Raw genomic sequence first — 72,089 nt, forward strand, 5'->3', positions numbered from 1 at the left:
GAAATGGCCAACAAAGGGTCCAGAGGTCAGTGAGACCCAGCGTGCCAGCAGGGAGCTCACGATAAGGTGGTACCTGATAGCTCACAGCTCAAAGTTTCTATTTTTCTAATTCTCAGTAAAAGGATGTTGTAGGAAGAAAACACTTTTAAACGTTTGTCACCTTCTGAGCTTAATAAGGAGAAAATTCACAATAATGATAATGACCTGAACGATAATTCAGACTCATTTCATCACCCTGGTCATCCCATCTTCAGTCCCAAGTCCTGAACTGTTTCCTATGGAAGGACCCCCTCTGGTGTCAGCCCACCCCTGGTGCGGCTTCCAGCAGCCCATCCTTGAAAGATGAAATCTCAGAAAAACCTTGGAAAGCTCAGTTCATCCAGGGCACTAGATAATGAAGTGATGGAGCCACAAATGACAACTGATTAGGCAGGAGAATCTCCAGATAGAGAAGAATAAGAGGGAAGACCAAAGGCAGCTATCTTTTTACAAGAAATAAAGGCTATTTCATTTTGGTTTATATCACTGGGTTGTTTATTTTCATTCTTAAAAAAATGGCAAGAGAAAATCAAAAATAATGAGTCAGTTTAAAGTAGAGCTATTTGCAAATCCAATCTGTTCTTTGGGCGACCATGAGAAAAGTACTTTAAACTCTCTGAAACCTAGACTATTCATCTATAAAATGAAGATAATTATCCCTGTAATCTCTGATAACATATCCACATCCAATAGAGAACACTTCAAAAATAAACAAGTGACAAATATATCCTACACTATTTGCTGGTACCCCCAAAGTGGTCTTTAGGAGAGCAGGCGGGGAGAGATGGGAGAGAGAGAGAAAAACTTTGCACCTAAGATGTGCCAGGCACTTTCAATCGGCAGCTCTATCTATCTTTCTTTTTACAGATCAGGAACCTGAGGCTCAGAGAAGTTAGGCAACTGGGCCAAGATCACAGAGCTATTAAGTGGCAGGTGACGCTGACTCGAAAACTAATACTCCTCCTAAGCCAGTCCAAATCATGCTAACCACAGCCACAAGCTATTACAGACTGCGGCCTTGATACTCCCCTCAAAATGTTTCTGCTGCGGTGACTTTTGGGTTAGCGCTTGGCGGGGGGTCCCCAGGGAAGGTGATCTGGCCTTGGCTGGGGGCAATGTCTGGCAGGCACCCTGGGGAGCTGTGTTGGGGCTGGCCTCACGCACCGTCTGCCACAATGAGCAGGAAGAGGGTGTAGCTCTGGCTCTAATGAAGTTCGCAGATGCTGGAGACATGTTGTAAACACCAATGGGTGTGGGTGACTAGGAGGGTGGAGAAGCAGGCAGGGGCTGCTCCAGCAGCTCAGAGCGGGTAGAAATATGGGCGAGAGGTAATGAAGGAAACTCCGTCCACTGGGGCTTGTTTGGGAACAGAGAGAGGCCTGGAGACACTCCCTGAACAAGAGGCAAGGGGCTATGGAAGCAAGAGGGGCCCTAATGCCAGACAGAAGTGCCAGGAAAAATGACACAGAAACCTAGCAAGTGCCGGCCTCATCCCCTGGCAAGTGCTGACCAAGCGGCTCCTAGTACAAGTCTCCGCAGCGAGGGTCTGAGTCCAGGACTTGGTCCCCAGTCACTAATAATGGGGCTTCCCAGCTGGCTCAGTGGTAAAGAACCCGCCTGCCAATGCAGGAGATTCAGGTTTGATCCCTGGGTCAGAAAGATCTCCTGGAGCAGGAAATGGCAACCCACTCCAGTATTCTTGCCTGGAAAATCCCATGGACAGAGTAGCCTGGTGGGCTAGAGTCCACAGGGTCACAGAAGACTTAGACACGACTTAGCAGCTAAATAATAACAATGATAAATAATAACACAATTAACATTAACTAACTTGAAACTTGACTCCCCTGCTCACTAGCTGGTGCCTTGGCAAATCACTAACTTTAAACTCTACTTTTTCAATTGCAAAATGGGTAGAATAATTAGTACCTTCCACATAAAGTCATTTTGAGGATTAAATAATACAATGCATGTGAAAAAAAAAAAGAAAAAGAAACACTTGGCATAGTGCTTAGCCAAGTTAAGCCCATAATAAAGGGTGGCTGCTAATGGAACTATTAAGTGCCTCTTACGTGCCCGGACACCAGGTTTGTCATTGTGCAGGAACTAGCAGGAAACAGATGACAGACTCACTTGGGACACTTAAAATACATTTTATCCAAGGGACTATTCGTTGAGGTCTGGGTGGGAGTAAGGGGAAGAGTAATGGATTTTGAGACACCCAGGAGCTAATGACATTTGTGACTTATCCTCTGTCCCTCAGCCTCAGCTGAAAGCCAGAGCCCAAGGACATCAGCCACCAACCACGACAGCTGGAGTTGGAGTACGCAGAGAGGGATGCGGCCATTGGCCAAAACCCAAGCAAAAGCAGGGGGAGTGGTTAGCCCTCTCTCTCCCCGAATACCCCTCAATCTTCTGTCACTGCCTCCCCTTGGCTAAACTCCAAGGGGAAGGTGGAAAGCAAGGAATGCCATTCAGGTCCACCTCCCAGGCACCAGTGAAGCAGGGCAGAGGCTGGTGAAGCACAGATCTGAGCACAGGGAACCAACAGAACAATAGCCCAGACTCCCAAACTCATTTATTCGTCTCGTTAAACCCTAAGAAAGTCGGGGTCATTATCTGCCTTTTTCAGATAAGAGAATTTGACTCAGGGAGATGCAGCAACTCATTCAGAAACCCAGCTTGAAAACTGGTGGAGCCCCCACTGGAATCCGAATTCATCTCCTCAGTGTGGCCTCCGAGGACTCCGTCATGCCGCTCACTAAGAGAACAGATCTGAAAGCCCCTCCTTATCCAGAAGGAATGAGTGGGAGGGTATTCCCACAGGACGCCAAAAGGTTGCATAGAATTCTAAATGAGTGCGGGTTAAGGAGTGGTTTGTACAAACAAGCAGAATAAGAAAAGTGGATGCTGTGTGCCCATGTCGGCTAGGAGTTCATAGTCCTTCAAGAGACGTGTCCTTGAGCTCCATCGGCACTTCCTGCGGGACCGGAAGTGATATGTCAGCTGGTAGACACAGCCTTCAAGTACTCGGCATTTCCAAGGGCCACAGCCCTTCCAAATACATTCTGTGCATTTACACGTTTTAATAGTAGATTTAATTCACTTAGCCATCATTATCTCATGTAATCAGACATAAGTACAGCTCTTGAAACACTGACAGGGTCTCATGCAGGTGAATTCTGCTTCACAATGATAGGAAGATCGAAGGATCAAAAAGCCCGATGTCACCATGAACGCTTGGCCGCAACAAGCCAGTTATCCCTGTGGTAACTTTTCTGACACCTCCTGCTTAAAACCCCGAAGGTCAGAAGGGTCGGGAGGCCCTGCTTTCACGGTCTGTATTTGTACTGAAAATCAAGATCAAGTGGGCTTTTGCCCTTCTGCTCCAGGGGAGGCCTCTGTCTTCGCTGAGCTTGACTCAGGACACCTGCGTTACTGCTTGACAGGTGTGCCTGTACCTCGTGTGGGAGTCTTATGTACAAATGATTTCAACACTGTGACCAGGGACACGGTTGCTAAGTCAGAGGAGCAAGCAGATGTTTAAGAGCAGACCGAAAAGTTAGTGACCCAGGAGTGAGCTGGAGGTGGCTCTCACGGGCACCTTAACCAAAGATTCAGTGACCACACTGCTAACTTGAAAATGGCCACGGTGGGAGTGAGTGGTCATCACTGTAAAGGAAGGCTGGATTTGTTTTTGTTTGTTTGAAGGATTGTTGTTAACTGTTTACCAGCACACCACTGCCTGGAGGGCTTCCCCAAGGAGGAATATGTAATTTATAAGGAGATGGAAAGGTGCCCCAATTCCGCCTTCCTCCTTCCTTTCCACACCCTTTCCTCCAGCTTCATTGAACCAAATCAGGCCCCACCCGCTTCTGTGCCCTCTGCCCTCTGCCAGGAAGGTCCCTTTCCCCTTATCTCCCAGAGACGCTTTCACTCTTGGTGAATCTCTTTACAGACTGTGAATGCAAACACCTGCCCGGGACCCAGTGCCAGCTGGACAAACTTGGGCACCCTTGTCAATTCAGAGCCTTGTTTTCTAGGCTGTAAAGTGGGGGAAACACGAGCTGCCCTGTCTGCTCCACAGAGTCTTGGGAGTGGAATAAGATGATCGAAGGGCCACCAAAGAGAGGCGAGAGCCAACAAAGGCATGCAATGAAATGCTGGCCGGCAGAGCTGGGAGCTGGGTCAGAAACCATCGGAACCAATCACCTCAACGTACAGACAGGAAAACCAAAGTGCCGTGGGCTAGCATGTTCCTTGGCTAGATTGTTGAGGGCAGTGGGAGAACATGATCTCGTGAGTGTCCCAGATTTCTCCTTGTACCCACCAAGGATGTGTGGGTGCCCCCAAGCCAGACCTCCCAGGAATGAGATTCTGGAATCAGTACAGAAGCAACAGCTGCCCCCAACTTCCCAGGCGGGAGGCCAAGGAGAGGAGGGCTGCTTCTCGAGGGAAGAGAGAGCGAGGCTCACGGGTGCTATGCAGAGACCTGGTGGGGTAGGATGGGTTGTATTGCCTCACCTCAACCCCCCACCCCACAGAAGAGGGGAAGGAGGGAAGGCAAAGAGAAACAGGGCCTCGCCAGGCAGCAAGAGCTGGTCTACCGGGAGAGCTGGAACCTAGAAGCTCTCTCTGAGACCTCAGTGCGATGAGCATCACCAGCCACAGAGAGAGCTGTTGGGTGAGGTCAGGTCAAGCCCATGTTAAATCTTGGGAAGCAGCCAATAGGGGTTGATCTCGTAAAACCCATGGTCATCAGCAAGGGCCCAGACAGAAGGTGGATACCAAGAGCCTAAAAAGCAGGAGGATGTGGCTGAGACCCCGCAAGAAAGGCTGCTACTGTCATCTCACGCTTGCCTAAGAGTTGAGAGTAAGGATTTGGTTGTCTTTCTAACGATGTTTTAATTACAAAAGCTCTACGTCAATATATTCTATATGCAAACCATCCGAACACGATATGCAAAGCAGAAACCCCCTGGTTATCCAACCCATCCCACCATGCTCCCCAGAAGATCACTTCTCTAAATTAATTTTCTTGGAGCACAGTTGGTTGACAGGGCTTCCTGGATGGCACTGCAATAAAGAATCCACCTACAATGCGGGTTTGTTCCCTAGGTCAGGAAGATGCCTTGGAGGAGGGCATGGCCACCCATTCCAGTATTCTTTCCTGGAGAATCCCATGGACAGAGGAGCCTGATGGGCTACCATCCATGGGTTTCAAAGAGTTGGACATGACTGAAGCGACTGAGCGTGCAGGCATAGTTGATTCACAGTGTTGTGTTAGTTTCAGGTGTATAGCAAAGCAAATCAATTATACATATACATGTGTCTATTCTTTTTTAGATTCTTTTCCCACATAGGTCATTGCAGAGTGTTGAGTAGAGTTCCCTGGGCTACACAGTAGGTCCTTATTAGTTACCTATTTCACGAGGCTCATTTTGATGTGCATCCTTCCCAGCCTTTGTCTATGAGTTTATCATTTTTTTTTATTTACTGGGTCTTCCTTGCTGCATGGGCTTTTTCCCTAGTTGCGGCAAGAGAGGGGGCTACTCTTGGTTGCAGTGTGAGGCACCTCACTGGCATGGCTTCTCTTGTTACAACTTAAGGACTGAAGCGCGCAGGCTCAATAGTTGTGACTCACAGGCTTAGTTGTGCACGTGGGATCTTCCCAGATCAGGGACTGAACTCTCATCTTCTGCACTGGCAGGCCGATTCTTTACCACTGAGCCACCAGGAATCCCCCGTCTGTGAGTTTATACCCATATATGTTCATGGGGCAAATGTGTGGCTGTGTCTGCAGCTTTGTATTCATGAAATCAACCTTACACAGTTCCCTGAATCTCACTATTTGCACCTGAGATCGCTGTGCACACACACACACACACACACACATACACACGGCAGAGCCACCACATTCCTTGTAAACCACAGCATCTACCCTCACAGTCTGGGGGAGTGACAAATTATCTGCTCCAACCCCCTCGTTAATGCACACATTAGACCGTTCCTAGTTTCCATTATTGAGCAATGCACTAATGAACATCCTTTCACAAGCTTGTCACCGGAAAGCAAAGAACATTGCAGTTCATGTATAGTATTTTTTATTTCATATATTCTATTTCACATAGACAGATATATAAGGGTAAAACTTATTTTCAGTGCTGAGTGACAAAAGCATGCACCTTAACCCACCCCCCCACCCCCCCCCCCCCCCCCAACACACACTCCCTGATTTAAAATCATTCTAGACAAAGAAGTCAAGAGAATACCACCATCAGGAGCTGTGGCTGCGTGAACCCAAGACGGGACCGAGAACCATAATAAGTCATTTCCGTCTCCACTTGCGAGGGCTCTGTACATTTCGTGTCCCCTTAGTCATCATTTGGGTGAGTTCTACATATTTATGCTTGTTCTTTTTTTCATCTGTCCTCATAAATCAATCCCTGCAGTCTCCTAATGAAAGCCAGCTTTTCAAACGAAACCGTAGCCGGGTGTTTAACTAACTAAATATTGTTTTTCCCCCAGCACTGACAGAGAGGGGGTGGGATGCGGCCTTGATAATTGTCCTCCCTTCCTCCAGCGACTCCAGGAAACCACGTGCCGCCCCAGCGCTGACTGATGGGGCCCCAGGTGGGCGGCAGCCGTGGGTTTGGAGGGAGCGGCCGTTGGGAGGTTTTCCTTTGCCCACTGGACTTCGCCCTCTGCATCCCCGGGGATCCCCAGGATGTCCGCAGGTCACCCTTCCCCGGGCTACCCTTAATAAAGGAAGAAAAAGTGTGAAGCTGCCTGGAGTGGCACCCAGCTGGCCACACACCCTCGAGGCAGCCTGCTCAGCTCTCCTTCCCCGGAGCCTGTCGACCTCCAGGCCCAGCGTCACTGGAGAGCAGAGGATGCCAGCTCTTGCTACTCTGCCTCCACTAGCCTCCCACTGTGCTCTCCCGTGGCTACCCACGTGGCCTCAAGGTAACAAGACTGACCTTGAACCTCATCTTGAACTGCCCTCAATCCTTCAACTGCCCTCCACCATCTGCAGCGGGGCTTCTCGAAGTGTGGTCCCTGGAAACTTGTCAGAATTTGCAAATTCTCAGCCCGCACCTCAGAACAACTAGATCAGCCTCTCTGGGGGTGGGGTCCGGCCGTTCAGTGTTTGGAGGAGTCCTCCAGGTGATTCTGATGAACCCTCAGGTTTGAGAAGCACTGACCTGCATGATGATGTCCAAGCTCCTAACTCAGGCTCCCCAGCCCTCCATGCCTTGGCCCTGCCAGCATCCCCAGCCCCCATCTCTTTCTACTTTCCAGACAGAACTCAACATCGCACGGGACAAACACACCCAGGTGGGTCTCTTCGTATCCCTGGGCTTGCTGTTCCTTCCACCTACCATGCTCTCACCCATCTGCTTCCACATAACAAATTCCAACACTCACTTTTTACATCCCAGTTCTGTGCTCTAGAAAGCCTTCCCTGACCTCTCCAAGAAGAAAGGAAAACACCTAACATTTACAGGGTGCTTACTATATGCTGGGTACTGGTCCAAGAACTTGACTTTCATTTCTTTTTATTTTTTAGAACTTGACTTTCAAAAAAAAGTTAAGTTTCTCGGACTTCCCTGGTTGTCCAATGGTTAAGAATCCTCCTGCCAGTGCAGGGGACACAGGTTCAACCCCTGGTCAGGGAAGATTCTACATGCCATGGGGCAACTAAGCCTGAGAGAGGCAACTACTGAAGCCCAAGACTAGAGCCTGTGCTCCGCTGCAGCGAGAAAGCCCTTGCTCATCACAACGAGAGAGAGCCTGTGAGCAGCAATGAAGACCCGGCCCAGACGAAAAAAGAGAGTTAAGCGTCTCAACAAATCCACCAGGAAGATAGTGCTATGACTCCCATTTTACAGACGAAGAAACAGAGGCCCAGAAAGCTTAAATAATTGGCCCAAGTGAGTTAAGAGGTGAAATTGACATTTGAACCCCCAGCCCTGTGGCCTTGAACCTTTTGCTCTAGTGCCTCCTGTGATACACCCAGCCTGGTAGTAGTTTCAGTGGGTCACCCGAGGACCCCCCAGAACACACCTGTCACCCTGCCTCAAGTCAGGTGTGTGGTGTGTGGGGAAAACTCTCAGGTCCCACCCGGAACCGCTCTTCCCCAGCCCAGCACCCGCCATTCCCTCCACTGGCCTACACGTGACTTAGCTCTGCAATCACGGCTGCCAGTCGGATCGCACAGCTGGCTCCGGGGCCGAGGAAGCTTCCACAGTGTCCTCTCACTGGCTGCCTTTGATTTCTCCGATTTCCTGTTTCAAATCACAGGACCCAAGCCTTTGCATCAAGAATGATGACATGACATGCATGCTTTCTGAAAAATCTCATTTTCTAAAGGCATTTCCTATTGATTTCCTTCCTTATTGAGGCCCCTCCCAGCCTGACTTGTGTTTAAAAAGGAGAAAAAAAAAAAAAGGAAGAAAGTGGCGGGGAAGAAATCTGGTTTTCCAAGCTCAGAACTGGCTGGCAGAGTTGCTGCCTGGGTCACCCTATGGATGAGCTGCTCAACCAGTGTTTCCCAAAACCCAGGCCTTGGAACCATCTATGCAAACCCAACTACCAAAACTCCCTTTAAAAATGCCTCCCTTCACCACCTGAGTGGGCTTTGTGGCAGTCGTGTCTCTTGGGGAATTCTCTGGCTTGAAAGATCAGCCTTGGAACTGAAAGGACCAATTCTCATCTTTCCTCCACTTAGGAAGCCTAGTTTTCTCATCTTGGGGACCCATTGCTGCATCATTCAGACACCCGCCATGTTACATTTGAAGGGAGTCTTGGCTTTGGGGTCTGATAAGCCTGAGTTTGAACAGCAGTTCCTTGTTACCTGGGCAGTTTTGAAGAAGCCATATAACCTCTTTGATCCAGTTTTCTCATTTGTAAATGGGGGTAAAGATAATGTTGTAATAGTGTCCTAAACTGAAGTGAAGTGAAAGTCGCTCAGATGTGTCTGACTCTTTGTGACCCCATGGACTAGTCCATGGAATTCTCCAGGCCAGCATACTGGAGTAGGTAGCCTTTCCCTTCTGCAGGGGATCTTCCCAACCCAGGGATCAAACTCAGGTTTCCCACAATGTAGGCAGATTCTTTACCAGCGAAGCCCAATAGTGTCCTAGGGCTATGGTAGTAAATGAGCATAAACGGGGTGGCTGAAAACAACCGAAATGTACTCTCTCACGGTTCTGGAGGCCAAAAGTCCAAAAGCAAGGCATTATCAGGCCTGCACTCCCTCTGAAGTACCCCGGAGGAGGACCCTTGTTTGCCTCTTCCAGCTTCTGGTGATCCAGGTGTTCCCTGGTTTATAGCAGCATCAACCCAACCTCTGTCTCCATCTTCACATGGTCTTCTCCTTCCCTTCTCCTCTGCCTCTATCCCCACCTAACCGCTCCCTGTCCTGGGAAGCTGGTCTCCTGAACTGACTGCTTGCAGCTGGCCCAAGGCCAGTGACAGTCATATGAACAAACTGTATGCAGTCATGCTCCAGGAAGCCCTCTTAACATAGACAGACCCATTCAACTCACATCAAGAGTCTGGTTGGTATTTCACGGCAGGTACTTCGTTTGTCCCCATGTTACAGATGGGTCCATGGAGGCTGGGAGAGGTTAATCACTTGCTTGGCCCACTCAGCTGGTGTTAGTGTGTTAGTTGCTAAGTTGTGTCCGCCCTCTTTGTGACCTCATGGACTATAGCCCACCAGGCTCCTCTGTCAGGATTTCCCAGGCAAGAGTACTGGAGTGTGTTGCCATTTCCTCCTCCAGGGGTTCTTCCTAATCCAGTGATCAAACCCAGGTCTCCTGCATTGCAGGCAGATTACCGTCTGAGCCACTCAGCGGGTAACCGATACCAAGTGAAGCTCTCAAATTTCCCTGAACTCTAATGTGTGAGCAAAGGGTGATGCTGAGGATGATGCCAAGAATGCAGGGAGATGACTGCCCAAGAAATGCCTTCCCTGCCAAAGGTCAATATCAGCTTCTGCCTTTGCTGCTTGCCAGAACTGAAGTGTAAACAATGCAGTCATCTGCCCAGGCTGCATTAAGGCACCAGGCCGCCTGAACCTTCCATTCATATCTGAATAACTTCATAGTTGAAGTTCTTGTTTCAGAGTCTTGCCATGGTCTAAGGAGTCAGGTGGGAAATAATCTCAAAACCACGAGTGCCTGGCCTAGCATAGGTGTCCTGATAACTTTTGCAGGAGGAAAGGAAGAAGGAAGGTCTGCCTGGGTAGGAGGCCCAGTCCAGTTCAGATGCTCATTCGCAAGCTGCGTGGTATTAGGCAGGTACCAAGCCCTCTGTGTGCCTCAACCGGGCAACATGTGGGCACAGTAGGGTTTAGATAAGATGATTGCTCAGCCTTTCAATCTCATCCATTCTAGGAATCCCAGATTCTAGCTCCTCTGTACCATCCGGCTTGTCTGAGAAGATAAATGGACGTGAAATAAAACTGAGTCATGGAGTCCCAAATCTCTTGGCTTCTTCTGCTTTCTAAGCTGTTTTGTTGCTTCAGGCTTCCCAGGTGACTCAGTGGTAAAGAATCTGCCTGCCAAGCAGGAGACATGGGTTCTATCCCTAGGTCGGGAAGATTCCCCTGGGGAAAGAAATGGCAACCCACTCCGGTATTCTTGCCTGGGAAATCCCATGGACAGAGGAGCCTGGCAGGCTACAGTCCATGGAGTTGCAAAGGGTCAGACTTGACTAAGCGACTAACCAACAACAACAGTTTGTTGCTTCCCATATTAATAAGCTGGAAGTAAGGATGTGTATTTCCCACTTAGCTTTTCCCGCTTAGCTGCGTGATTTTGATCAAGTTATCTAATCTCTTCGAGTCTCAGTTTCCTCATTTACACATGGGAAGAATAGCAATATCTATGTTATTGGGTTCAGCTTCCCAGGTGGATCAGTGGTAAAGAATCTACCTGTCAATGCAGAAGATTCAGGAGATGCAAGTTCAATCCCTGGGTCGGGAAGATCCCCTAGAGGAAGAAATGGCAACCCATTCCAATATTCTTTCCAGGATAATCCCATGGACAGAGGAGCCTGACAGGAGGGTTAATGTCCATGGGGTCGCAGAGAGTCAGACACAACTGAACGACGGAGCATGCACACATGTTGTGTTACTGTGAGTGTTATATATGCAGAGTCATTGACACAGTGCCAGGTACATGGGAAACACCCAAACACTATCATATCACCTGGGCCACATAGATTGCAACTCAAATGTAGTTCAACCACCAAATCTTTCTGTAGACTATGTTGGTCGATTTGATCCCCTCCCTCAGTCTCTAAAGATGGCCTGGGAGCACTCCTTCTGCTACCTTCCTGGGCTTCTCAGGTTGCAGCTGAAGCCGGGAAGATTCTCGAGGAGCTGCAAGCCCAGAGAAGGAGGTGGAGAGGGATAGCCCGGCACGAACCACCTGCCACAAGGGGACATGCCAGCAAGTTCCTTCTAGAAGTGGCTTCGGGCGTTAACCATCATAATGAGGTAATCGCTAGATCACTTGTGTGTGCGTCCATGGGTGCATGTGTGTGTACGTGTGTGCATGTGTGTGTTGTGTGGAATTTGTGGGGAGCTGTGTATCCAAGTTGACCCGAGCCTGGCGCTTCCTCTTCTGGGCTACATAACCTCTGCTAGTCACTTCCTCTCCCACAGCCTCAACCACCCTCTCATAAGCAGGGAGGGAAATGTCAGGATGATTCAGTGATATAAAGGGAAAGCGAGCTTAGAGTTCTATGAATAACTGCATTCTCTCCTTAAATCAGGGCAGACTGAGAGTCTTGCGGATTGGGGCTGTGGCGCGGGGGGTGGGCATGTCCCAGGCCCCAGAGCACCCCCACAATCCTATCAGCTAGGCTGATTTCCCTAGAGGGGAGGCTTGCTGGTTCATTCATTCTCTTATTCATTCAACAGTTACCGAATCCCTCCTTGAGTTGGAGGCTCTACATACCGTTGTGATACAGAGACAAACAAGACCTGACCCTCCCTGGAGGGGCCCATTGGCCAGTGGGGAGACAGGCCCATCCATAGATCATGGTTTGGCATCCAGTGACGACCGCAATGGAATCTGCGTGGAGGGCAAAGCGTGAAGGAGGGAGAGGCTGGCTCTGGTGGTTGGGGTTGTCGGGGGTGGGAGAGTAGGAAAGCCTTTGGAAAAGAGGAAGCTTGCATCTGGGCCTCCAGGTGGGGGGAGCTCACACAGCAGTGGGGGGAGGGAGAGGATATTCCCAGCAGAGAGGCAGCTCTAGCAGCGTGGGGGCCTGGAGGGCTGTGGGGCGTCAACTGAGTGATGGGGAGTATTAGTGAGCAAGTGAGGTGAGTTGGGTAAGGAGCAAGAGGAACCACACAGCCCTTGCCAAGGAGTGTGGACAAAGGAAACCAGAGACATAGAAGATCTGAGTTTTTCCACAGTGCCGTCTGCAGACCTACAGATCAGCATCACCAGGAGCTAGTTAGATATGCACATCCTTCAAATCCTCATGTCATATACCCGAAACTTACACAGTGCTGCCTGTCAATTATATCGATAAAATCAGGAAGGAAAAAAGTAATTAAATTTTTTAAAAAGGAAAAAGAATCACAGATCCCCAGGACCCACCCTGCACGGACTGAATCAGGAGCTATGGGGGGTAGTACCAAGGAGTCTGGATTTTACCGAGGCCTCCAGGTGATCCCGAGGCAACGTGTAGCCTGAGAACACTAGTATCGAACATAATAAAGATCCTCCTCTGTTTACAGAGCCTCTACTTCGTGGTAGACACTAGGCTAAGTCCTTTATGTGCTTATCTGATTTAATCCTTGAAACAAGCCTATGAGGTGGGTCTATCATTATCCCCATTTTATAGGTTATAAAACTGAGGCTCACAGAAGTAACTTGTTTGAGGTTGTGAAGCCACTAAGTAGCAAATCTGGGATTTTAACTCAAACTGTGAGACTCCCAGGCTCCAGCCAGAGAAAGGTGGTCCACCTTAGGAGTTTCTGATGCTAGGAGGTAAGAAGGAGCATCAGAGAACCTGAGATTTTCCGGGGCTAAACAACAGGATCCATTAACCTTGATAGATACGGGGAGAGAGCAAGAATAGACAAGGAAGCCCCTCGGCTCCCTAGGCTGAGAAATAGAGGGAGTGGAGATACAGGGGCTTCAGGGAGAGACGAGGCTCAAAGGGAACATCAAAGATACAAAATGTTCCCATGAAAACTGGAAAACAGGGTTGTTATCTACCTCTTGATGGGTGGTATCACCATAGGTATATTGGATCAGACTGAAAAGAATACTCAGCTCAAATTACTGCAGTTTAGGAGTGTCAAATTTTAGGAGGGCTAAGTCACCCCAAGATTTATGAGTGTATAGGAAAGGGTTAGGGACATTGTTCCCACCATGAGCAGCAGTGAGGGAACCCCCCTAGTCTTTGAGACTCGTCCAGTTCCCCAAGGACATTCGGACCTTGATGTGACCTTTCACTGGGTCTCGAAAAGAGAGGGTGAAAAGCCTGCGCTGCCAGGAGAGGGTGACAGAGCAATTAATAAGGCAGATTCTAAAGCTTCTGAAATGCGAGGATCCAGGTGCTAAATTCATCTGTTCTAAAGATGAGAAAACAGAAAACCCTCTTTTGGTTCCTATTTGGGTAAAGCTGGACATAAATCATTCTTTGAAAAGGTGTCGTGGGTGCCTTTGGTCGGAGGGGCTCAGGCCCTTTCTAAACAGCGCCTCATTAATCCTGGCAAACACCAGGAGAGAAAGTCCGACAGGCGGCACCTTTTGTGTAACTGAACAGATGAGACCTGGCCTCCAACTTAAAGACCCGGCCAGGTTCCAGGAGGCCCTGGCACAAGACCTTGCTCACCCTTGTTAGCTACCCTGCCCTGTGGGGCTGGGGGAGGGAGGGGCTGTCAAGGAGTGAGTGAGTGTGTGTGAGTGTGAGTGTGTGTGTGTGTGAGTGAGTGTGTGAGTGTGTCTGTGTACTCTCTGTGTGCTATTAGCCTTCTTAATTATCTCAGTCCATGAAAAGTAAGTGAGGCCACAGCAGCTGAAGGCTGGGTGACATGTTACTGGGAAGTCCATATTCTCTTTTGAAAATACCGGATTTTTACAAAAAATACATATATACATATATAATCCCATTTTTTTGGGGAGCTTGTCCTTGATAAACGCCTCTTGTTTATTTCCAGCCCTTCCACATGTGTGGGCTTTATTGCAGCGTGTAGTTCTAACCCCCCAAAAGGGGTGTGGGGAGACAGTGAAAGGGAGTCAGAGCAAGAGAAAAGGGCAAACCCCAACAATAGACACCCAAGGGCAGAATTTGCCTCCGCGGGGTCTGTGTGAGGGTTGAGTATGGTTTGTTGTTTCAAAGTCAGGCAAAGATCTGAAAGTACCAGGTGTCTTAGAAATGGAAAACATTTGATGGGATCTGTCCTTTTCTTTTTAATGAAGAAGGGAAAGGAAATAAAAGAGAAAGAGAATGCAAATAAAGAGAAAGGAGAAACAGAAAGCAAGAAGGAAGAAAAAACGGAAAAGAGAGAAGAAAGAGAAAAAAAGGAGAGAGGAAAAGGCAGGCAGAGAGGCGAAGGCGAGCGAGCGCCAGCCGCGCGGCGATCCAGGGCTCCCTACCCGGGATCGCCGAGCGCTTTCCGCCGCGGCCGCGGGCTCGGAGCTTTTAAGGGTTTCTAATCCTGGAAGGCTGTCTGACATCACCCCGTTTCTTGTCGGCTGATGTTTCGTACAAGCCTCTCATTTCCTCAGTGTTTTCAGAGCACCAATTACTGCAACAATCTCGTGTTTATGTTTGCTCTCTCTCCTGCCTCGCTGGCCCTCCGCCTGGAGCCTCTGCTGCTCTCCGACGCGGGGAGCCCAAGGGGGCTGAGGGTGGAGGCGGGGGACGGGGTTGGGGTGGGGGGGACCTGGATCGGGCCTTGCAGAAAAAGGGAGGGGTCCCCCTTAATTTTTTTTCATTGACTTCAGCACCATGTGATCAGGAAGTCTGGCCTCCCTCCATTTCCCCTCCCGACTAAAGGGAAACATTGTGTAGCAGCCGCCGCGGCCACTGGTGGGATGGCCTTCGCCGCCTGACGTAGGGAGATAAAAATAACCGGCATATTTAAGGCAGGAGCAGGAATCCCGGCGCTCACACGCGGCCTGGTCAGTTCCCGAGGCCGGCCGGGCGCAGGGCCTGCGGGGAGGTCCGCGCGCGCTCCTCGCGCAGGGGCGAGTGCCATCACCGGTGACCTGGGGACCCGGGCCCGCCGAGCCTCGCAGGGCCCCCGAGCGAGACCGGCAAGGCTGGCTGGTCGCCGGCAGCCTGGCTCGGGCCGCTGGCCTGGCGTCTGCGTCCCGTGTCCTGACTTCCTGGAGATGGGAAGATGCCTTGGCAGAGGGAGGGTGACGCGGAGCCTGACGGCACAGACCGAGCTGCCGCTAAAACAGCCTGCCAGTCACACACCATGGTCCACACACCCTCCAGTCCCCCTCTGGAGTCTCTTAAACGCTGGAACTGCTTGTTGCAAAGCAGGACTGGGAACAAAACAAGAGCGAGCTCAGCAAAGAAAATGGGGCGGATCCTTGCAGAGTTCAGCAATTTTAGAGGAGAATACAGACTTCCCAGGAGAGCGCTACCTAGCCACCCACCCACCTAAGACCCCTACAGGTTTCCCCAGAACTCCTCACCACTGCCCTGTTCTGACCTGTCCAGGGACCCAGAAAATTGAAAAGGAGGAAGTGTCACCACCCCCAGATGAGTCCACATCCTGAGTCTCCCAAGGACAAGCCACTGGGGAACAGGACTCGACCCTGTATGGTACCTACCACCAACGACCTGTATAGGAGGTTCTATTATCCCTATTTTACATGAAAGGAAACTGAGGCTCGGGGGTGAAATGATTGCCCTTGTCCACTCATGGGGAACACTCCCCACCACCTCAGTCATCTCCCTCGACTGCATATACATGGCCACATTGATGTATCATTCTGGAAAACACCTTCCATCTGTTCCTCCTACTCCCTAAAGAAAATTAATACCAAGCAAAACAGTGTTGGTGAGCTTTCCACTGACCTGTGAAATCACAGTTTTGCCCTTGCGGTGGGCCACAAAGAAGTTTTTATTTCTAATTAATAATGGGAAATCTCCCAGCCTTCCGATGTCTAAAGGAGCAAGATATTTCTAAATTTCTGGCAGCTTTTCACCTAACCAAAGATTCTGATGAAAAATGAAATGATACTCACCCTTTTTTTTTTTTTTTTTGGCATTACAGAGATAACAAATAGCTATTTTCTGGAAGAGGCAAACAAGTTTCATTTAGGGAACTTGAGGAATTTGGCCACCCATGAGGATAGAAACCCCACCGTCTGCATGGTTATTGCCAGACCGAATGCCCAGCACATTGCCTGACAAAGTATTCAACCAGAATCTTTGGACCAAGTGAAAAGTGGGTTGTGTGGAAGTGAGGGGAAGCTCCCAGAGACATGTTTGGGTAATATGTGTTGGTCTTACTTGTGGCCACTATAGAAGCATGACCACATTTAGTCCTTACAGTAAACCTAGGAGGAAGACAGGGTTATTTATCCTTGCTTGGCTATAGAGAAACCGTAGCACAGGGAGAAATTACCCAAAGTAACACTGATAGAAAGTACTAGTGCTGGAATTCGAACCCAAGGAGTCTGACTGCCGAAGCCAAGCCCTTAACCACTAGGCTAAAGCCAAAGAGGTGCCATGAGACGTCAGAGAAAGGGGCCCCAGGTTACTAAACACCCCTCGGCTCAAGTTCCACGCTTGCTGCTGGGTTTACGGGGCTCATACCACATGTTCCAGGCCCTCAGACAGGTGAGTCTGGAAGCAAGGCAGGACTATAGGTTCCGTGTAGACAGTCGTACTTCTCATTGTCTCTACATTTCCAGCCTCAGCTCTCACAAATGCCTGTTCAATTGTCCCTCCTGAGAGAAGCCTTCTTGGGCCACTGCCAACGCAGCTAGTCAACTTCCCTTCCCTTCCCATCCTCCCACTGGACACTGCTGATGACTGCATTAAATTACCTGTCACCTGTCACAGCTCCTTGCTCACTGGCCAGCTTTCCCACTGGTGGGAGAGCACCCGGAGAACAGAATTAAGGTCTGGTTCAGCTCTGTATTCAGACTTGTATCCCAATACAAGCCCAGGGCGTGGTGGCCACTCACTGGATGTTGGCTAACTAGTGAATGAGTATGCATTACGCCTCCCCTAGTCTCCTAACAATACAGGCTGCCATCATCACCACTCCCAATTTTCTCTACCTCAGCACCCCTCTCTGTTGCACCACGGAATTTGTCACAGTTTGTAATTCAATCTGTTTCCTACCCCCCCCCCCCGCCAGTAATCCATACGTAATAATCTATTTCCTTCCCCTCCCCTGCCACCCCCCCTCCCCCAGTAATCCATACGTTCAGAAGCCACTTCTGTTTTCCCACCATAGTACTCCCTCCATCTATTAAGATGCCACACACATTGAGGGCACTCAGTAAACACTTGTGAATAAATGAATGAATCTACACTCTTTAGAGCAATTCTTACCTTTCCATGTACAATAAGTTTATTCCAGCGTCTATCATAATTGAGTAAAGCCACTTGAAATAATGTCACTGCCCAGATTGTATTCATAAAGTAAGTGCTTTTTGTTTGGTGACCACTTCAAATCCAAGTCTCATCCATATTGATGATAAGACTTAAAAGGGGGGGTTATTGAATGAGGTCCTTCTTCTCACACAATGTGGGCTCCAGTGACCACTATAGTTGGAACTACACACAGACTCCTTTTATGCCCCTCTGTTTTCATTAGCTCGGGTAACTTGCCAAAGAGTGATCCTTTTGGGCTGAAATTTTCCATGCTGGGTCTTGGCAAAAGGTGAATTTTGGGGGAAAGTTTGAATAAAATCCCTTCAGCCATTTTTTAGTTTGATGAGGATAAAAAAAAAAAAAAGACATTTTTTTCTTGCTTTTAATTGGAGACATTTTTAGGACACAGGAAACTCCAAACCAGTTGAACTTTGAAAACTTGAAACTCATGTCTAAGCCCATCTAAGGAAACTGTGGGGTGATTTGGGGTTCAAAAAAATTTTTTTTAATAAAAACTAAGAAGTAATTGAAAAATCTCTTTACAGTCTTAGCAATCAAGACATTTTTTCCCACTTGGGCTACATAAGTCTGTGATTCTAGCAAATTGTAAAAGCTCAGAGTTGTTCAGAAGGGATCATAAAACTTGGATTTCAGTTCCTCTGCTATGACAGATGATATTAGTCCCCTTTTCTTTCTTGTCTCAAGAATCTTCTCATAGTGTTATACCAGGAATATAGGATTTAAACATAGCCTCAGAAAACAAAAAAACTGAAGTTCCTGGAATGAAAGGACCACTCCTTCGAAGCCAAATCTACAACTTGCTTTCCAAAGCTTTCTTAGACAAATGCTAACCAAAATATTCTATCTTACACTGGACTTTCTCACTACTCACGTCAGTATCAGATTCTTGCTTTCTTATTCACTGGAAACTACCTTAGACTAGCCATATGCTAGTTCTTACCACAGAATTATTTTCAAAAAACAGCAGTAGGCTGGAAAATCAGGAAGACCTGCGTTTGACTCTCTGCTCTGATATTTACCAAGCAAATACCTTAACCGCTTGCTGAACGGGTATATTTACTCAGTAGTTATCATAAGGGTTAATTTAGGTCCAGTGCACCCCACAGTGCGTGGTACATAATATGTGCTCAATAAACAGCACTCTTTCTGCCCCTCCCCCATCAGCTGTTGATTCACATTTATCCTGTCATTATACCACCTAGTTGGCATCTCATGTCCCTGGTTCTCAGTTCATCCTGGTGTCTAGTACAATCTGAGGCACATGGTCATTGTTTAGCAGAGACGTTGCTGTTGTTCATTCAGTCGTGTCCTACTGTTTGCAACCCCCTAGACTGTAGCACGCCAGGCTTCCGTCTTTCACCATCTCCCAGGGCTTGCTCAAACTCATGTCCATTGAGTCGGTGATGCCATCCAACCATCTCATCCTCTGTCTCCCCTTTGCCTACTGCCCTCAATCTTTCCCAGCATCAGGGTCTATTCTAATGAGTCGGCTCTTAGTATCAGGTGGTCAAAGTATTGGCGCGTCAGCATCAGTCCTTCCAATGAATAGTCAGGACTGATTTCCTTTAGGATTGACTGGTTTGATCTCCTTGCTATCCAAGGGACTCTCAAGAGTCTTCTCCAACACCACAGTTCAAAAGCATCAATTATTCAGCAGAGACACACAGGACAAAATCAGTGAAGTGCCGACTGTTTCCATCAGTGCTGTGTATTTCCAACAATACAAGCAAATGTTCTGTCTTTACTTGTTTCCTTGTCTTTCTCTCTTACCAGAAGGATCTCTTCTTCCACCTTTGTAAACCCAGGATATAGCTGGGTAAGTGACTGAGTGGATGAACACACCAGTCAAGCCTCTTGTTCCTTTACAGGATCTGTATCCTGAATCTTGGCCTCAATTTTCAAGTCATTTTATTTTAGCTCAGGTATTGCCAGACAGCCCAGATTTGTTTGGCCTGCTCACTGACCTTGGTTGTGAATTCCAAATCAGCCACATCTCAAATGATCCTCTCTCCTTGCAGTTTGATTTAGCAGTGAGCAGGCAGAGAACCTTCCACTGAAGTCCTCTGTTGGGGCTCAAACTGCCCCTGTTTGAATTTCCCTACTCCACAGACATAAAACCACTTCAAAAGAGGAAAGCACTGTAGGAATTCAAAAGGAAAAAGGAGGAGGACTTCCTTGGTGGTCCAGTGGTTAAGAGTCCACCTGCCAATGCAGGGTCCATGAGTGATCCCTGGTCTGAGAACGAAGATTCCACATGCTCCGGGGGCAACTAAGCCCATGTGCCACAACTACTGAGCCCGCGTGCCCTAGAGCCTGTGGCCCGCAACAAGAGAAGCCACCCAGAGAGTAGTCCATGTGACACAATGAAGGCCCAGCACAGATGTAAATAAATACATAGATTTAAAAGGGAGGAGGAGGGAAAGAGGGAGGGAAGGGGGGAGGACCCAGCTTAAGTCAGCACACCTCCGCCACCACCCCCAAATAATGTCTATCTGATCCTTTGTTTAATTTTCTTCTGCAAGATTGGGTGGCCTTCCTGCCACCTCTTTAATAGTTTTTTTTTAATTAAAGATAATTGCATTCCAACCCTGTGCCATTTCTTTCGGCACATATTGTATTGCATCCTCATCTCGTTTTATAGGTGGGGAGCAAGCTCAGAGAGTTTAGGATCCTTGCCTCCAGTCAGACATCAAGATGCCCCGGAGCATTATAAAAGCCTTTCTACTTTACAAGGTTTCTCCAATATTATCCACCACTTCATGTCCTTCCCTTGTAACACCCAACTCTACACATGTGCTCGCACACACGTGCACATACTCACAATTAATTGTGTTTCATAGAAAGAGTTGAAGAAGTCTTGAAACCAACTGGGGAGATGAGTACCATTATGCAAAAGATAGCCCCAAATCCACTATAGGATTAACTTTGAGAGTGGAGGGGAGTGCAATCAGAAAAGAGTGCATAGAAAGCTTCAGCTGCTGTTTGGTCCAGTTTTACCTCTTAAGCAGGGTGGTATTTATACGGGTGTTTCTTGTTGGATTCTATAAATGTCCATTTGTCTTAAATGTGTCACAATATGTTTTTTGAAGATTATGCATCATCGCCTGGTGCTTACTCCCAGTTCTGGCCATTCACACACACACACACACACACACACACATCCTTAAACACACACACAGAGTCATGCTCGGTACACACTCATCCACTGACAAGTACACTCAAGCACCCACACACATGACACATAAACATTCACATGTTCACCTACACATGTTCAGTCACAAGAACCCATACATTCAAGTAGACACACTCACACACGTACAGTGCCAGCCAGCCCCAGCCTCACCTCTACTCCACTCCGTGAGTCAGGGGCAACAGGGTCCTCACAGGGCCCCTGAAACCTGGGGCACAGAAATGACACCAGCTGAGGTCTGGGACCACGGGGCAGAGGGCAGACTGGGGATGCACGAGGCTGCTTTCGGGGGCTGACTCAGCTGATGCCGCCCAGGCCAGTCCCGCTGGGACCAGCGTGCAGTGTTCTCCCGCTGCAGCTCGGCTGGGAAGGGGCAGAGTTAAGGAGCCTGGGGAAGGCGCTGGTCTTTCGCAGTTCAGGGTGGGAAGCAGTGACTTGTGTGGGAAACAACCTCCTCGGAAACCATAGCAACACCCATTTGGCGGCTGGGATTGGACCCTGACCAGACGTTTATTAAGCAGCCTCATGAGCTGTGGTCTCCAGAAGAACAATACCAAACTGATCAAATGTTAATAGCTTCAATCTGTTCCTCCTCCCAGAACTCCCGCCCCACCCCCTCTCTCCTGTCTTCGTCTTTCTGCTTCCCCGGCCTCAGCTGAAAACCACCTCTGCCACTAGCCAGCCCAGAGCTCCAGTTCAAGGCCAGATCGTGAGGTGCAGGTGACTTAGGCAGGCCAACCAGGGAGACCCTGAGGGTCCGAAGAGGTGAGCCGGCTCCAGGATCATCTGATCCAGTCGTTCTCAAACTGGCCGCCCTTGAGAATTACCTGGGGAACGTGTTTCTGTAAAAAGACAATGTGTGGATGCCTCCCTAGTCCAGTTAAATCGGAATCTCTAGGGGGTGGTCATTTGTATTTTGTAAAACCCTCTAGAGAATTCTCATATGCAGTCAGAGTTCAGAGCCCCTGAATTACTCTGACCGCCGCCCCCGCACTGTAGAGGTAGGAGTGGGGGAGCCCAGAGAGAGAGAGGGACTGGCCCAAGGTCCCAGAGCTGGGGAGACACCAGTCTGAGAACGGAGCCCAGACTTTCTACTGCCCGTCCAGCTGTCTGTCCACTTGCCTGGGCTACAGCATTCCGTGTGAGTCTGAAAAATGTGTCTCTCCCCTTGACTCACCATGAATCCTGCTTTTTTCTGCCTGGAGCTGTAAAGTTGGGGGGAGGCCGGGATGGGGGGTGGGGCGGAGGTGGCAGCACAGGGAGGAGAGGGATAAAATATATCCAAGAAGGATGCAAGAAAATGTAATTTTAACAAAAATACAGGGACCGGACATTCAAGGAATCCCAACAGCCACACTGACTGATTTCCAGTGTCTACCACAGTCACACAGAATTTATCCACCAAGAGACCTTCACCCAGACACCCAAGTCCCAAGCCCAAACCCTAGGAGACAACTTCAACTCACTTAGCTCTGTCACTGCCACCTGCAGTTGGCCTCCAAGCCATGAGGAGTTGACCTTGTAAGGCTACAGCCCCCACAGTCCAATTCCCTGGCTGATGCCCAAGTTCATGCCACCTCCGAAGCCCAAAGGCCTCCTAAGCAGTCTCCCTAAATAGGTGTATGTTCTCCAAGCCATCTCCTCAGAGCCTTTTAAGTCATGGAAGATGCCCTGTGGCTAGCCTTTGGATTTCAGAAGAGTGACCAACCATCCCAGTCCCAGTATACCCAGGACTGAGGGGTTTCCCAGGATGCAGGATTTGCAGGGCTAAGATGTGGGCGATGATGGAGAGGAGTGGCTGAGGATGGTTTCCCAGGTCTCTGACCTGCACTGCCCATGTGTGATGGAGCCACAACCTGGAGGGACTGGGATAGGAGGGAGGGTAACAAATTCAGTTGTTGAGCTTGGTAAGTTAGGGCAGTATTCAAGTGGAGATGCTGGTAGTTAGGCTCCTGGTTCTATGGTCTGAAGCTAGAGGTCTTCACAGAAAGATGAAGGTTTGGGAGCTATCAGCATAGAAATTGCCATTGAATTATGGGAGTGGATAAGGCACCGAAGGATAAAATTAAAGACAGCTCACAGGAGGACTTAACTTCCAGCTTTGAGGAGTTCCAGTGTTTAAAATTCTGATAGGCATGAGTGAAACCCCCCAGAGGAGACAGGAAGAAGCGCAGCCACCATGGCGGGAGGGAAGCCGAGAGCCTGTGATGTCTCAAAGCCTGAGAAGAGCAGGAGCCCAGAAGGACAGAGTGGTCCGCCGTGTCCAGTGCTGCAGGAAGAATCAAACCAAAAGGCAGGGAAATGCCTACTGACTCAGGAACATAGAGGAAATGCTGACCTTCTCAGAAGTATCAATAGAGCAGGCGTGAGCGGAGGGAAGGGAATGGAGGCAGTAGATAGAGCGTAGGAAACTGATGCGGGGAATTGGCTGGGAAGGAAACTGATGGGGCAGGAGCTAGAGGGAGGCATGGGGTGGACGGAGGGTTTGCTCTGAGGTGAGCGATCTGACTGTGGTTCAGCACTGATGGGGAGGATGCAGCAGAGAGGAAGAGCTAAACACAGAGGCAAGAGGAGGGCTGTGACCACGCCTCACCTCTGCGGCACCTGCCCCGCCAAGGACTCCCTGCTGTCTGTCTGTGGGGCACTTTCCTCCCGTCCATATCAAAGGCTGACCCCAAGAGGCCTTCCCCGCTCTGGGTTTGCACAGCCCCGTTTGCGCACCTCCACCACTGCACTCAAAGCCAGCTGGTTTCCACGTCGTTGGTTCTCCAAAGACAAGACGCTCATCTCAATTCTTAGCCCACAGCATTGGCTGCCTAGAGGATGCGCTCAGGAAACGTTTGTGGAATGAATAAATGAATGAACGCTGTTAGGAACGAATAATGATGAACTTCAGGGCGCACATGGGTGACCCTGAGGACCATATGGGTTGGCACGCGGAGGGGCTCTCTGTTCTCCAAGAAGTGCGGCCTTGAGAGAATCCAGTTCCAGAGGTCTCCGCTAGGGGCGGGGAGGCTGGGTGGAGTGGACCCCCTCACTGGGCCTGCCTTCCTCCCTTCCATTGTTCCTGACAGCTGCACGTGGAAAGTACAACATCCAGCAGGGCCCATGTGTTCCCCTCCTCCCCGCTCTCAGCAGGAAGGGAACAGATGGGCGTAATTTATGCCCAAGCCCTTCCCTTGGAGCCCTGGCACTGGGGAGAGGGGCTGCAGGGGCCGAGATCCACCCAGGTTCCACAAACTTCTCTCAGAATCTAGACCAGAGGACCACAGCGGGGGCCAGACAGGGTGGGGTGCAGGAGAGGGCGGGCAGCGGAGGAGGAGGGGAGAAAGAAAGGGGACCTTCATTGTGTGCGACCTTGGCATTCCCGCCCAGGAGCCCCCAGGGTGCATGCATCACCTCAGCACAATTCTGCAACGAATGGACTCTTGCACCTGCTTCAAAGGTGAGGAAACTGAGGCTCAGAGAGGGGCAGGAAGGGCTCCAAGTTCACTCAGCTGGAAACTGGCTGCATTGCCAGGATTTCCAAAAAGGTCTGTCAGTTTGCAAAAATTGTCCTTGCCACCAGACACTGTGTCTTCAGGCCTCCCTTCACCCTCCCTCTCGTGGGCCATCTGGGGTGATAGGCGAAAGGGACCAGGAGACGGAGGCTCCTGTATTGAGGGGATAACAGACACTAGAAATCACACAGACAGCAGAAGACCAGGCTGGAAACACGGAGGGGTACCTGGAGGGTCAAGTAGCGAGTCCTCTTGGGATGGGCATTCCTTTGGCTGGCTTTTGAGGTCAGTCCACTGCGGGGGGCTATCCTGTAGCCAACCCTCACAGTTAGGTTGGGGTAGAGTCAAGAGTCTGAGGGCTTTTGAGCTCTGAGTCCCCAAAACACACCTCTCAAGCCCCCCCTTGCTTCCTCACTCAATTCCACCTGAGTCGTCTGCCATAGAACCCACATGTGTGGGAGTCAGTAAACATGGGTTCAGACCCCACATGCCAGCCATGTGCCTGGGGACAAACACGTCACGTCCCTGACTCTCAGTTTCATTATCCATAGAATTCACTTGTGAGAAGGAGACAATGGCAGAACCCGACCTCCAATTAGTCCATTTGGCTATTTTGGTGTTATTTGGTTCCTTTGACTCTATTGTATCAGTGGCTACTTGTAAAAAATAAGAGACTGTCCCTCAAAGTACAAATTTCCAACCTCTTGAATAAATCAGAATGCCTGCAACTCCGGCCTGCATGGCCCATGGCCACAATTTGGAGGGACGTGCACACCTGAGTTTTCCACCGTGCCCACCATCCCTTTTGCCTGCACCCATCTCATGTGCCCGTGGCATGGGGCATTTGCTACCCGTGCTGTCAAAACCATTTGCCAGAGCTCTGAAACTCTTAGCACCTGGATGGCAGAGTGCGGATATATAGTTCATCCATATCCCCTGGAGCCCAGCACAAGGCCAGCAGATCGCTCAGCCACTCATTTGCTTAACAAATACCCTATGTGTCGAGTCCTTGCTCTGTGCCAGCACCTCATGCAGGGCTGGACCTTGAGCAACACACCAGCCAGATACAAGTCGTATCTCACAAGAATCCATAAGACCAGCTCTGTCATCATCTCCTCCACACAGATGAGAGAGGGAAACTGAGGCACCAAGAAAGGTAGACACACTCACACAAGATTTCATAAAAAAACGAGGCAGAGGGAGGATTCAAACTCGGTTCAGCTGATTCAATGTTCTGAGCCAAGGTCTCTGCAAACTACAGCTTCTGAGCCAAATCTTGCACATCAGCTGTTTTTTGTTGTTGTGGCTACTATTATTCTGGTTTATTTTTTGGCTGTGCTGGATCGTCTTTGCTGTGTGGGGGCTTCCTCTAGTTGCGGTGAGTGGGGTAACTCTTCTTGTAGTGTGCAGGCTTCTCACTGCCGTGGCTTCTCTTGTTGCGGAGCACTGGCTCCAACACACCCAGCTTCAGTAGTTGTGGTTCATGGGCTTTGCTGCCCTGTGGCATATGAAGTCTTCCTGGAACAGGGATCTAACCCGTGTCCCCTGCATTGGCGGAAGGATTCTTATCCACTGGACCACCAGGGAAATCCCCACCTGTTTTTATAAACAAAGTTTTGATGGAGCACAACCAGGCCCTTTGGATTACCTTGTCTGTAGCTGCTTTCCCAGGATAATGGCAGAGTCGAGCAGGGGCAGCAGGGTGATATGGCCCCTCAAAGTCTAAGATATTCACTATCTTTTTCAGTCCCTCAGTCACGTCTGACTCTTTGTGACTCCATGGACTGCAGCACTCCAGGCTTCCCTGTCCTTCACAATCTCCCAGAGTTCACTATCTAGCCCTTCACAAAACAAGTTTGCCAGCTCCTGCTCTGAGCCACCATTCTAAGCATCCTGCCTTCGTAAGAGGGTTGTTGTTCTCATAAAATTATACTGGGGGTGGGAGTGGGGGTGTCAGATAATTTTTCAAAAATATATTTAAAAGGCCCGTGCTAAACAACAAGATCCAACTGTATAGCACAGGCAACTATGTTCAATATCCTGGGATAAACCCCAATGAAAAAGAATAGAATAAAGAATGTAGATATATGTACAACTGAATCATTTGCTGTACGGCAGAAATTAACACAACAGTGTAAATCAACTCGACTTCGATAAAAATAAGTAAATAAATAGAAAGGCACATGCTGTGATCAAGCAGATCTAGGCAGCGCCTATGTCGAGTACCCAGGGAAGGCCTTTGAATAAAGGTCATGGGGCTGAGATCTGAGTGATGAGGAGACAGTTACACAGAGAAAGGGGAAAGAGCCTTGCAGGCAGGGGTAAGAGCCAGGCAGAGGCTCCAGGGCCTGAACAAGTGTGGAAGGCTGCAGGAACACCAGGAAAGCCAGCATGCCGGAGCCCAGAGGGTGAGGAGGAGGGCACATGGATAGAAAAGGGTCTGGCCCAAAAGACATCCTAAAAATGCGTGAACACATGAGCTAAGCAGGGCCTGGAGGAGCCCAGAAAGCCCCATCGGACATGCGCTGGCTTTTTGCTTCCAGATCCTCCCTTTAAACTGGCAGGACCTCCTCTCCCCTGGCTGTAAAGTGAGTTCTCACTCTGAGCCGCCCTTCTGGGACTGGTGTGGGCCAGAGGCAATAAAGACATGACGGAAAAGCCCTCGGCAACCACGCAGGGCTGCCCTGGGACCTGACGGCTGCCCCTGCCCCCTTGACGTGTGTGCTGAAGTGTGCTGGGACACCCTCCCGACCCCCGGGAGCTGCAGACCCAGAGACCCAGCCTCGTCCCTTCCCAGTCAGGCTGACTCGCAGTATAGCCTTGGCCGACCACCTCCCCTTCACCCCGCCCTCAGCTAAAGGGGAAGGTTTGTAAAAAAAAAAAAAAAGAGAGAGGGGGCCATTGGAGGCGGCCAAAGATGGGGGTTCCTGATAATATGTGACCAGAGAAATCTCTGTCATTTACCTAGCTCCTGGGTTTTTGCTGGCAAGGGTACTGCTAAGCACCCATTTCAATGACTTGACTTGACAAATCTGTGAGTAATTAAAAGCTGATGAATGGCATGAATGATGTCCAGTTAAAAGTCAGTTTGCCACTTCTGAGCTGTGTGACTTGTAGAAAAATCACATCCCATAATTAGAGCCTCAGCCTCCTCACCTGTCAAGTGGGAATACCACCTCTTGAAAGGGTTGTTTTGAGGGTTAAGTGGAATTGGAGTGATTGTGTGAAGCACCTGGTAGCGCTGGCTTCACCATAGCTCTGCAAAATGTCAGCAACTGTCCTTCGCCTCTTAGACCCCAGGATCTGGTAACACGCCTGGCATAGCTGGGTGGGGAGACCCTGAACAGTGCGAGATAAAGAGACTGGGCTTCTGAAGCCCCTGTGTGTCTGATAAATGCAGAATGGGTTGGTTCTTTGGGACACATGGATGAGAGTCCTGAGAAAGTCCAGGGTAACAAATGGTCCTGTGATGTAGCTTCATCCATTTATTCACTCATTAGTAACAATAAAAAATTTGTGTTAAAGTATAGTTGATTTACAATGCTTACCTGGCAGGGGTAATATCACGATTTGAAGGTGATTTTCCCAAGGCAAGGCTTATCGATTTCACTCAACAAAAATTGACAGAGCATGCCCTATGTGCCCGACCCTGTAGGAAGACCAGGCATGCAGAGGAGGGGAAGAGAAGAGGAGTCAAGAAGCTATCAGACCTTCAAGGTGAAGAAGGATAAATGGCATGCAGTGGGCACACAAGTTGAAAGCAATGAGTCATGGCCATTCCCTATGTTTTCTGAGTGCTGTAGCTCAAACACAGACAAGAGTGGTCCTTCGTGCTCATAGGAAAATATCACGTCAATCAAAGAGCAGGATAAGGGAACGACTCAGTTTTCATCCTCCAGACAGGTCTAAGATCCAAATGCCAGCTCCTCTAACATCCAACTCTGTGACCTGGGCAAGCCATTCACTCTCTGAAACTCTGATTCCTTAAGGAACTCAACTTTAAATAATACCTTCTCTGGTCCAGAGGCTGGGAAGGGTGGAACAGGAGGAAGGGAAGCTTGCATTTGTGGATCTGACTCTAGTTATCTTCCACTATAGACTCCCCTCTCCTCTCTCAATAACAGAACCCCTTGATGCTGGCTGAGGACATGGATACCCAGAATAAATTATAGCCTCTCTTGCTATATTTGGCCAACTGACTAAGCTCTGATCAGTGGAATATAATTGGAAATGCTTTCTGCAGCTTCCAGGGAGTGTGCTTGTCCTAATCTCTAACTTTCTTCCTTCCTGTTTTCTGGAATGCAGATACAATGGCTGGAGTTACAGCTGGCATCTTGGATCAGGAGGTGATCTTGAGAGCAGCAACAAGACAAGGAGCCTAAGTCCCTGACACTGTCACAAGCTGAGGGATTTGGAGGAAGGGCAATGTTTCAAATCCTTCCAACTGAACCCAATTCTTACTAACAAATCACATTCAGGGGGTCAAGGCACCTCTGTTCTCATGACTAGTGAGCTCTCAAAGGGTAAGCACTACTCTGTAGGTGGTGGTCTCCATTTCCTCCTGGCTGAGGATCCATTGGCCCTGGCACTGAAGTGCCTTCCATGAGCCCCTCCCTTGCTCCCAGTTCTCCTTCAGTGAGATCATAGGCCTCACAGGATGCCCTTCCCAGCTAACAATGGCTCTAGTGCAGAGGTCACGTGGTTGCAAGATTAAAAATACGGGCACATGTTTATAAATGCACCCAGATGAGAATATTTCCAAAAGTGGGGTCCAAATTCCTACACAGACCAAGGCCAGCTGGGTGATTCAGCACCAGCAGTCTACAAAGCACTTGTTCAGTGTGTACCCGGGAAAGCCTTCTCCGGCCGAGGCACCGTGCCAGGCCCTGCAGGCGGAGGGAGGGAGAGGCCCCATCCCCAAGAACCAGGAGCCAGTGGCCAAATGAGGACCTAACACGTTCACACAGCACAGTTCATTCATCCCATTCAGTCACTCATTTATTCAGGGACTGTTTAGTGAGCACTTACTATGTACCAGGAAAAGGGCCAAGGAGAAAATAGATACCAAAGGGAATCAGGAATCCGGCCTGGGGCTGCCCATTGAACATGAAAACATCCATCCTCACCATCTCTGTCCCACAGAAGCCACATGTGCCCCCACACTCCCTCATTTTTGAAGTTCAAATATTTCTAACAACGAAAAGGGCCATGGGGCTTAACAAACAGACTTGAATTTTCGGGAGCTGACCATGGGTAGGCAGGGGTCAGAAGTTCTGGGAAAGGACCAGTGGTTTTCCACAAGGCCAGAGTTGATCTGCATCATGGATCAGCCGCTACCTCTGGCGGTAAGACCCTCCCTCACCAGCCTCAGTATGCTCATCTGTAAAATGGGATGGTAATAAAGAGCCAGCCCTGTCACTGGGCGCATCCGAGATGGAATCTTGGTTTAATCACCACTCAGCCAGCTAAGCTGTCACCCTGGTGGATCTGTTCAGTGTTTCTCGGGCCTTTCCTGGCAGTCCAGTGGTTAGGCCTCTGAGCTTCCACTACGGGAGTCACAGGTTTGATCCCTGGTTTGGGAACTAAGATCCCACAAGCTGAGAGGCATGATCAGAAAAAAACAAAAAAACAAAAGTTAATGTTTCTATAAAATGGGAACAATATGCTACCCACCTCATTTGGTACTAAGAGGATAAACTGCTCTCTGTTTATGGAAAAAAGTGAAGGATCAGGAGTAGGCAGGAGTAAGGAGCGGGTGGTGGTGGGAAGAGTCTGAGAGCTCTCACCCAGCATAAAGCTCTATCCCATGTATTATCTATTCATGTTTTAAAGCTTTTTAAAAATTACTCTTGTAAAGTATGTGTCATATGCAAGCTCCCTCCCCTCTGGGCCTCAGTCTCCCCGTTCAGAAAGTGAAGGGGCTAGCCTCTCAGGATTCTGCTGCCTGGCCTCTGCTCAGGAGAAGCTGCCTGGAACATGAAACTGTAGGGTTTTCTGGACTTTCCCCCAGTGTAACTTCACAGCAGAGTTTTCTATTTGCAGGGCATTTAACAGTCAGTCATCTCGAAGCAACGCCAGGTAAACATTTCAGCAGAAAGTAAAAGGAGGGGTGGGCAGGGGGCACGTGACCCAGCCGGGATGCGACGGACACGGAGCGCAGTGTGGCAGGCACGCTGGGGGCTGCATCCCAGCCCTGCTCGCCAGACCGGCCAATCCCAGGGCTCCCACTCTATCCAGAAGTCTCGTTAAGTCCATTTTATAAGTCTTTTTTGACAAGTGAGGCCTTTAAAACATGTTCCTCATTGTGCAGAGGGTGAAGTTCAGTCTAAACATTTGTCTGCAGGAGACACTGGGAGGACCCAACTGCCTGGGGACCATCATAAACTCCGCTCACACTCTGGGGCCCCAGGAAGGAGGAGCTTCCTCAAGACACCCTGTCGGGGGCTCTGCAAAGAATTAAATACAAAGAATAAAAAACTCAGTGCCCAAACACCTCCCAGCTAGCTATACTTTCTATGATCTTTTAAGGAGGAGCTTCTTCAAGACACCCTGTCTGGGGCTCTGAGAAGAATTAAACACGAAAAATAAAAAACTCGGTGCCCAAACACCTCCCAGCTAGCTCTACTTTCTATGATTTTTAACCTTTAACAGGTATTTTTAACCTAGTTTATTATCCATAGTCACACAGCCGGAGACAGGCTAAGCCAGCATCCAAATTCTGGTACCCTTGGTACCAAAGTCTTAACTGTGTTTCCCACCATCCCTTGCCAGGACACAAGGGCAACATACTGCATGCTGGGAGTGGATTCCCTAACAGCCCAGCCTTTCATGAAGAGTCCTGTGGGAGCCTAAATCATTCTACTTTGTGTCGGACCCCAAAGGAAGACCACTCCCTAACGTGGCCAGTCTTGGTGTTGCATATGGTGAGCAAAGCTGAGTCAAAGTCAAATTCAGCATCCGTAGGATAGGGCAGCCCTGATGGAAGGAGATGCACCTCATAGCAATTGGGGACAAGATTTCAAAGGTCTTTTCCTGGGAAGTTTCTTGGGGCAGATCAGGTGAGACGGGCCCCCCGGTGACTCCCGAAGACCACTAGAGTCACAAACACGCACTTGTTAAGAGAAGGTCAAGGTGGGGAAGTTCGACCCAGAGGGAAGCAGAGGACAGGACAGTGGAGGGAAAGCCCACTTCCCAAGAGCCAAGAGCTGCCTGGAGAGACTTCTCACACCCACTCACCTGCCTTAGAGGTCAAAGTCCGGCTGCCTAGAGCAAGACACACAAGTCCTTCGTGGACTGGTCTCTCCTCCCAGGCAAGCTGCCTTTGCCCACTCCTCGCCATCTGGACAGGGCCAGTGCTCAACCACAAGGAAAGGCCGAGCACCTCTGATGCTTCAGGCTCTCCTCAGCTTCACACTGTATGTTTCCAAAGTCGACTCCACCCCTGACCAACCTCTGCTCATCTCTTGAGGCCAATCCAACGGGCATCTCCATGGGAGACCTTTCTAAGTCCCTGGTCCCTCCTGTCCCCCAGCGCTGTCTGCTCCTGTGTAAACTCTGAGGCGAGTTGATGGCTCAGTTCCCACCTTTGTAAATCAGAAATAAAAAAAATAATAACGTATCTCCCTGGGCTGATGTGAAGATTCAGTGACATGAAGCAAATCCAATGATGAGACACGGCCTGGCCAGCCTCAGTGCTGATCCATCCGGCATTGCCACTCTGGAACCAAGGGAACTGGTAGGGAATTTTCTAACAGGAGCTGCAACCCCCTCAGCCTTTGCCTTTGATGGGGATTCCTTGTTTCTATCAGGGCTCAAATTAAGCTTCTGTGTTGCAAAGGCATCCTTAGCCATCCTAGCAGAGACGTCCTCACCTGTCTGAGGTTCCCGTTCAGGTGTGTTTGTGCCACTGTGAAGCCCCCAGACCCCTCTACAACAATATCTGTTTCCATGCCTCTCTCCTATTACACTGAGACGGGGACCGTTTCTGAATCCAAATGCTCGCTGTCTCAGTGATGACAGAATGCCAACAGGAGGACTGTTTTTTTCACACACCCCTGGAGAAATCCCCTATAAGCGGAACACAAGTCCAGTTAGAGAGGAGCAGCAGCAGGTAAACATTTTCTCAGGAAGGAAAAGGAGGGGTGGGCAGGGGCCACAAATAAAATCTGCAATTTTTGCCATAAGCTGTTGTCTGTGGAAGCGGGAAAGAGACAAGGATTTTGTACTCACAATTTACTTCACTTTGATCTCAGAATTTCAGAGATTTGCAGCATCGTATTTTGGCAAAACAACTGAAAAACTCCCACTGGACATTTAAATACCATTCCAAGAGCATACCTCCAGTGACAAGGTACTTGCTACCTATCAAAATAATCCATTCCACATTTGATATCTCTGACTACTGTAGCTTCCTTTAATGTTGCTCTACAGCTTTTTCCATTAGTCATCCGTCTGCCCCTTGAGCCCCATAGAATCCGGGTACTTCCTCTTCCCAGGATAGACCTTTCAAGGCAGGGTCTCTTATACCCCCAGCCCCATCCTTCCTCCAAAGCAACACCCCAGTTTCTTCTGCCAAGGCTTCAGGGCCCTCCCCAACCTGGTCATCTACTTCCACTTCAATGGATCGCCACCAATTGGTCCCACTCACAATGCAGAACCCAGAGCTGAGGGCAGAGCTTGTGGTTGACTCCAACCAGCTCAAAACAACAATTTTGACTTTCAGAACCAGAGGCCCTTAAAGATCATCTCAGAAAGTCCAGCTCCCCTACCTTACAGATGAGACCGAAGGCCATAGACATGCAGTAATTTACCCCAGGGTTCTGATATCCCAGTAGAACAACAGAATCACCTCTGTCAAAAATAAACAATATCATCATTGTTGTTGTTTTCATTGGCAGCCACATCACAGGATGAACTCATATTGGACTTCAGTCTCAGAATGGTGATGTTTCTTCAATGATGTCAACATTAATCTTGCAATTCCTTCTAGTAAACAAATCAGTAAAAAAAAAAAAAAATAATAAATAAATCATAGATAAGTAGGTAGACAGACAGATAGAGGAAATCCTTAGAAACAAGAAGTAGATTAGTGGTTGATGGAGAGCTGTAAGGAGGAGAGGATGGGGAGGGACTGCTAATTCATACAAACTCTCTTTGGGGGGTGATTAAAATGTTCTGAAATCTGATAGGGGATGGTTACACAACTCAGTGAACGTACCGAAAGTCTCTGAATTATGCACTTAGAAAGGGCGAATCTTACAGTATGTGACTTTTACCTCAAAAAAGCTGTGATCATCTGGAAAAATATAGGAATAGTTGATGTCGACTTTCTTCAGTTCAGTAGCCTTTCCTTAGAGCCCTTAGTCAACAGATCCTCAAAGGATTCCAGGGATTCAGATGACTGATATCACCAGTCAGAACAAACCTTGGAAAGTCCTCCTTGGATGTGTTTTAAACTTCTGATCCCCAGTCAGCATTCCAAGAAACGGACTCAATGACAGTCTGTTTGGGTCTCAGATGTGAACGGCCAGGGTCCAAGTTACGAACACTCCCTGTGTGTCGAAAGCCTTAAATAATCATCTTGCTTAGTCTTCCCAGAAGTCTCTTAGGCAGTGGTTCTCAGACTTGCGAGTGCATCAGAAATGCCCAGAGGGCCTGTTGAAACAGAGATTGTTGGTCTCCACCTCAGAGTTTCTGATTCAGTAGGTCCAGGGTGGGACTCAAGTTTCCAGGTGATGCCATTGCTTCTGGTGTGGGAATCACACACGACACTTAATTCTCCTGCTTTACAAATGAGGAAATGGAACCTCAGGGAGAGTCAGTAAGGTGCCCAGAATCACAGGATGTGGCAGAGACTACGGTGAGCTGCCCCAAGAACATTTCTCACATCTCTCCCCTCCTGCTGTTCTCAAGAAACAGTTTGAGGACTTCCTTGGTGGTCCAGTGGTTAAGACTCTGCACTCCCAATGCAGGGGACACAGGTTCGATCCCTGGTTGGGGAACTAAGATCCCACATGCTGTAGGGCATGACCTAAAAAGTAATTAATCAATTAATTTTAAAAAAGAATAGAGGTTGAAAATGTTCATTATTGTTTTCCAACATTCCTTGCAGCTGGAGTTGGCTCGGTGACATGATTCCAACCAGGGTCCCTCCTTCCTGCACCAAATCCTGACAGGATGCTGGGAGATCTGCTTTCATGTCATGCTAGAGACATGCTAGAGACATTGAGCAGGAGGACAAAGTATCCCCAGGTCCTTGAATATCGGCAGCTGGCCCAACAATCCCAACACTACTGCACACTTTTTGTTACGTATGAAAAGTAAACCCCAATTGGTTTAAGCCACTATTAGTCATATATTCCATTATTTATAGCTATCATCCCTAAAGATACACAAGAGTGATCAATATCAGGGCGGGGATGTAAGCCCATCGAACCGCTGACTTATTCTTTCCACTCTCCATAATGCCCCTAGAAATGGAATTTGGGGGCTCTGAAGTACTCAACACACCTAAGAAATATCTTCACTTCCATCTAATAGTGTTCATCAAAGGGAAGTGGCTTGAGAAATTTGCCTCAATTCTCAAGCAAAGGAATTGGATGTGGTTTGAACCTAACCAATGTCCCATAACTGACCCGAGTAAGGGTGCCTTTAGAACCTTACACTCGAAGTGTGGTCCACCCTCCAGCAGCAGCAGCAGCACCTTGGTGACAGAATCAGAATTTCCGCCCCAATCCCAGTCGTGGGAATCAGAACCTGTGTGCTCTCTAGAGCCCCAGGAGCTTCATATGCTCACTGAAGACTGAGAAGTAGAGTTCTGGCTCACTGGTTCCCAAGACTGAGGGTTAGAATCACCCGGAAATCTACCACCAAATACACAAACCAAAAAGGCTGAGTCCCAGACCTCACCCCAGACCTACTGAATCAAAATTCCGCTTCGGTAGGAACCAGAAGCCACATCACTAGTTCTTTATACTATTTTGTTCAGGGACCTTTTTGAGAAATTCATTAAAGCTGTACTCATTCTTGCAGAGAACTGAACAACTACACGTATGCATTCTACTTCCAATTTCAGGAATTCAGTGAAGTCCACCCAGAGTCTTCCTAGGACGTGTGAACTACAAAAAAAAAGGGGGGGGGGGGCTCTCTTCACATGTCCAGACAGTTAAAGAAGTGCACTCAGGATCCTAATGAGAAGAGGCAGCCTCGCTCCTTCCTGTCAGCTGGACCAGCCAGGTTAGTTCTCACCTGACCATGGTTTATGTAACCAGCAAGAACCCAGGGTCATCATTCAGTTAGCAGCTTCTGCGGCAAGCACAGCTTTGTGCTGCCCTGGCTTTCCCATCACCGCAAATTACAGAGCTTTTCATTTCATTTTCACCCAATTAACCTAATTCACGTGGAGGATGACTTCCTGCTCAACCACGGCCCATGAGGATGCCACAGAGGCAGGTGCCTGGTTCAATTAAGAGGAGATTTTGAAAAACACATGCCCAACACGCTCTTCAAAACAAGATATTCAACAGGCAGGGGCAGAGTATCTCAGCCTCCCCCAACAAACTGGCAGCATTATCTCCCTCCACCTACACATTTCTACTGCCACCCTTATTTCCGCATTTTATCATGTAATTGATTACTGGTTTTTTCAGACCTCAGGCTCCTGGAGGCAAATGATGAGTTTTCATCACTCATCATTTATATAGTATATAGTAGTATATATCTAGACCTGGTAAAAGTAGGTGCTGAAAAGATGACGATTGGGTGGGTGGGTAAATAGAGAGACGGAAAGATGGAGGTGCTGATCTGTTAGTAAAATCACAGGAAGAGTCTAGAAAACTCAAAGACAGGCTCTCCTTTGCTCTGGATAGCCATGAAGTCTCAGTCATTGCCTTTAACCTTGAGTTAAAATCTTGGTTTAATCCCCCGCTTCATGGATCACGGCCTTGTCATGGCAAAGGAGTTCACTATGAACCATGAGGTGCAGGACTTCGCAAGACAGACGGGTCATAGTGGAGAGTTCTGACAAAACGTGGCCCACTGCAGGAGGCAATGGCAAGCCACTCCAGTATTCTTGCCACGAGAACGCCACGAACAGTACCCAAAGGCAAAAAGATACGACACCAGAAGATGAGCTCCCCAGGTCGGAAGGCGTACAGCATGCTGCTGGGGAAGAGAGGAGGGCGATTACTAATGGCTCCAGGCTTGGGCGAACTCCGGGAGATGGTGAGGGACAGGGAGGCCTGGAGTGCTGCCATCCATGGGGTCGCAAACAGTCAGGCACAACTTAGCAACTCAACAACAACAACTTGGTTTACCCTCTACAAGATGGATGGCATCACTAGGAACACACAACTGGATTTCTCTTTACTATGACAACCGAATTAGAGAATATATGTAAACACATTTTCGGAGAGAGCAGCCCTCAGACTAGGACATAGAAAGGGATGGGTCCCAAACTCCAGCAGAGCTGGGCTCTAGGTCTGGCCTTACCATTGCAGGGTATTTGACCTTGGGCAAGCAGTCTTAAACTCTCTGTGCTTGCTTCCTGTTTTGAGTAATGAGGATGGCAGTGATTCCCTCCCTGGGGCTCTGAAGGAGGCACTAAGACGTGGGCAGAGTGTGCTGCTGGCCAAACACACATCCCCGGCACTTAAGCCCCTTATGCCACATTGCTGGATGGCATCTACAGTCTTGGAGTTGCCAGTGGGATGCCAGTGGGATGTGGTTGGATAAGAAAAATTGCCATTTCAATAAATGTGATGAAATTGTGCAGGAAAGCATAATCCAACAAGCAGATCTTTAATTAGAGGTGGGGAGGGAGCAGGCTGTGCTAGGAGAATTCTAACCATGCAGGACTCACAGCTCAGCACTCCACAGAACATAAAGCTTTCAAAGCCAAGTTTCACAATTTTCCACCACATGAGCAAACTTCATTTGCCTCGATGAGGCAATAACTTCACGCTTCTATGTATTTCACTTTTCCTCCCTTTTCCTGGCCTCCTCACTCACCCACTGCTTTCTTCACAGCCCCCAGCTTCATTCTGTTTCCCTCCCAGCCCCTGAGGTGGCCAAGCTGCTCAGCAATTTGGGGCCGGAGTTCTTGGTTCAAATCCTCGTGCATGACCTCCCATTAGTCAGTTCATCTCCCCGGACCTCAGTTCCCTTCATATCCAGGATCATGCACTCAGCCTCAGGGGCGGGGACTGCTGTCTGCAGTAAGCAAAATATCACAGCTGCTATGGTGGGTGCTGGCAGATCATAGTTTCTCTCTTTTGTGTGTGTGTGTGTGTGTACACGGGGATCCAGCTAGAAGAAGCTCCAGTGGATCTGATTCATTTGCTCATAAGAAGGGGAAGTGAGAAATCCCCAGACTCAAACCAGTCTTGGATGGAAGCCCTTTACTGCAAAAGCCTATAGAAACATCCTGGTATTTTACAAGCCTCTGGCGCCTTCCACCAGGGCTGGGAGGCTGATTCGGCCGGAAGGGCCAGCAGATGTCCTCTTGACCGCCCTGGGGTTCTGCCTCCCTCTCTGCCCAGCTGCTGTCTGTCCAGAGGCAGTTAGGCATCAGCCCAGGAAGGGATATTCTTGGCTCAGAATGATTCTCCTCAAACACTCAACTCAAGAACCCAAACCATGGGCAAGCTTGTGTTTAGGAAGAAATCTCACAGCAGAAGAGTAGCAAGGAGGCTTGTGAAGGGGCAAGCCTCCAAAGCCCTATTCTGTGGGACAGTGGTCAACTGCCCATCCATGTTGCCTGAGTCCTCCCTCATCCCAGTGCAGCTCATATCAAGCCCAGACTCATCCACATGGGGCTCTGGGCAATGTCTGCTATCCTCTCCAGCCCCATCAGTTCTCGCAACAGGGAGAGGAGGAGAAACTGCTAAGTAGCCCTGGGAGCCTGAGCTGCTCAGTTCTCCAGCTACTACATGCTGGGCTCTTTCACAGGCACCTCAAGTCACTTCTTCCTGTGGTGGGACCCTACTGGGCCCATTTTACAGATGAAGAAACTGAGGCCTATGGAGGTATAAAGTGCCCAAGTGAACTCAGCTGGACCATAGCAGACTCAGGTTTCAAACATGTATCTGGCTAATATCCTGTGCAGTGGCCTTTCCACTCCCCAGGACCTGTCAGATACCCGCATCCCTGCTCTGTAATTTTTCAGACTTTCCACCCAAGTTTCTGGTGTCTGCAAGGCCCGGCTTGAAGGGCAAGTGGAAAAAAGCACAAGGTACCACACAGCAGAATACACATGCTGGGGGGCGAATCGGGGCTTTCCTTCTGCACAGTCACGGGACAGGAACACCCAGCCTTCGCCTGTAGTAGCACTGACCACAGCTCCCGGAAGTCATCCCATAGCAGAATGAGTCACAGAAACCATCCCCATCAGTACCTGGAACACCTCAAAGTTCCAGAGTTCACAAGTTGTCCAAGTTTGTAGCCTCCAGCCTACAAAATACTCTTCACACAGCCAACTTGGGCCAAATGAGCACCTCTCAAAGGCTGCACTTATAGCAGGGAAAAATGACTGATTGAGCAAATGTGGTTCGGGGCTATAGGCTGAGACTCCAATGGTAAATGGCAAGTCGGGGGGAAGAAAACAACTCATCAGTAGAATGATAGGAAGCCCATGAATAAAACCAGAACTGCACTTTCTCACCGTGCAGAGTGGATGTGAAATTTCCCCCCCATTTCTCTGTAAATAAGGGGCTGGTGCTATCGGTGAAATAATTTATGACCCAATGTGTTCCACTGTAAATGGCTGCTCTGTTTACTGGCTGTAAAAACATCTCTGAACACACTGACCTTCAGCAGGTGAGCCCTGGAGTTTATAGCACTGAGGAATTGTTTTACTGCTCTCACACCGGCCATGGTCACGCTGGACACCTGTTGGGGGTGAGAGGTGGGGGACACGGGCCTCCAGAATCTCAGGAAGACAAAACCCATAGGGGAGCAAGGTGCCCCCATGCGAACCAACCAGATAAAACAAACCACCGGTGCGCGGCCAGAGCCTGGCCAGGGGCAGGCATCCAAGTCCAGCACGAGCCAGTTAAACAGACCTAAGCGGGAATTCCCTGGCGATCCACGGGTTAGGACATGGCACGTTCACTGCCGAGGGTCCAGGTTCAATCCCTGGTCGTGAAACTAAAGATCCCACAGGCCACGTGGCGTGGCCAAATAAACAAGTAAATAAATAGACAGACCTAGGCTAAGGAGTGTGGCCTGGAGGGCACTGCTAGAGTTGGAAGATCCTGTCAGAGGTTTCCCAGGTGGCACAAGTGGTCAAGAACCCACCTACCAATTCAGGAAACAGAAAAGAGACGTGGGTTCAATCCCTGGGTCACAAAGATCTCCTGGAGGAGAGCATGACAACCCTCTCCAGTTTTCTTGCTTGGAGAATCCCATGGACAGAGAAGCCTGGTGGGCTGCAGTCCATGGGGTTGCAAAGAGTCAGACAGAACTGAAGCTACTTAGCATGCAGGCATGTCAGAGGTCAAGAGGATGGAATCCTAGACAGGTCCTGAGGGAATGCCACGGGCCAAGCTGGGATAACCTAAGTAAATTGGTAATTATGAGGGGCAGGAGCAAGAGAAAGCTTAAAGACGGTGTATTCGTCAGGATTTCCAGAGAAATGGAGCCAATAGGGTGTGTGTGTGTGTGTGTGTGTGTGTGTGTGTGTGTGTGTGTACCCAGGCTCCTCGGTCCATGGAATTTCCTACCCCAGGGGATCTTCCTGAGCTAGGGATTGAAACTACGTCTCTTGCGTCTCCTGCATTAGCAGGTGGATTCTTTACCACTGAGCCACTTCAGAAGCCCATACATGTATATAAAGATATGTATAAAAGGAGATTTATCCTAGGAATTGGGTCATGAAGTTACGGAGGCCAAAAGTTCCACAATCTGCCGCCAGCAAACCGGATAATCTCTGTCAGAGGTGCTGAATGCCTGACACCCAGGATCCCTGAGGTCCAAGGGCAGAGGATGGATGCTTTAGCTTAAGTAGAGAAAGAACTTGTTCCCCGCCCCACTCCCCGCCCCCCCCCCCCCCCCCGCCTCTGCCATTTTGTTCTATTCAGGCCCCAGAGGATTGGGTGATGCTGATCAGCATTGATGAGGATGACCTTTACTCAGGCTACCATTCAAATGTTCATCTCTCCTGAAGACACCCTCAAAGATACACCCAGAAATCAGGCATTACCAGGCATCTGGGCATCCCTTAGCCCAGTCAAGTTGACACATCAAATTAACCATCACAGACGGGGGAGTTCCCTGGTGGTCCAGTGGTTAGGATCCTACCCTTCCACTGCAGGGGGCACAGGTTCGATCCCTAGTTGGGGAACTAAGATCTCACAAGATGCATGGTGCAGTCAAAAAAAATAAAAACCATCACAGATGGGAACTACAGCCTGACAGTGAATGAATCTAGATTAGAGGCCAACTGAGAAATGTTTTAGAACGTATTCATGAGTCAAAGGAGCAGAAATGATGCATGGGTGAGCTGAACTGACAGAAAAGAGCAGGTTCAGGGCAAATAAAAATACTTTTTCTTCTTGACCCTTCAACTTGCTCTGAGAAGGTTTCCTTTTTCCCTATCAATGCCTCCATATGGAGATTTCAGAGGGGCCTCAACGTGGAGCTCACATCCCCAAAGCCAATTGCCAGACTCTCCAGGAAGATGACAAGTACCAACCTCAGCTGGGCGGATATTCTTGAAGTCTTCAGCAGAAAGCTAAGGCAACATTTGGCCAAACCTCTAGTGTTTCACACCACGTTATCAGGCACAGACCCTTTGAGAACAAAGAGATTATACCAGAGATTGAAGACGGCCCAGCTAAAAGCTCACTTGGAGGATTCCGAGCCCTTAAATGCGGTGATGCAATTGAGGACTGTGTACAGTTTGTCCACATGAAGAGTCCTGGAAGACAGCTTCCCACTCCACAAGCATCCTGGCCAAATGAGGAAGAGTCAAAAGGGTTGGCTTGCAGTTGCCCAATACTCTGGGCCTCTGGGGAGAAAAAAGGAGGAAGCAGGCCATTGTGTCCAGACCAAGTTAGAAATCTAGTGGCCCCCATTCCTGGTGTTTTTAATACTGTGGCTTTGAAGGGAATTTTCATTTTTTAATTGAAAGAAAAAAAAAATTACGGTTGATGACCTGCCAGTTCTTCGCACATACAATTATCATCGAAAGCCAGAGGCCTCCAGCTTTCTGTAATTAAACAGGTAGAACAATGTCTGGGAAGACTTGAAGATTGGAGTTGGTGGGGTTGAGGGGGAGTCCTTCATTCCTGCTCTCCCTGTATGCAAATCGCATGTCCACTCATGTACATGAGCATACACAGACATGCACACACATGCACACACTCACACACTTGTGACTCCTCAAGCAAGGCTTCTCCACCATCATAACCCAGCACGGAGCACTGTGGCTGGGCTAGTACGGCTACATAACTATTTGGCAAATAAATTATTTAACAAATAAGGGTATAAATGGGAACTAGAAAACAGATTATGAGGAAGAGGGAGAGGAAAGGGTACAAAGCAGATAAAGGTTGAAATCTTGCACCCAGAGAGTTTGGCAGTCTATTGGCAAGAGCAAAATTGCATAACACTTTCAAGACTACAAAGCCCCTCCACAGCCCACATCTCTCGATTCTCATCCCCATGCAAGAGGTAAGGGCCTTTGTGCTGATGTTATAGGAGAGGAAGCTAAAGTCCAGGAAGACCTGCTGGTTTGTCCAAGGTGGAAAAGAACAGAGCAAGGAACTGAAACTTCTGAATTCAAAGCTCTGGTGGCTCCTGATCTACAGGCTTGGGACCCCTGGATGAAATCTACACAGTGTAAGCCAGTGACTCCATCACAGTCTAGGAAGACAGGGAAAACTCACAATGTCCATCTAGTCATTCCTTTACTCAATGCCTTTATAATGAACATTTGATATATTCCAGATTGTTTGAAGAGCTAGAGTCACAACAATAAATAGGATGGTCCCTGTCCTCCCCAAAGACCAAAGGGTGAAAAAGATAAACCAAGACAATTAGAGACTGGGAGGAGTGCCGTCAAAGAGAGAAACAAGGCGATGGAATAGAAAGTAATTGCAGGACTTTCCTGGTGGTCCAGTGGTTAAGAATCTGCCTTGCAATGAGGGGACACGGGTTCAATTCCTGGTCAGGGAACTAAGATCACACATGCCAAGGGCCGGCTAAGCCCCTGCACCACTGACTACCACTAACTACTAAGCCCACACACTTGGTAAGATCCCACACGTCACAACGAAGACCCAACTGAGCCAAAATAAATAATAAATAAATAATATTTAAAAAAATAATATTTTAAAGCTAAAGGAGTTACATTCTATTTTTTTTAAAGAAAAGAAAAAAAGTAATTGTGGGAATCCATTTGGATGGGTAGTTCTAGAAGCTTCTGAGAAATGTTCATATGAACCAAGAGCTAAAGGATAAGAACGAGCCAGCCTTGCTGAGAGCATTCCAGGGAGACGAAGGGAGCACGTGTCAAGGGCTGGAGGCAGTAAAGAGTCCGTAGAGTCCTACGTGAGGAAGGAAGCCAGTGTGATAGGAATATGACTCAGAGAAAAGAGTCTTCCATGGATGTCAATGTCAGTCTATACTGACTGGATGTTGATGGAGACCATTTGGTTTTGCCTGCCCAACTTCCTACTCCCTTTTTCTGGGTTCAGAACATCATTTTCCTTTGAATAATTACTCTTCCACTATTCTCATGCCATGAGGTTGAGTGGGTTGACCCTGTTCCCAGCACCAGAAGTGAGCAGGAAAAGCATGCTTGGCTCATGATTCCCTGCCTACCTCTACTCCACATCATCCCACCAACTAACCCACCCACCCACCCCACCTGTCTGGACACCACGTTACTCAACTAGGCCAATAAACAAGACTTCTACCAGAACTTCTGGTAAAGATGTAAGCTTGGGTTATGGCTGGGGACCATCACATCACAGCAAGAGGAGGACGTGCCTTAGAATAAACCACCCCAGGGCAGAGCAGAGCTGAGAACGAGTCCTGCAGCTATTGTCTAAGCCCCAGGATCCAGCTGTACCTAAACTTTTCACCTTTGTGAGTCATGAGATTCATTTTTTTTTCTAAACCAAGTTTGAGACAGAGTTTCTCCAGCTTACAACTCATGCATGATCCACCCGTACACAGCCATACTGACTGCCAGGCGGCAAACCGACCAAGAAGGGACAAGAGTAGACCCTTCGGGAGGCCATCTAGGCATCAGGAGAGCAGGAGCCAAACTTCCACCCAACAGCATCCGGATTTTTGGAGCAATTGATTACACTGAAAAGTCTGGCCATCTGTGTACTGCATCCCGCTCACAGGTCAGGTTCACCTGATGGATAGAGGCACCCACACTTCGCGTGTGTTCCCTCCATCTACCAAGATCACTGTCATACTCTAGGTCTCAGTTCAAATGATCCTTTCTCAGACTGGCTTCCAGGAAATCTACCCGAGTGGACTCTACACTTCTTTCTTTAAAATATAAATATTTATTTATTTATTTTGGCTTACCAGGTCTTAGCTGCAGCATTGAAACTCTTAGTTTCAGCATGCGGGATCTAGTTCCCTGACCAGGGATCGAACCTGGGCCCCCTGAATTGGGAGCACAGAGTCTTAGCCGCTGGACCACCAGGGAAGTCCTCTCACCATTTCTTTTCTATCCCATCAATTGGCTCATGGGTTCACAGCATATCGCCATGGTCCATAATTATCTTGCTTACTTATTTGCTTGTCCCTTTAGTCTGTCTCTCCCAAGGCAAGTTTGAGGAGGACAGGGACATGTCTCTTCTATTCAGCTCCCCTAGCTATTGTGTCTCTTGCTCCTAAACACAGTCGGAATATAGCAAGTGTTCAATAAATACAGTCTGCCCATCTTTTGACCCCAGACCTACTCTCCTGACAATTATTCCAAAAAGGCTACTCAAAAGAAATCATTTAATAGAAACACAGATAGTCCTTTCAAACAAAATTATTTCAAAATCAAGGTCCTTAGGTGAATAATGCCATAACCACAAAGTGGTTACTGCAGTCTGAGAGAATTATAAAGATTTAGGAAAATGTCCTCAAATAATATCAAATGATAAAGGACGGACTAACACATTATCTGGATTGTGCTTGTATTTAAAGATAAACACCTACCTGTAATCAAAAGCTAAACACACGTGGAAGAGTACAGGAAGGGAGGGGAGTACAAAAATAAACAGGTGATGTGGAAGGTGTATGGATCCAGGTCTTTTTTTTTTTTTTTTAACAGTACTTCTTATCTCCTTCCAAGTGCATTTAACAGTAAATGGGCAACATGGAATTGTGCAAAACGACCAGATTCAGAATAAAATACTATAAGACGTAGGGCTGTAGGAATAATGTCGACCACAGAACTCTCGTGACATTTACACAGGATCCTGGATTTAGAAGCACCCAGTCCAGGTCTGGTATAAATGTTTCTTCCATAAAATTTAGTAATAAAAGAACTACAATAAAAGCATAATGCTGATAAGCATTATCATCTGAAGGTAGGAGGATGGGCTCCACTCCTACCTGTGTGACCTTGGGGAAAATACTTAACATCTAGAAGCCTCCGTTTCCCCACGTGTGAAAGGAGATGATGATGGTATCTACCTTGTCCAGTTCTTTTGAAGCTTCCTTGGATCTGGCAAGCACTCAGAAGAGATCATCGCCATCACCGTCAGCATCAGCAGTAAGAGTCGTGAGGAACAAAGCTTCAATCAGGCCTATATTATTCCATCCCTTGATCTGGTCGAGGCCCGAAATCCCTTTACTGTTGTTAACTGGGTGCAGAGAAAAAGGCTTCAATGGACACAGACGTGTAGGAAGAAATGAATCACTGACCCTTCAAGAGAGGGGATTTTTTTTATATTATTCCTATGTCACATCAAAAGGGCACTTGACTCTTGTAAAATGCTTTGCAATCACTTATTCGCTGCTGGCTGGGAGTCGAGTGGGGGAAGCCTAAGTCATCTGCCCTCTCTCCTGCAGGCCTGCTGTGTTCCCGAGCTCCAAGATCGGGCGAAGAAGCAGATGCTGCCCATGCCCAAGAGGAGCTGTCTCTCCAGGTACAGAGATGCATCAGAAACCACTGAAGGGGCAGGACCGCTTTGCACACGATCCATTACTGTCTTGAGAAGCGGACAGAGATCTAATCCATCCCATGTGCCAACGATTCGTCCTCTTAGCGTTGCTCCCAGCTGTCTCTGGCTTTCCCTATCCTCACCCCAAGCACCTTAGAGCAGTCCCTGGACCTCCCTGACCTCGTTGGAGGAACAGGTTTATAGTCAACCTGCACCTCTATTTAAATTCTAGCTCCACCTCTTCCTAGCCATGACTCTGGGCAAGTTATTTCAACTCTCCAAGGCCGTTTTCTGCTGAGGCTATTACAAAGATTAAATAAGATTTGGGGATGATGCCTAGCACAAGTTCTGGACATAGAGTGTGTTCGAAAAGTGACAGTTATTAATTAAAAAAAAAAAAAAGTGACAGTTATTAGTGGCAGCAGTAGCAGTAGTACAAAGACTCGAGAGAGGATATCAGAAGCCAGTTAGGAAGTTATAAAAAATGAGAGAACAAGAGAAAGGAAGGGAGAGAAGGGCAGGGGACGGGGGGGGCGGAATGTGACCACAAGCTTCCCCAGTGTAAACCCAGCTGGTCAACCCCCTTCCTTTACAAAATGAAGTCCATCCTCTTGACAGGCCCCACGTGAGGGGCTCCAGGGCCCAAGCTGAGCCTCCCTCCCAGGCTCCCCTCTTGCTACTCTCAGCACTCAGACGCTCTGCTCCAGCCGCACTGAGCCCCTGGATGCTCTTCCAAAGCATCATGATCTCTCATGGCTGGGCTGGGGAGTCTCATCTCTTGCTCCCTCAGAGCCTGTGTATTGCACTCAGGAGACACTTAGACACTGAGCTTTCAGGAGACACCTAGCTGTCAGTCTGCCCCACCAGTTCCTTGAGTCCCCTCTTGCAGATTTGCATCTGATTGATTTCCCTCTCCCATGTACCTGAGCTCAACCTGCCTTGGATTGAATGGATATATGACTAACCGTCCATTGTGAGGCTGAAACAATTCTGGTAGCTTCCCTGGTGGCTCAGAGGTAAAGAATCCCCCTGCAATGCAAGAGACGCCAGAGATGCAGGTTCAATCTCTGGGCTGGGAAGATCCCTAGAGGAGGAAATGGCAACCCACTCCAATATTCTTGCCTGGGAAATCCCATGGACAGAGGAGTCTGGTGAGCTACAGTCCATGAGGTCGAAAAGAGTCGGACATGACTGAGGAACTGGATACACACAAGGAAAGAGTGAACAATTGTCAAGGAGACCCGGGTTCAACTGCTGGGTCGGGAAGACCCCCTGGAGAAGGGATAGGCTACCCACTCCAGTATTCTTGGGCTTCCCTGCTGGCTCAGCTGGTAAAGAATCCGCCTGCAATGCGAGAAATCTGGGTTCAATCCCTGGGTTGGGAAGATCCCCTGGAGAAGGGAAAGGTTATCCACTCCAGTATTCTGGCCTGGAGAATTCCATGGACTGTATAGTCCATGTGTAGTCCATGTGGTAGAAAGTCGACCGATCGACTTTCACTCACTCGAGCAAAGGCTCTGCATTTACCAAGGAGCCTTGTTCCTTACAACCAGCCGCAGCTCTGCCCAACAGGGTGAATCAGGTCATCTGCCTTCCACCCTCGTGGGTGCCCACAAGGAGCACCCACAGGCCTCAAGCCACCACTCTACCCTGCTGATTTTCCTCACCTGAGCTTGAAGGAAAGCAGAATGAACAGCATGTCTGCACATGCTAAAGGTCAGAATAACCATCCCCCATGCTCCAAAGGTCCTTCAACCACTCTTTTCTTTTTCCCAACCACTCTTTCTGAGGCTCGGGAATGGAGGAAGGGGATGAAAAAGAAGGAAAGTGAAAGCGAAATTTGCTCAGTTGTGTCCGACTCTTTGCAACCCAATGGATTATACAGTCCTTGGAATTTTCTAGGCCAGAATACTGGAGTGAGTAGCCTTTCCCTTCTCCAGGGGATCTTCCCAACCCAGGTATCAAACCGAGGTCTCCCGCATTGCAGGTGGATTCTTTACCAGCTGAGTCAGCAGGGAAGCCCAAGAATACTGGAGTGGGTAGCCTATCCCTTCTCCAGTGGATCTTCCCAACCCAGGGATTGAACCGAGGTCTCTAGCGTTGAAGGTGGATTCTTTACCAACTGAGCTATCAGAGAAAGAAGGACCAGATATTAATGGGGCACTCCTCTGAGAAGCAAAAACACAAGTTCCAAAGAGTTGGAATCGAAGACCCGTGTCCTGAGAATTACACTATCACAAGAATGCTATTTGCTTGCTCATGACATAAAAACAAATTTATTCCCCCAATTCACATCTTCATTTCTCCCCAGAAATTGATCACAAGCTCAAATCCTTCAGGGCTTGATATGATTATCCCTATCCACCTGCAAAGACATTTTCCTGAAGATTAGATTTATTGTTATCTTCTATAAATACAGTGCTTTGCAGATAATGAGGTGGGAGCCAGTTAAAGTACACTAGAACATGTACAGGAGAACTGAAGATTATCACTACTGTTCCTGGGCTGGGTCATAAAGCTGAACAGATGCCCAAATGAACGCCAATAATCACTCTGCATAAATGATCATATATGCCTATTTTATACCTCAGTGTGAATGTTTGGTTTTTTTTAACTATGTAAAAAGGACAAGATGTGGCCGTTAACATTTTCCACTGTGACCTCCTCAGTGGACATATCTATTGAAAGCAATGCCATATAAACCTCGATTTTCTAACAACAGCTGGAATAAACCTCCCCTTCCCTGACACATCTCAGAAGACTTGAAAATAACTGACGTGACACATGTGTGGCTGCTGAGGTATTGAGATTCCTATAAGGGAGTCTGTGTGTGTAGAACAGCCAGAGTGTTTGTCAATTAGAACAGGACTCCTCAGAGGCGGCCTCCCCACCACCCATTTTCTCATATTTTATTTGTGCTCCGAGGGGCTGGCATACGGGAGGGAGGCGACAGGTTTGGATGAATGAATGAGTGAATGAGTAGGTGGAGTAGATCGTTTCAAACACGAGCCTGCTTATCTCTAGGATTCACTTGAAAACGTAAAGTTGAATTTTAAAAACATATCCTTTCCTCTCCCTAATCCTAGGGTTGCCCCTACACCCATTGGTCAAGCACTCACAGTTTAAAGAACATATATTAATCAGGATGTTTTCAACTGCAAAGGATAAGTCACCCAATTTAAAGTGGCTTAAAGAATTAGGACAAGTAGGGACTTCCCTGGTGGCTCAGTGGTAAAGAATCTGCCCACATTGTAGGCCACATGGGTTCATTCCCTGGGTTGGGAAGATGCCCTGGAGAAAGAAATGGCAACCCACTCCAGTACTCTTGCCTGGGAAATCTCATGGATAGAGGAGCCTGGTGAGCTAAAGTCGATGGGGTCGCAACAAGTTGGACAAGACTTACTGACTAAACAACAACAACAAATGATCTCAAATATACCAACTACTGGGGCTTCAAAGGTTGTTACAGAAGAGGTCCTTCCCACCCCCACACACTATTAAGCATGAGTGCCCATTAAAGTAAGTTTTCAGTTGTATTATGCAAAGGTAGAGAATCTTATTGAACTCAGAGTAACCACACAAGGCAGGTGTAGATCAGAGCATGTGTCTTAGTAAGGCTCCCCTAAACTTACACAGCTGTGTCACTGACTTTTCTTATTCATGGCTTGTGTCACTAGACTAGAGGAATTTACATCTATGGCTTCTGTTCCAAGGGAGTATTCAAACCAATCACGAGTGAGTCCATTTCCTCACCTGCAGAAGAAAGCATAGTCTATGCTCAGAAGTCCTCAAACATCACTCTGCCTTCAGTATCACAGAACACCAGAAAACCCATTTTCTCATATTTTATTTGAGAATTTTGATACAGAATGCTAGCACACTGATGACAAATCCATTTTTTCCAATTCAGATAACATGAAGATGAAAGAGGTAGGGTGAATTTGAGGTTTATTTGACAACTTCATCAAGGATCCAGAATTTTTCCACGTCAAATATATCAACTTTGTTCCCAGACTGACTCCCTTCATGGTCACAAAATGGATGCCGCAGTTCCAGGCATCACAGGAACAGAAAAATATCCAGAGACAGAACAGAGACTTAATCTTCTAGTTCTGTCTTTTGAAGACTTGAAGAAACCTTTGCAGGGAGCCTCCCAGCAGCTCCCCCTTTGTTCTATCTCTTAGGCCATAGTAGATGATACACCTGCCCTAAAATCCATTGCTGAAGAGGCAAAGGGTGATTACGGTAACTAAGTAAATGAATGACAATGCACTGGAGGTAGATACCTTCCACTACCAAACTGAGATTCTGTTAGAAAGGGGGAGTAGGCAAAGTCCAGGCAAGTAATAGGACCTGTACAAATTGTTCCCCATAAACTGGGACCTTTCCGATTTGAAGCTGTCTGGGTTCTAGGCATCTCTTCAGGCAGGGAGGCTATGGGCTCCCTGAGGGTTTAGGTGCTTGGGTCACCCATGTCTGCTTCTGGCTCCTCTAGAGGCCTCAGCCAAGTCTGTGGTGGAGGAGTCGGGGGGAGCGCTGGTGTGATGATTTCTGGCAGGGCGGCCACTGCTAGTTGTTCACCTGTCTACAACACTTCCCCAGGCTTCCGCATCTCGCAGGATATGATAGGAAAAGATATAGTCAGGGTACAAGAGCAAAGGCAGCCACTTTATTGGGTACCTCCGGGACACACGGCATTTTTTTTACACACCAGATCATTTAATTCTCACAGTAACTGCCAGCTAAGTTGTCACCAGCACTCTGTCATAAATGAGGAAGCTGAGGCATGATTAAACAACTGCCAATATCCCACAGCTAGAAAGTGGCAGAGCCAAGCCTCAGGCAGCCTGACTCTAAAACCTGCAGCCTCTGAATGCAGACGTGTTACCCTCCAGTGGGGGACGGAGTACCAAGCCACCAGTGATAAGAAAGAGACACACACAGAAATTGTGAAGTCGGTGTAGGAACGTTGCCGGGAAAGCTGCAGAAAGAGTTAATAACGTTCAGGAACCCAGAGGTTGGCATCACATTATGACCCATGAACAGATCACACACGCACAAGGTCCAAACAAGGCACCCTCCACTCCCAAAGCCGCATCCATGGGTCATCACAAGTGGATTTCATAAGACCCCCTAAACCAGTGTCACTCGCAGAATGGTCCATGGACCCACGATGGGACACTAACTATTTGTTTCCAACTTAAGATAAATACAGAAAGGAAAGCAAGTAGAAACCTTTATAATGCTTTGACACAGCTGTGATGCTCAAGCCCACAATTAACAGACTCTCATGGAACGGGATCTGTTTGAGTATTGAACGCTGCTTGCATCTGCCACACGCTGCATTCTAGTACTGGCCTGTGATGAATTTTTAAAATGTTTACCGAAAGTAAATTAATAACATTTTTTAAACCCCACTTCTTTACCACAGAGCACTGGAAAAGCACCGCCCTAATGTTCTCTGGGTAGACATAATTACTCCCATTTTACAGGCGAAAATAATGAGACTTAAAGAGACTGAGTCACTCGCCCAAGGTCAACACCAAGGAGCAGGAAAGACAAACTCTCTCATTCAACCAACAAACGAGAACCGTGAGGTCTCTCAGCTCCTGACAGTAGAAAGAGTGTTGGCAAGAGGAGCTGTTAAAAGGTAAAAAGGTAGAGGCTTATTTAAAAAAAAAAAAAAATTTCCTCTACCTCTTCCTTTGCCAAAAGTCCAGCTAAGATGCCTCAGGGAAGAACTGTCTATAGAACAAAAGGGAAATGGATGGCTTCATTCCTGACAAAGACCAGTCTTTTGCACCCTGATGTACAGATGGGCTCACTAATTGTTACTGCAATTGAACATCCACAAATCAGGAAGGACTCTTGAAAATCCTCCCAGTCTGGCTCTAGAGCTCACCAGCCCCATCACTGACCCTAGGACCAACCCGACCAACCCACCCACCTCCTCAGAACTTGGCCCTTCCTAGAGTGGTCTACCGTGACCTCTTTTTGGTCCTCAATTGGGAAAACTCTGCTCTGCCTGAAAGCATTTTTAGAATAGATTATTGTTAGAGCAACACTCTGGGTTTCAAGAACTAAGAAGCCTTCAGGGTCATTTTCCTTTTTCATATTTTTTAACTATTAATCTTTACAGATACTCTATTTATTGAAAAAAAATTCACTTATCAGGTAAACTTTGTAGTTCAAACCTGTGTTGTTCAAGGATCAAATGTATTTGTGTGTGTATATATTATATATATATATAATGTTTTTTATTTATAGATCAATAAAATAAAATCTCTATTTTTTTATATATTTGCTCTTGTTAAAAACTCTCAATTCCTATTTTCTTGAGTATTTTTATCTTCCAAGGATGTTGTTCTTATGGAAGGCTTTTTCAGCATCTATCAAATTTTCTTAGATTTTTTTAATATTTTTTCTCATGGATTTTTTTTTTTATTAAAGTATAGTTGATGTACAGTGTTTTAGGTATACAACAAAGTGATTCAATATTCCCTGATAGCTCAGTCAGTAAAGAATCCGCCTGTAATGCAGGAGACCCTGGTTCGATCCCTGGATTGGGAAGATCCCCTGGAGAAGGGAAAGGCTATCCACTCCAGTAATCTGGCCTGGAGAATTCCATGGACTGTATACCCATGTGGTAATAAGGAGTCAAACATGACTGAGCAATTTTCACTTCATTTCATTTCATAACTGATATGTATATATATATCAGGTTGTTTTTCATTATTCAAGTTCATTTTAAAAGAGGGGCTATATAGTGGGGCTGCTCAGAGGTCTCCTAAAGATACCCCAAGACAGGAGCAAAAGTAGAGGATGCCACTGGGGACTGGAAAACCGTTGCCACCCAGGTACCTCTTGCTCCCTCTCTCGTGGAGACCCCCAAGAGAAGGCAGAGTCCCAGGAAACTCTCTTGCACTTATTATCTCAGCTTCTCTCCACCTGTCGGCCCCAGTCTCCTTTTCCTCCCATGATCCTCTGTTTGTCTATTATTTTCCTGCCAATCAGAGTCGTCTCCCAACCTCAACTCTACCTTGTAACTTTGTAAATGCAGTACCAGTGCCAACCAGATTCATCTCTATTCCCAAGTCTAACTTCCTAGAAAAGGACTCTGGTTGACTGAGCACATCTTTGTAATCGAGGTTGCTAATCAGTGGTCACCAGCCTACCTGAGAATCAGCTGTCCTGGGGTCCAAGGTCAATCTCTGAACTCAACAGCCATTGACATTAAAGGTCAGGTGTGTGATACGGAGAATGTCTGCCTCTGTGAAGGAAGCTTTAAAAAGGCAAGCCAGCACTGCTAACATGGTCTATGTAGGAATAAAGGAGAAACAAACGCACTCCTATTCATCCTTCAGTTCCCAACTCTGGTGACATCTCCTCTGGGAGGTCTTCCATGATTTCTCTAGGTTGGCTTTTACTCCTTATGTTCTAGCAATTCTGTGTGAATCCCTCTATAGGAACACTCTCCTTGTTAACTAGAAACTGCTTTCCTGGGGTTCTGCCTTCTCCATCAGACATGAGGACTCTAAAGATTTGGACCATAACCTGTGTTTCCTCAATGTGTGGCATGGCATCGGGTACTGGGTGAAGAAGGAGCTTAATAAATGAGCCAGGAGTAAATGAATAAATGAACACCTGAGTCAGCGCCTGAATGAAAGACTGGACAGCAAATCATGCTATTCAACTTGACAAATCTAAGTCCCTCTGCATCCACTCTAGATAAGGGGGTGAAGGGAGAAGAGGAGGAATTAAGAGGTAGGAGGATTCTACCAGGACAGGTAAAAAGAAAGAAAATGAGCCCCCAAAAGAAGTGACTAAGAAGTAGGTAAACTGCTGGCTGTGTTGCAGCATCTTTTATTTCCATGCGCTTCATTTCAGGGTTGTTAGATTCCTTGAAATAGCATTTGAGAATAAAGGATTAAGGCTTGGATTCAGTATCCCCATCTATAAAATGGAGCTAATAGCAGCTGCTTTGATGGGTGGCTGAGAGGATAAAAATGAGGTAACAGGTGAAAAGTGCCCAGCAGAGCACCTGGGGGCAGATATAAAGTGCTCCTGGGTTCTGGGAAGGGTTTTAGACCTGCTGGGAGCATCCAGGCAGTCTCTCAATGGCAGAAGCTAGCTTATACCGGGACTTTCATAGAGAAGCACTGAATCTTGATGAAATTGTCCTTCCCCTTAGGGCTTAGGGCACCGGGGAGTGGACAGCAGGGTGTGCTGCCCAATGACAGCAGGAGGCTGGAGCAGGCCAATAACAGTGTTACGATGTTAATCATTAAAGTGCTCTGTCTGTTTTTGTCTGGGGATGAGGCATGTCGATCTTTGTTCTCCCTCTATTAAGATGAAAGGTGAGGTGCTACCAAAGGTGGTGACTCCAAGCTGAGCCAAGCGGATGGCAGGCCTGCCTGGCCACCTGCGGGGTAAGGCTCTGTCTCCCTCAGTCCCCAGCATTCTTGGGGTCCTCGGAAAGGACAGCTGAGTAGGGAGGAAAGGGAGGAAAGGGAGGGAAGGCAGGTTAGTTCCTCCTCCCAAGAGGCCAGGCTCCACCCAAGCAAATGAGAGTCTTCCTTGCTGGCAGAAGAGAGTTGAAAAGCAAGAATTAAAAAAATGCTAAATAATGTTAAAAATTAAAATAAATGTTACAATTTTTAATTTTTAAAAACAAAAATAAATTTTTAATTTAAAAAAAATTGAAAGCAGGTGAAGATCTATACCCCAGAGACATGAACCATATCTTCACGCAGAAACTTGGACACAAACTTGCACAGCAGCATTATTCACAAGAGCCAAAACGTGGAAACAAGCCAAATGCCCATCGACCGATGCATGGATGATCAAAATATAGCACATCCACACGGTGAAGCATTATTCAACAGTGGAAAGAATGGAATACTGACACTACAAGGGTGAAGTTTGAAAATATAATGCCAAGTGCAAGAAGTCAGTCCCCTTCCCCTAAAAAAAACCCCACATATGCTCTGATTCCATTTATATGAAATGCCCAGAATCAGCGAATCTATGGAGACAGAATGGAGATTAGAGTTGTCAGGGGCTAGGAGACAGGGGGCTGGGGAGCAGACCCTAATGGGTACATTAGGGCCCTTGTCAGGTCCCTGTTGACTGATACTCCCTAGAGGCTCTGCTGTGGCCTTCTCCTCTCTTTAAGGGCCTTCTGGCTGGCTCTGAGCTCTGTTGGCACTGATCTGAGTCGGAAGCTTGGTGAAAGAAGAAAACATGATGCTGTTAGTAACAGCAGAGGCTTTAGACTCAAGCATATCTGGATTCCGGGCAGACTTACTTCTACTTCTTCCTGGCTAAGTGCCCTGGGGATGGGGCTTCTCACCTCTAACCTCCACTGTTACCCTTTTACAGAAGAGTAAACGGAGGCTCAGACAGTTAACGTCAGGTGCCCATACTGCTAGTTGATGAAAGAACCTGGATTTAAACGCAAAACATCCAGGGACTTCCCTGGTGGTCCAGTGGTTAAGACTTGGCTTCCACTGAGGGGGACACGGGTTCATTCCCTGCTTGGGGAACTAAGATCCCATGTCACACAGAATGCAGCCCCAAAATATAAATAAATAAACCCAATAAATCTGGCTTCCAGAGCTTTTGATCTTTACCACCACACACTACAACATCTCACAAGTCTGAAATTGGACAATAATGTCTGTGTAGTGCATGTTTTGTGAGAACTGACAGAGCTAGTCTACATAAAGCATCTTGGTGCTTGAAATACAGCGTCCGACACATGGCACCAAGCCTGCCACCTTACATCCCTGGCGTTTAAAGCACGTTCTGCTGTTGGAAGGGATTTTTTTTTTTTTTTTTCGGACTTCCAGGTGAGGTGTGTCTAGGGAGAGATGGATGACACTAACTGTCTGGTATTCTCTGAAGTTCCCATGGGGTCCTGGGACTCCCCCTACAGAACAGACCCAAGAGTTGACTCACGCTTTCAAGGGAAACTGCTGACATCAACTGCAAGGGACCTGGACCTGACAAGAGCTCTGAGCTGGATAAGGGCTTCAGTGGCTAAGCGGAGGAATGGGGAGGGCTCCCAGGAGGAGAGCTGAGGGTCCAGTCCACTTGGCCCTGTCAGCAACAATGGTTCTCAAAGTCAACCTGGAGGCAGAAGGAACTTTCAATGAGAAACTTGTAAAGGAGCCTAGAACCCCAGCTTGGAAATGAATGACAGGGTATGGCACTTAGTCAAAGGAGAGCTGAATTTCCCCCTTTTGGGAGCAGGAGTTAGGAAAGCAGCAGAGAGACATGGAAGGAGCCTAAAATCATTTCTAGCACTTACCAGGAAGGAACTTCTAACTGTTCCTCTATTTGCGACATGAAGCAAATAACACTGACCTTACAGAGATCAGAGCACCAGATACATACAGCAAGTGTCAAGCACAGGGCAGGCACATAATAATAATAATAAAATCTATTTGATTATTTATTTACTGTGCTAAACTTTACAGGTGCATTTGATATTCTCATTGAATCCCCACAACCACTCTATGAGGGAGATCTCATTATTAGCCCCATTTCGCAGATGAGGAAACTGAGGTTTAAAGAGTTACAAGATTGCATGTTCAAGATCATACAGCTAGGGAGCTGTCAAGCTGGGATTTGAAACTGGGCAGTGAGATCTCCGAGCCTCCATCTGAATTGGTTCCACTCTCCCTGCCTCTTCTCAAGAGATCACACAATCAACCCAACGCCAGTTCACAATAATGTGGTCATTCACGGTAACTTGGACAGTGTGGAGGGATAGCCGAGACCATTTATTGACTTTAGACAAGACCAGCTCCTTCTTTAAAGAGGTGATGCAGTATTATCTCATCAAATCCTTGCAACAGTTCTGTGTTGGTGTTGTTCAGTTGCTAAGTCACATCCAACTCTTTGACGCCATGGGCCGTAGCACTCTAGGCTTCCCTTGTCCTTCACTATCTCCCAGAGTTTGTTCAAACTCATGTCCATCGAGTTGGTGATGCCAGCTCTGTGAGAGATGTAATACATCAACTTCACCGTGCAGACGAGGAAACAGAGGCAGAGCAGTGAAGTGAATCATTCAAGGTTATGGTCAGGCAGTAAGAAGAGGAACGAGGGCCCGCTTCAGCCTTAGGTTGGGTTCCAGGGAAATAGTTGCTAGATAATAAGTTATCTCACCTCTGGGAGGCCAGGCAGCCTTGTGTCCACACAGGAAAACAAAAGTAGATAAATGCAGGAATTCACAGCCCTATAAAAAATGAATTAAGATAAAATACGTGTACCCTTACTACTTAATGAGGGAGGTTTATGAACACAAATGCATGACAATGACTCAGAGGAGCATAATTATCTTATCATAAGTTAAAGGCAATCAATTTTCATTTCTAAGTAAACATCATATTTCCTTGATCCTAAAACACACCTTTTTTTTTTTTTTTTTTTTTTACATTTGGTCATTTCTGAAGTCCAGGGATAGGCACGTTGAATTTGTGTCTTTCTTCCCTCCCATAAAAGCTGGTATTGAATGGAGACTGGGTCAGAGAATGAATGTTGCCTTAGAATCGAAGTTCCTGCTTCTTGCCTCTGTCCTAGGTGAGGGACCCCCCTCCCCCTGCCCCTCCTCCTGTCTTCATTTCCTTCTCTCAAGTCAAAAAAGGAAAAGTGGGCATCCTTGTTAGGAACAAGAGGTAGCTAGGGGACTCATGGAAAAATTAAGTGGTTGGGGATAGCATAAATAGAAGTCTTCTCTCCCCCAGCCCAGGACTCCCCCTATACCCTGATCCATAATGCAAAGACATGGGAATGGTTGACTGAGCCTGCATCCACCCATCCTAGGCTGGAGGAGTGTGGTCAGTGGAGAGAGGGTCTTTGTGAATCCAGACGCTCCAGACCCCTCAGCAATGCTACAGCAGAACCTGGTCATCAACCTGAGATTCTGGGTCCCCAGAGTGGATGCTTCTCATTCTACTGCTTCTGACTGGTTCTCTCAACATCCCTGTGGGGAAGAACCCTCCCACTGGCCCAGGAAAGGGATGCTGTCCTCCCCGAGGCAGAACAGGCTGCGTGCCCCGGGCAAGTCATTTATCCCAAATGCCCCCAGCCTCACCCTGCCCCAGGCTCTTTCTCTGGATTAACAAGGGGCCTCCTTCAAGGACCTTCAGTCTTAAATGTGGGATTGACCGTGATCATGGGCCCTCAAGGTTCTCTTTCTCTCTCCTGAACTCTTAAAATATAAAAGAAAGAAAAGACTCAAAGAAAGTACCCAGTCAGGAATCAGAAGCGCCGGGTTCGGTCCTGAGCCTCACCTTTCCTTGTCTGTGAAATGGGCACAGCCCTTGCCTATCTCTGAACCTGATTTCCTACTTCCTTTCCAGCCTGGTGTCTGAGGCCTACAGGCTGTGACCCCAGAGCTCCCGGCAGCCTCTGCCTGGGCAGGGACTTCTGATAAAGCCCCTGGGCTGTAAGCTTTGTGGGGGCAGCCTCTGGCCTGCCTTGTTAATGTGTGTTGAATTGAATCACTCAGAAGCCACACTCTGGCTTCCTTTTAAATAGCAGACCCCAAAGACAGACAGATAGAACCTCAGTGTAGGCCTCTTAACAAAACTCTGGCCCAAGGAGCTTTGCCTCCACCCTTGGGTGCAGAGCCAAGTCTCAGCCCAAGCTGTGGGGGATGGTGTGGGGGGAGGGCAGGAAAGGGAGAGCAAGGGGGTGGATGAAGTCCCCAAAAGGGGACTTCCCCAAGGATAAGTCTCATCAAGGCGAATGGCTGGTGGCACCCAAATCAGCTGGGAACCACTGAACCCAGCCAGCGCTCAGCAAGCACACAGCTCCCCGGGGCAGTGGGTGCTGGGTGAGAGCCAGGCTACTGGATTCACTCTGCCGCCTACAACCCGTCTGACCTTGGGCCACAACTTCACCTACCTGTAAAATGGGAGTAAGTAGTACCTGCCTTCTAGAGCGGTGGAATGATCAAAACAATGCTAGCACAGAGCTAATTCTATGGTATTGTTCGCTGCTATTGCCTGCCCGGAGGCTCACATCCACTATTATCTCACAGAATCTTCAGGACAAGCCTGGGAAGAAATAATTGTTTTCTAGACGAAAAACCTGAGGCTCAAGTCACACTGCAGCTTTGCAGCAAGGCTGGGATTGAAAGGTTCCCTGTTTTTGTTCATTTCAAGTTCCATAGTACAAGGTCCCCTCCCAGGAGGAGGGAAGAGGAAAGTACAATGTCATGGGAAAAGGAAAAGAAAAATAATGAAGGGAAATTGATGCCACTGAGAAAGGCTCAAGGTGGGAGAAACTGGCTGGTGGGCAGGCAGATGGAGCATCTTTTCCCACCGTGAGCCCTGCCTCCCAGGGAGGATGCTGGCTGCAGGCTGAGGGTCTCTCAAGAGCTACAGGTCTTTCCCAGCAAGACTGCTGGGGAGTCTCTGAGGCTCAGGAAAATTCCTGCTGCCGATGATGCCACAGAGCAGCATCCATAAGGGAGGAAGGAGAGCAGGAGGAATGAGGGACTGTCCTCAGGCCCTTGGACTGCAAGGAGATCCGGCCAGTCCATCCTAAAGGAAATCTATCCTGAATATTCATTAGAAGGACTGAGGCTGAAGCTGAAGCTCCCAATATTTTGGCCATCTGATGCGAAGAGCCGACTCATTAGGAAAGACCCTGATGCTGGGAAAGATTGAGGGCAGGAGGAGAAGGGGATGACAAATGATGAAATGAAATCACCGATTCAATGGACATGAATTTGAGCAAACTCTGGGAGATGGTGAAGGACAGGGAAACCTGGCGTGTTGCAATCCATGGGGTCGCAAAGAGTCGGACACAACAACAACAAAAGGAGAGGCCCCAGGCTGGCCCCAGGCTCCTCAGGTCCCAGATGTTTCATTCTGGAGAGGGGACTGGGGTGGGGGTGGCCACATGGGTGGGTGGACAGGCGGCATCCCTTCCCATCCCAGCCAGCAGCAGGCAAGCCTGTGGGGAGGCAAGCAGGAGTCCAGAGGGCGGGCAGCTGTGACCACAAGCCAGGCATCTTTCTAGCCACAAGGCTTGGCAAAGGGCAACCAGACTGCCTTCTCAGACTGCAAAGAGAAGGTGTCTCTTCAGCTCAGAGGAATTCCTGCCTAGTGCCACTGGTCTATTCCCAGACTCGCCAAACATTGGAGCAGGAAGGGGTTTCCTGAGGTCAGCCAACGGGACCTTCTCATGTGTGGGGAGGAGAGGAAGGTCACCCAAGACGGGAAGGTGTAAATGAGAGCAGAACCTGGGTGCTCCAACACCAACGCCCAGTCCCATGGCCTTCGGGGGAAGTTGCTGAGACTCAGCTCTGAGTCTTTTGGAGAGCCAGAGCTCTCCATGACTCTGGCTGTGTTCCCAGCCAGCAACCTTCTGGAAGCACCCTACAGCTTGTAGATTCTATAGTTCTGAGATAGAGGGTGACCGGCACGCACCCGGGTGTGCGTGTGTGTCTATTCATTCAACAGTAAATATTTATCGAGGGCCTTGGGCCAGGCTCCACTTCAGGCCCTGGAGATAAAGCTGTCCACAGAAGAGATGAAGCCTCTCCTCTTGGGGGGCTGACATTCCAGGGAAGAGACTTACAGTCTGTGAGGGTCTATGTAGAAGGACCCTCGTGTATCACTGGTGCCCAGAGGCTGGTAGTTCTGGAACATCCCATCCGTACCATCGAGAGCCACACCCTTCTCCGGGCTTCCTTGTGCATCGCAGCGGACTCAGACAAATCTTGTGAAAGCATTTCCTGGGCCCTCACCCCACACCCTGACCCCCTGCTCCCACAGCACCCCAGACTGCTTCGTCTGACAAGCCTTGCAATCACCGATTCTGTTTGCTGACTGTGTGAACAACCTGAAAAGAGCCTGCATCACCGTCTCCTCTGGTCCCCAGTGCCTGGGAGGCAGGAGTTCCCTGGAACCTCTTGTTGAGTACAAGTCTGATTGAATGAAACCATTGATTCTGAGCTCTGATCGCTCATCTGGAAAAAAACAGGCGATCACTATCTGGATGACTCCTGACTGTCCCACAGATCAGATGAGACAGGAGATGAAAGGACCTTGGAACCAGCAGGCTGTTCTGCCAGCGATAGTTCTTATTATCCCCCATAAAAATGGCACCAGTTAAGTGCCTCTCTCTGGGAAAGGACTCAGCGGTGGTGATCCCGGCCCTGGCGGGGCCGTGTGTGCTGGTGCGGGAGTGGCACATGTGTACACAAGGCCCAGGGATGCTGTGAGGAGGACCGGCCACCCAGGCCAGCGGGGCCCTGCTGAGTCAGCCCAAGGCAGAGGGCAAAGGGGAGGAGGGAAGGAGAGCAGGCACAGAGTCGCCGTGGCCATCCATCCATCTGTCTGCCGCAGCCAGTAACCTCCAGGCAGGACGGAAGCACTGCCCGGCCGTAAATGACTGCTGGCTCCAGGCTGGCCACCCGCCCTGGCTGCCCGCACGGAAGGGCCGGACTTTACCCAGCAAATCGGGAAGGAACTGGAACCTCTGAACTTGGGACTTGGGCTCCGTCGATAAGGCCAGTGGACAAACAGAGGGCCGGGGCTGAGGTTCCCCTTTATACACACAGAAGCCCGGCTCCAGGCTGATACTGCCGAGATCTTTGCCCTTTAGTTCAAACAGGAAATCTTAAAATGGAAAATGAGCTGCGTAAGGAAGGGGCGAGGCCACCAGCTCACAGGGAAGACGGAGCAGGTTGTTCCCAAGAGAGCTTTGAACGGGGAGGGATCCAGCCAGCCAGGGGTGTCTGGGGGACAGAGAAAGCGGCCCTGGGCAGGTGAGAGCAGCCTCAGAATGCCTTCCTTATGGGGTACGAGGCCGCTGGAGGGCCAGGGAGAAGCAGAAGGCCCATCTGAGCCACAGTACACCACCTCTTCCTCGTGGGGCTTGTGGGGCTTGAGTTCACCCGTAGGAACCTCAGTTTCTCCATCCATAAATTGGGTTAGTAATGCCATCCCCATCAGAGAGCAAACAAGAGGATCTGAATGAAGGCACGAGTGTGTGCTTGCAAATTGCAACGCGCTTGACTGGCATCCTGACAGAGCCCCCGCCCCCAACACACACACCCCCCCTGCACCCCACCAGCCCCCAAAGGTATTTCACAATTGAGAGGGGAAATCCCAAATAACATCTCCTGCTCCCCAAGCCACCCCCATACACCCCCGTGGTAACAGTTCAAAGAAGAGAAAATTGAGAGAAGATAAATAATTAGAGAACCCCAGCAGTCTCCCTGCTGAGGTTTCCAAGTAATTATTCATCTGTAAATTACCCCCCTCTCGCCTTAATTCTATCTCCAGATCCTTTTGACAAGGTAGATTCATTTATTTACATCTCTAACTATCCTGCTTTGGTAAACATTCCAACAAGCTTGGATGGCCCATTAAAGAAACAAAAAGTTGGAAGAAGTAAGGCCGACAGGAGAGAGAGAGAGAGAGAGAAATTAACTCATGGTCATTACTGGCACTTACAGAATTAACCTTGGAGGGTAGTTAATGAGGACTCCAAGCCAAGGCAAACCTCATCCCCTGCCAAAAGGGAGCCCGTCACAGCGGGGTGGGAGCTGCCGGAGGCCCCTGTTCCACTTGGCCCATACCTCCCACCAGCAGTAGGGCTGGAGGGGAGATGACTGGAAGGTTCCAGGCACTGGTGTGGGCTGCACTTTCATTTTCAGGAAGAACACTCTTTATCTGGTAAAGTCACTTCCCTCTCATTCACCGACCCCCAACCCTGCCAGACCACCCCCCACCAAGGCCTGGTCACTTCTGGACCTGGCACATTTTAGCTGCTGAATGAATGGGTCAACATACTGTTCATTCTGGTGTCTTAGGGCATGTCAGATGTGTCCAGTTCCACAGCTGTCCCTCTGATGAAGGCCACCATCCTCCCTTCCCTGGACCAGTGCTCTCAGCCTCCACACAGAGTTATCTCCTTAAAAAGCAAATAAAAAAAAATCAAGCAAGGTAACACACTTTGGTTCTGACCACCAAAGAGAAAGTCATGGTTAAGACAGGGATCCCTGGGTGATTCTCTGGTGCTTAGGTGGTTAGGGTCTTGCAGGAGGTACAGTGGTAAATAATCTGCCTACCAATGCAGGAGACACAAGAGACATGGGTTTGATCTCTGGGTAGGGAAGATCCTCTGGAGAATGAACCATAGTCAGTGGTTAGGACTCAGAGCTTTCACTGCTGGGGCCCAGGTTCAATCCCTAGTCAAGGAAGTAAGATCCCGCAAGCTGTACTGCCCCAAAAAAGACAAAGATCCCTGGGCTTGAAGTCTGGGCCTGAACAGACCACCTGTGAGATCTTGGGTAAGTTACTTGACATCTCTGAACCTTAGCTTCCTCATCTAAGAAGAAAATAACAATAATATCTATTTCTTTACAGTTGTTGTTTGTGTCATAAGTTAGTGAAGGGATGCTGAGCGCTTAATAAATACTAGCTATCAGCAGCAGCACAATTATTATTGTCATCATCATCACCATCATCATCACTGCTTAAAATGCCTTCACTGTTTTCCCACTGTCTTTGGATTAAAAGTCAAGCTCTTTAGCTCAGCACCTGGACCTGCTGGCCTCCCAGCCTCAATTCTCACTCCTTCCCCACTCTTTTTAGTCCAGCCACAGAAATCCTTGTTATTATTCAGTCGCTAAGTCATGTCTGACTTTTTGCGACCCCTTGGACTGCAGCACGCCAGGCTTCCTTGTCCCTCAAGAAGTCTTTGCAATTTCCCAAATGCTCCTTTCTCTCTCCACCTCAGAACTCTGCCTGGCCTGCTTTCTCTGCCTCCCAGGACCCAGACACGCACAGAGAACAAACCCAGAGGAAAAAAAAAAAAAAAGCTCCGTCCCACAAAGAGGCTCCATCCTCAGAGACTTACCCAGATTTGGGCAGAGAGTATGCGTGAAGCCGAGTTGGACCTTGAAACCAGCTTTTCTAAGTTTGTTGTCTTCTAAAGAGAGCTTTCCAGTTGCTTTGAAATATCCAACAATTCTATGAAAAGAGAAAGTAGACATGACCACCTGCTCCTGAAAATGAAGGAACTATGGTCCACAGAAAGCCAATGCCTTGCCCACGGTCACAACTTAGCAGCTGCAGGAATAGAATCTTCAGTCATCCCAAACAGCAGAATGGGAAGAACACCCACCTGAAGGTAGACCTGAGTTTGCATCCCCAGGAAGACAGTGGACAAATTTTCAGCTTCGAGTTTCTTCATCTATAAAGCAGAGATAAGTATGACTCTTTTGCAAGATGCTTTGGAAAGATGATTTGAGATACCTGCTGTAGGAGAAAGGGCTCAGTGCCTGCCTGGCTTTGGAAACAAGAGCAGAGGGATGGGAGGAGAGGGGCACTGCACAGAGGGATGTGGAAGTGGCCAGAGGAAAACAGGAGAAACAGCCTCTGCCTCCATCGCTGGGCTCAAGGACCTTAACAGCCTTCAATTCACTCTCAAAGGTCAAGAGCAAATGGCATCCTCAGCAGAGAGGCACGGGGCAGTTAAGACCAGAAGTGGAGGCAAGATTGGGGCTGGGGACACTGGTCTGGGGAAGCCAGCATCCATGAGGAAGCCCCAGTGATGGGGTTGGGTGCAACTTCCTAGGAGAAAGCTGAAGATGGATGCCGCAGGCACACCTGGGACCAGGAGGCAGAAGAGACTTGGAAAGGGCAGGGACCTAAGACACGACAATGATTTTGGAATTGTTCCCACAACCACCAGCCCAGAAGTAGCAGCTCTATTTAATCAACATTTTCTTTCTTCCAAGTGTTTTCTGAGAGAGTTTTATTTATTTCACTAAAAGAACAAATGATCCCGCCAATGCTGGTTCATCTTAGGGGAAAGTAAGACAAGTTCACCTCACTGTCCAACTAGAACATGGATTTCTCAGGAACAAGGTTTAGATCCAGAGCCTGGCCCCAGCCTCAAAATAGTGAATGAATGAAGAAATTAAAGAAGAGTGAACACTAGGATGAAAGGGGAAATACCTAGAGAGCCCTTAAGTTCATGTTTTCTTCATATGAATATTATTATATTCATATAGAATATTATATTCATATAGAATATTATATAGTTATATAATAATAATAATTTGATGATGATGATTATTTTACCTTATTTTCCAAATGACTGAGTAAGCTATTACACAAATAGAAAAACAGTTTTGAGTTAAACTAACCTGAATTAACTCTGGCCTTTTCTGCTTACTTCCCTGAGCCTCAGTTTTCTTGTCTGTTCAATAAATATTCTTTTTCATTTGGAATTAACATTGGGAAGATTCAAGATTATGTATATAAAGGGCCAGCCATATGTTTTTCACTTAAAACATGAAAACTTGTCTTCCAAACCATAAACCAAAATTCACAAGCACAGCATATATGCTGCATTCTCTGACCACGGAGCAATTCAGTTGAAAATAAATAACGAAAAGATAACAGAGAATCTTATGGTTTTGGAAATTTATGAGCATACTTCTACAGAAGTCAAAGATCAAAGAAAGGATTAATGTAGAAATTAGAACATAGATAGAACTGGTTGTCAATGAAAATGTTACGTATCAAAATGGATTGAACACAGCTAAATCAACATTCAGTGAGGATATGTAGCCTTAAATGATTAGTTGAGCAAAGAAGAAAGGTTGAAATGCTATGAGCTAAATACTTAATTTAAGGATTAAAAAAACAACCACAGGATAAACCCAAGGAGAGTAGACATAAGAAAGAAATAAAAATAAGAGCAGAAATTAATGAAGTAAAAGATAAAAATAAAATAGCCCCAACAAAGTCAGAAGTTGGTTCTTTATGAAGTCTAATAAAATTGATAAATTTCTGGTGAGAATGGTCAAGAAAAAAATGACAAGGCTTAAATAAATAAGCTTAACAATAATAAAAGGGGAAAATAATGAATAGGTAGAAATTTAAAAGATGAGTCAAGGCTATGGCGTTTCCAGTAGTCATGTATGGATGTGAGAGTTGGACTATAAAGAAAGCTGAGCACCAAAGAAGTGATGCTTTTGAACTGTGGTGTTGGAGAAGGCTCTTGAGAGTCCCTTGGACTGCAAGGAGATCCAACCAGTCCATCCTAAGGGAAATCAGTCCTGAATATTCATTGGAAGGACTGATGCTGAAGCTGAACCTCCAATACTTTGGCCACTTGATGTGAAGAACTAACTCATTGGAAAAGACCCTGATGCTTGGAAAGATTGAAGGCAGAGAGATGACAGAGGATGAGATGGTTGGATGTCATCACCAACTCGATGAACATGAGTTTGAGCAAGCTCCGGGAGTTGGTAATGGACAGGGAATCCTAGCGTGCTGCAGTCCATGGGGTTGCAAATAGTCGGACACGACTGAGCGACTGAACTGAACTGAAAAAGATGAGAAATACTCTAACAACTTTCTGCCAGTAAATGTAAATTTTAGACAAGCTAGAAAAGCATAATCAAGGAATTCCAAAGCAGTCCAGTGGTTAGGACTCAGCATGGGCTCCATCCTGGTTGAAGAACTAAGATCCCTCATGCTGCACGGTGTAGCCAAAAAAAAAAGTGTAATCAACCAAAATTGTCTGAAAAATTAGAAAACCTGGCTTTTCCTTTAACCATTAAAGATATTAAATCTATAATTTAAAACTACCCCCATAAAGAACCGACAGGCCCACTGGTTGCAAAAACAAGCTCTAACTTAATATCAAGGACAGGTAATTACAGGAAATTCCCTGGTGGTCCAGTGGTTAGGACTCTGTGCTTCCACTGCAGGGGACAAGAATTCCATCCCTGGTCAGGGAACTAAGATCCCTGAACAATATATTAGCAAATAAACTCCAGAAATTATAAAGAAAGATCATACACATGACTAAATGTGGTTTATCTAAGAAATGCTATGTTGGCTTAAAGTAGATATTTATTATGTTACTCATCATCATAACGCATTAAGTGAGAGAAATCACAATATCATATGAGGAGACATAGAAAGCTCTAAAAATTCAACACTACTAAATCTTTGGGAAAAACAAATTAGCAAACTAGAAATAGAAAGAAATTCCTTAACTTGAAAAAAGGATATTTACAAAAATCCAAAGTAAATATCATACTTGATGGTGAGTTATTAGAAGAATTTCCTTTACAGTCAGCAAAGAAGGAGCTATTTTGGTTTAAATTTGATTTCGTTTAGAGGTCGTACTTCATGCAATTAGACAATACAATTTTTATTTAAGTATAAAAATTATCTTTATTCCCAAATTATATGATTATCTACCAAAAAAGTCAATGGAAACTATGAATTATTAGAAATAATAAGAAACTCAGAAAAATTGTTATCAGACAAACAAAACTCAAAAAATTTCATTTAAAATAATTATACGTTTATAACCCAACACTCTTCAGTTGAAAATACAATTTAAAAAATACAATTTATCGTGATAGCAAAAATGATTTTAACAAAAAAGTGAAAATCTTTATGAATAAAACTATAAAACTTATTAGATGACATTTTAAAATATTTAAATGGAAAGAGAGAGTTCATAGATAAGAGATTTTATGTTCACAGACAGAAAGTTTCCATAGATTGATGTCAAACATCCCCAAACTTATCTACAGATTCAATACAATTGAAATCAAAATACCAGCAGAGTTCTCAAGGGACCTTGAACATCTCATTCGAAATGTAGGACCACAAGCAAAAGGCCAATAGTAATTCAGACAATTCTGAAGAATAACAAATATCAAAACTTGCCTTTCCAAATATCAGAGCTTATTATAAAATTATGAAAATATGGAGGGGACACATCTATACCTATGTCCAATTCATATGGAAGTATGGCAAAAACCATCACAATATTGTAAAGTAATTATCCTCCAATTAAAATAAATAAATAAATTTTAAATAAATAAATAAAATTATGAAAGTTAAGATAGGACACTATCCATATGTGGGAGAGACATATATGCCAATTGGGAGATAACAGAGCCTAGAAACAGACCTATGCATTTATAGATACCTAAAATAGGAAAGAATTTCATGGCAGGTCAGCAGATAGACATGGACTACTCAATAAATGGCTATGGAACGATCAGTTATGCATACAGAAGGTATAACAAAATTTTTGATCTCTAAGTCACCCTTACCAAAAAATCAGTTTTGGGTATTTTAGTGACTAAAATGAAGAGCAAAACTTTAAAATGTTTTACCAAAAAAATATAGAATGTATTATTGATGGTTTCCGGGTAGAAAGGGAATTCTTAAATCAGAGACTCTAAAAAAGCATTAACCTTTATCAAACGGATACGTTCAACAACTTCTGTCCCTCAAAATACAATACAGAAAAGTGAAAAAGCAAAAACTGGGAGGAAATATTTACAATGCTGGCCAAGGAAAGGTAGTTAGAGCATATACAGTACCATTATATGGTACTTTATGTATCGAAGTTATACAACCATGCTTATCTTTAAATGGCTGATGTCTCTTTCCCTCTTTTTGTTTTTGGTAGTTTCTAATTTTCTACAATGAACATGTATGTCTTTTATAATCAAGGAAAGAAAGAATAAATACTTTATTTAACAAGACAGACCCCCTAATTGTGAGGATAAATACCAGGCAGCTAAAAGGAGAAAGAAAAAACAAAACAAAACCCACTAGGTATAAAAATAACTTTCCCTGGGTTTGATCTTCCAGCAGCAAGCTACAATCTCAGGAACTCTCTCTCCCTTGAGCTTTTCTGAGTCCCATGCAACAAAATAAGGCAAAATGTGCCTGTTGAATTATATTGTTCTCAGGTAGAAAAGAGAAGCCTTTTGTGCATTTAAGGGAAAAAAGCATACTGGTCCTCCCAAGTCTTATTTTTAGTTTTACTACAATTCGGTCTCCTAAAGGCTCTGCAGCCAAGTGAACTCGGAAAGTTTGTTTTTCCTTCTTGAAGCGTCATTTGTTGCTCTGCTTCTTGTGGAGGTGAGTGCCATTTAATCTCACTGCAGGCAGGGACTTCCCTGGAGATTAGCATGTTCCCTGGCATTCACCTGATTTGGCCCCAGCCCCTCGCTGGCCTCCACAATTGCTACGTTACTTCCTGGGAGGAGATTCGGAACTTGGGGCAGTGAGGGGATGAGAGCAGCAGAGAAGCTCAGCTGGAATTGTGCAGCTGATGCAGGCGTCCCCTGATGCAGACGTCAAAACTCAGACACCACGAGGTGAGTGATCTGCCTTCTGTCACCTGCAGGGAACCAGGTATGGAGCCAAATGTCACAGGCTGTGACCAGCTTGGCCTCGAGCCTTGCCCTGACACGCCCAGATGCTGTCTTTTAGCCCCTTGGTGACATCCCACCGACCCAGATGCCAAGAGGCCTTAAAAATCTTCTCATGGGCAATTTATGGAGAGAGGAGGAAGAGCTGGAGAAGGAAAGGAGAAAGGAGACAAGAAGAGACTTATCTCTGTAATAACAGCCAGTGCCTTCCGCATGCCAGACTTTATCCCAGACAATTCACTCTACAGTATATCATTTAATCCTCAAAGCAACACAATGGATTCAGTAATTGGTTTTGTTTGTTTGGTTTTGCCTGTTTCTCAGAGGACAAAACTGAACTTCACAATGTTTATGCGTCCTGCCCACGTTGTTCAGTCACTCAGTCGTGTCTAACTTTTTGTGACTCCACAGACTGCAGCACACCAGGCTTCCCCGTCCTTCACTGTCTCCCGTAGCTTGCTCAAACTCATGTCCAATGTGTCGATGATGCCATCCATCTTGCCCACAGTCGTGTGCTATTAAGAGCAGGAAGTAGGACTTGACCCTAACATTATGTGTTTGGGCTTAAATCTGAGCTATCATTCCTTCTACTGAACCCTCCCCAAGTACCCATCACAGGTGCCTGGGGAGTTGAGGTTTTTCCTCCAAAACAGAAAAAAAATAAAAAGGTGTATGTGTGGCCAGTTGTGTCTGACTCTGCGACACCATGGACTACAGCCCACCAGGATCTTCTGTCCATGGGATTTCCCTAAAGAATACTGGAGTGAGTTTCCATTTCCTCCTCCAGGGGATCTTCCCAACAAAGGGATCAAACCTACATCTCTGGTGTCTTCTGCACTGGCAGAGGGAATCCTTATCACTGAGCCACCCGGGAAACCCACACGTGGCTTGGCTGCCCCCAAATATTCAGGGGCTTCCTGTTTCCTGAACTTATTTATCAGGATTCCACATCTACCTCTACAGTCTCTCCCTAGGATGACCCCTACCCATCTACCCAAATCCCAGGTCTGTGCAGGAAACCTGGTCTACCTCGGGCCTCCACCCTTCCAAGTTCAAGGCTGTCTCTGGTTTTAATTGCCAGGTAGCTTCTCTCCTTTCTCCAGTTTCCTGGAATGACTTCTTTTCAGCCCAATAAGTCAAGAAGCCATCATGGACTCCATTAAGTGCATTAACTCCTTCATTCGGCCAGCAAATCTTATTAAGCAGCCACAATGTGGCAGATCCTGTGACTTAAATCCTGAATAAACACTCCAGTGAAACTCATAGGGAAGTTGAGAAAGACTGTTCTGAAGAACTGGTGGTTGATCGAGGATCTGAAAGTTGAGCAAGAAAAGTTAACTAGAACAATTGGAGGAGGCGGGTGTTACTAAGAGGATCAGACCAAAGGAATCACCATGAAAATACACAGACCAGAAACAAAATGTCAACTAGCTGTGGGAACAGGGCCAAGTTATTCTACCAACCTTTTTGAACCTCAGTTACTAAATGATGTGTTAGTTGCTCAGTTGTGTCTTGCGACCCCATGGGCTATATAGCCCATCAGGCTCCTCTGTCCTGGAATTCTCCTCCAGGCAAGAATACTGGAGTGGATTGCCATTCCCTTCTCCAGAGGATCTTCCTGACCCAGGGATGGAACCCGGGTCTCCTGCATTGCAGGCAGATTCTTTACCATCTGAGCCACTAGGGAAGCCCTACTAAATAATAGGGTGTCATTATCCAGTCAACTCCAGATCCCTGACGTCACCGCCGTCTGTTATCCCTGCCCAAACCTCCACGGAAGAAAGGGACTTCACTTGTCTTGCTCACTACTCTACCCACAGCACTGAAGAAAGTGCTAACTTGGGAGTGTTTGTTGAATGAAAATCTAACGGCTTTACTCATCTGTTAGACCAATGGTTCTCAAAGCCTGATTCTCCAAGCAGTGGTGGCCTGGATCTTGCTAGAAACACAAATTCTCAGGCCCCATTCTAAGCCTACTAAATCAGGAACTCCAGAGTGGGAGCCAAGGAATTTATATTTTTCACAAGCCCTCTTCCCACCCCACCTCCGCCGTGACTCTGATGCCCACTTGACTTTGAGAAAATACTGATCTGGAGATGAGCTCCTAGAGTGCAGAGGCTGGCTCATTGAGCTCTAAGCACACAGCGCTGAGCAAGCTCATCAGCTCTAAAAACTGGTTGTCCTTCCCAGAACTCAAATTCCAAGCAAAACTCAAGCCAACCTGAAGAACGTCAGAACCATATCTGCTCAGGGAACAGGGCCTCCTCCTTTCACCAGCCCCCCAGAAAGATGCTCCTACCTTTGCCAAGGATGTCCTTCCCTTCTGGGTGTAGTCAAAAGAAAGAAAGAAAGTGAAGCCACTCAGTCATGCCCGACTCTTTGCAGCCCATGAACTGTAGCCTACCAGGCTCCTCCATCCATGGGATTTTCCAGGCAAGAGTACTGGAATGGGTCACCATTTCCTTCTCCAGGGATCTTCCTGACCCAGGGATTGAACCCAGGTCTCCTCCATTGTAGGCAGATGCTTTACCATCTGAGCCCCCCAGGGAAGTCTCCTAATGATCTAGTGGTTAAGAATCTGCCTGCCAATGCAGGGGATCTGGGCTCAATCCCTGTTCCAGGAAGATTCCACATGCCTCAGGGAAGCTAAGCCCATATGCTGAGTCCAGGCTACTGAGTCCAAGCACCCTAGAAACAAGAGAAGCCACTGCAATGAGAAACCCATGCACCACAATGAAGAGTAGCCCCTGCTCACCACAACCAGAGAAAGCCCAAGCACAGCAACAAAGACCCAGCACAGTCAAAAAATTAGAATATTTATATTTTTTAAAGTCTCCTTCTCTGGAAAGACTTTGAAAGCAATTCCTGGAAACGATCCCTTGATGTGTTCCTGGGTTACAGAGTAGACCCTTCATTATGGCCAGCATCCCATGGTGGCACATGAATTAATTTAGAAGCCTGTCCCTTTAGACATGCACTGTTCGACATGGAAGCCACATGTGGGTATTGAGCACTGCCAATAGGATTAGCACAAATCAAGATGTGCTGTGGGTGTAAAATCCATACCTGATTTGAAAAAAGAAAACTGTAGTAGGAATAAAAGAGTGTAAATTATCTCATCAACAATTTTTATAGTGACTACATGTTGAAATGATCATTTTTGGATATATTGGGTTAAATAAATGTATTCTCAAATTAATTTCACCTGTTTGAGTTTTCAGATGAAGTTATCCTTTATGGCTCTTTTTTTTTTTTGACTGCTCTTGGTCTTGAATCTACATTGCTGCCTGCGGGCTTTTCTCTAGTTGCAGAGAGCGGCAGCTACTCTATAGTTGCAGAGCATAGGCTTCTCATTGTCTTGTTGCAGAATATAGACTCTA

At 47.4% G+C, this 72,089-nt stretch overlaps 1 non-coding gene across 1 annotated transcript; it reads left to right on the top strand.

The window, feature by feature from the left end:
- Positions 1-34,276: 34,276 nt before the first annotated feature.
- On the top strand, positions 34,277-34,349 carry TRNAG-CCC. The gene has a single exon. It is a non-coding gene; the product is annotated as a tRNA-Gly (tRNA).
- The last annotated feature ends 37,740 nt before the right edge of the window (positions 34,350-72,089 follow it).

Source organism: Cervus elaphus, chromosome 16, assembly GCF_910594005.1.
Source record: "Cervus elaphus chromosome 16, mCerEla1.1, whole genome shotgun sequence".
NCBI lineage: Eukaryota > Metazoa > Chordata > Mammalia > Artiodactyla > Cervidae > Cervus > Cervus elaphus.